The following is a 72,089-nucleotide window of genomic DNA, read 5'->3' on the forward strand; positions in this document are numbered from 1 at the left end:
TCAGAGGGTAGTGATTCACTCAGAGGATGGTGATTCACTCAGAGGGTGCTGATTCACTCAGAGGGTAGTTATTTACTCAGAGGGTGGTGATTCGCTCAGAGGGTGGTGATTCACACAGAGGGTAGTGATTCACTCAGAAGGTGGTGATTCACTCAGAGGGTAGTGATTCACTCAGAAGGTAGTGATTCACTCAGAGGGTGGTGATTCACTCAGAGGGTAGTGATTCACTCAGACGGTAGTGATTCACTCAGAGGGTGGTGATTCACTCAGAGGGTAGTTATTCACTCAGAGGATGGTGATTCACTCAGAGGGTGGTGATTCACTCAGAGGGTAGTGATTTACTCAGAGGGTGTTGATTCACTCAGAGAGTAGTGATTCACTCAGAGAGTGGTGATATACTCAGAGAGTAGTGATTCACTCAGAGGGTAGTGATTCACTCAGAGGGTAGTGATTTACTCGGAGTGTGGTGTTTTGCTCAGAGGGTATTGATTTACTCGGATTGTGGTGATTTGCTCAGAGGGCGGTGATTTACTCAGAGGGTAGTGATTCACTCAGGGAGGATAGAGTTTTACTCAGAGGGAAAGTGATTTACTCGGAGTGTGGTGATTCACTCAGAGGGTAGTGATTCACTCAGACGATGGTGATTCACTCAGAGGGTAATGATTCACTCAGAGGGTAGTTATTTACTCAGAGGGTGGTGATTCGCTCAGAGTGTGGTGATTCACTAAGAGTGTAGTGATTCACTCAGAGGGTAGTGAGTAACTCAGAGGGTCGTGATTCACTCAGAGCATAGTGATTCACTCAGACCATAGTGATTCACTCAGAGGGTGGTGATTCACTCAGAGGGTAGTGATTCACTCAGACGGTAGTGATTCACTCAGAGGGTGGTGATTCACTCAGAGGGTAGTGATTCACTCAGAGGATGGTGATTCACTCAGAGGGTGGTGATTCATTCAGAGGGTAGTGATTTACTCAGAGGGTGCTGATTCACTCAGAGGGTAGTGATTCACTCAGAGGGTGGTGATACACTCAGAGAGTAGTGATTCACTCAGAGCGTAGTGATTCACTCAGACCGTAGTGATTCATTCAGAGGCTGGTGATTCACTCAGAGTTTAGTGATTCAATCAGAGGGTAGTGATTGACTCAGAGAGTAGTGATTCACTCAGAGGGTGCTGATTCACTCAGAGGGTGGTGATTCACTCAGAGGGTAGTGATTCACTCAGAGGGTAGTGATTTACTCGGAGGGTGGTGATTTAACCAGAGGGTAGTGATTCACTCAGAGGGTAGCGATTTACTCAGAGTGTAGTGATTCACTCAGAGGGTAGTGATTTACTCAGAGTGTGGTGATTTACTCAGAGGGTAGTGATTCACTCAGGGTGGATAGAGATTTACTCAGAGGGTAGTGATTCACTCAGAGAGTAGTGATTCACTCAGAGGGTGGTGATTAACTCAGAGGGTGTTGATTCACTCAGAGGGCAGTGATTCACTCAGAGGATGGTGATTCACTCAGAGGGTAATGATTCACTCAGACGGTAGTGATTCACTCAGAGGGTGGTGATTCACTCAGAGGGTAGTTATTCACTCAGAGGATGGTGATTCACTCAGAGGGTAGTGATTCATTCAGAGGGTAGTGATTTAATCAGAGGGTGCTGATTCACTCAGAGGGTAGTGATTCACTCAGAGGGTGGTGATACACTCAGAGAGTAGTGATTCACTCAGAGGGTAGTGATTCACTCAGAGGGTAGTGATTTACTCAGAGGGTAGTGATTCACTCAGGGTGGATAGAGATTTACTCAGAGGGTAGTGATTCACTCAGAGAGTAGTGATTCACTCAGAGGGTGGTGATTCACTCAGAGGGTGTTGATTCACTCAGAGGGCAGTGATTCACTCAGAGGATGGTGATTCACTCAGAGGGTAATGATTCACTCAGACGGTAGTGATTCACTCAGAGGGTGGTGATTCACTCAGAGGGTAGTTATTCACTCAGAGGATGGTGATTCACTCAGAGGGTAGTGATTCATTCAGAGGGTAGTGATTTAATCAGAGGGTGCTGATTCACTCAGAGGGTAGTGATTCACTCAGAGGGTGGTGATACACTCAGAGAGTAGTGATTCACTCAGAGGGTAGTGATTCACTCAGAGGGTAGTGATTTACTCGGAGTGTGGTGATTTGCTCAGAGGGTATTGATTTACTCGGAGTGTGGTGATTTGCTCAGAGGGTATTGATTTACTCGGAGTGTGGTGATTTGCTCAGAGGGCGGTGATTTACTCAGAGGGTAGAGATTCACTCAGGGAGGATAGAGTTTCTCTCAGAGGGAAAGTGATTTACTCGGAGTGTGGTGATTCACTCAGAGGGTAGTGATTCACTCAGAGGATGGTGATTCACTCAGAGGGTAATGATTCACTCAGAGGGTAGTTATTTACTCAGAGGGTGGTGATTCACTCAGAGGGTGGTGATTCACTAAGAGTGTAGTGATTCACTCAGAGGGTAGTGAGTAACTCAGAGGGTCGTGATTCACTCAGAGCATAGTGATTCACTCAGACTATAGTGATTCACTCAGAGGGTGGTGATTCACTCAGAGGGTAGTGATTCACTCAGACGGTAGTGATTCACTCAGAGGGTGGTGATTCACTCAGAGGGTAGTGATTCACTTCGAGGATGGTGATTCATTCAGAGGGTGGTGATTCATTCAGAGGGTAGTGATTTACTCAGAGGGTGCTGATTCACTCAGAGGGTAGTGATTCACTCAGAGGGTGGTGATACACTCAGAGAGTAGTGATTCACTCAGAGGGTAGTGATTCACTCAGAGGGTGGTGATTCACTCAGAGGGTAGTGATTCACTCAGAAGGTAGTGATTCACTCAGAGGGTGGTGATTCACTCAGAGGGTAGTGATTCACTCAGACGGTAGTGATTCACTCAGAGGGTGGTGATTCACTCAGAGGGTAGTTATTCACTCAGAGGATGGTGATTCACTCAGAGGGTGCTGATTCACTCAGAGGGTAGTGATTCACTCAGAGGGTGGTGATGCACTCAGAGAGTAGCGATTCACTCAGAGGGTAGTGATTCACTCAGAGGGTAGTGATTTATTCAGAGTGTGGTGATTCACTCAGAGGGTGGTGATTCACTCAGAGGGTAGTGATTCACTCAGAGGATGGTGATTCACTCAGTGGGTGGTGATTCATTCAGAGGGTAGTGATTTACTCAGAGGGTGCTGATTCACTCAGAGGGTAGTGATTCACTCAGAGGGTGGTGATACACTCAGAGAGTAGTGATTCACTCAGAGGGTAGTGATTCACTCAGACCATAGTGATTCACTCAGAGGGTGGTGATTCACTCAGACGGTAGTGATTCACTCAGAGGGTGGTGATTCACTCAGAGGGTAGTGATTCACTCAGAGGGTGGTGATACACTCAGAGAGTAGTGATTCACTCAGAGGGTAGTGATTCACTCAGAAGGTGGTGATACACTCAGAGAGTAGTGATTCACTCAGAGGGTAGTGATTCACTCAGAGGGTGGTGATTCACTCAGAGGGTAGTGATTCACTCAGACGGTAGTGATTCACTCAGAGGGTGGTGATTCACTCAGAGGGTAGTTATTCACTCAGAGGATGGTGATTCACTCAGAGGGTAGTGATTCATTCAGAGGGTAGTGATTTAATCAGAGGGTGCTGATTCACTCAGAGGGTAGTGATTTGCTCAGAGGGCGGTGATTTACTCAGAGGGTAGAGATTCACTCAGGGAGGATAGAGTTTCACTCAGAGGGAAAGTGATTTACTCGGAGTGTGGTGATTCACTCAGAGGGTAGTGATTCACTCAGAGGATGGTGATTCACTCAGAGGGTAATGATTCACTCAGAGGGTAGTTATTTACTCAGAGGGTGGTGATTCGCTCAGAGGGTGGTGATTCACTCAGAGGGTAGTGAGTAACTCAGAGGGTCGTGATTCACTCAGAGCATAGTGATTCACTCAGACCATAGTGATTCACTCAGAGGGTGGTGATTCACTCAGAGGGTAGTGATTCACTCAGAGGGTGGTGATTCACTCAGAGGGTAGTGATTCACTTCGAGGATGGTGATTCATTCAGAGGGTGGTGATTCATTCAGAGGGTAGTGATTTACTCAGAGGGTGCTGATTCACTCAGAGGGTGGTGATTCACTCAGAGGTTGGTGATACACTCAGAGAGTAGTGATTCACTCAGAGGGTGGTGATTCACTCAGAGGTTGGTGATACACTCAGAGAGTAGTGATTCACTCAGAGGGTGGTGATTCACTCAGAGGGTGGTGATTCACTCAGAGGGTAGTGATTTACTCAGAAGGTAGTGATTCACTCAGAGGGTGGTGATTCACTCAGAGGGTAGTGATTCACTCAGACGGTAGTGATTCACTCAGAGGGTGGTGATTCACTCAGAGGGTAGTTATTCACTCAGAGGATGGTGATTCACTCAGAGGGTGGTGATTCATTCAGAGGGTAGTGATTTACTCAGAGGGTGCTGATTCACTCAGAGGGTAGTGATTCACTCAGAGGGTGGTGATGCACTCAGAGAGTAGCGATTCACTCAGAGGGTAGTGATTCACTCAGAGGGTAGTGATTTATTCAGAGTGTGGTGATTCACTCAGAGGGTGGTGATTCACTCAGAGGGTAGTGATTCACTCAGAGGATGGTGATTCACTCAGTGGGTGGTGATTCATTCAGAGGGTAGTGATTTACTCAGAGGGTGGTGATACACTCAGAGAGTAGTGATTCACTCAGTGGGTAGTGATTCACTCAGAGGGTAGTGATTCACTCAGAGGGTGGTGATTCACTCAGAGGGTAGTGTTTCACTCAGACGGTAGTGATTCACTCAGAAGGTGGTGCTTCACTCAGAGGGTAGTTATTCACTCAGAGGATGGTGATTCACTCAGAGGGTGGTGATTCATTCAGAGGGAAGATATTTACTCAGAGGGTGCTGATTCACTCAGAGGGTAGTGGTTCACTCAGAGGGTGGTGATACACTCAGAGAGTAGTGATTCACTCAGAGGGTAGTGATTCACTCAGAGTGTAGTGATTTACTCAGAGTGTGGTGATTTACTCAGAGGGTAGTGATTCACTCAGGGAGGATAGAGTTTTACTCAGAGGGAAAGTGATTTACTCGGAGTGTGGTGATTCACTCAGAGGGTAGTGATTCACTCAGAGGATGGTGATTCACTCAGAGGGTGCTGATTCACTCAGAGGGTAGTTATTTACTCAGAGGGTGGTGATTCGCTCAGAGGGTAGTTATTCACTCAGAGGATGGTGATTCACTCAGAGGGTGGTGATTCACTCAGAGGGTAGTGATTTACTCAGAGGGTGCTGATTCACTCAGAGAGTAGTGATTCACTCAGAGAGTGGTGATATACTCAGAGAGTAGTGATTCACTCAGAGGGTAGTGATTCACTCAGAGGGTAGTGATTTACTCGGAGTGTGGTGTTTTGCTCAGAGGGTATTGATTTACTCGGATTGTGGTGATTTGCTCAGAGGGCGGTGATTTACTCAGAGGGTAGTGATTCACTCAGGGAGGATAGAGTTTTACTCAGAGGGAAAGTGATTTACTCGGAGTGTGGTGATTCACTCAGAGGGTAGTGATTCACTCAGAGGATGGTGATTCACTCAGAGGGTAATGATTCACTCAGAGGGTAGTTATTTACTCAGAGGGTGGTGATTCGCTCAGAGTGTGGTGATTCACTAAGAGTGTAGTGATTCACTCAGAGGGTAGTGAGTAACTCAGAGGGTCGTGATTCACTCAGAGCATAGTGATTCACTCAGATCATAGTGATTCACTCAGAGGGTGGTGATTCACTCAGAGGGTAGTGATTCACTCAGACGGTAGTGATTCACTCAGAGGGTGGTGATTCACTCAGAGGGTAGTGATTCACTCAGAGGATGGTGATTCACTCAGAGGGTGGTGATTCATTCAGAGGGTAGTGATTTACTCAGAGGGTAGTGATTCACTCAGAGGGTGGTGATACACTCAGAGAGTAGTGATTCACTCAGAGCGTAGTGATTCACTCAGACCGTAGTGATTCATTCAGAGGCTGGTGATTCACTCAGAGTTTAGTGATTCAATCAGAGGGTAGTGATTCACTCAGAGAGTAGTGATTCACTCAGAGGGTGCTGATTCACTCAGAGGGTGGTGATTCACTCAGAGGGTAGTGATTCACTCAGAGGGTAGTGATTTACTCGGAGGGTGGTGATTTAACCAGAGGGTAGTGATTCACTCAGAGGGTAGCGATTTACTCAGAGTGTAGTGATTCACTCAGAGGGTAGTGATTTACTCAGAGGATGGTGATTCACTCAGAGGGTAATGATTCACTCAGAGGGTAGTTATTTACTCAGAGGGTGGTGATTCGCTCAGAGGGTGGTGATTCACTAAGAGTGTAGTGATTCACTCAGAGGGTAGTGAGTAACTCAGAGGGTCGTGATTCACTCAGAGCATAGTGATTCACTCAGATCATAGTGATTCACTCAGAGGGTGGTGATTCACTCAGAGGGTAGTGATTCACTCAGACGGTAGTGATTCACTCAGAGGGTGGTGATTCACTCAGAGGGTAGTGATTCACTCAGAGGATGGTGATTCACTCAGAGGGTGGTGATTCATTCAGAGGGTAGTGATTTACTCAGAGGGTGCTGATTCACTCAGAGGGTAGTGATTCACTCAGAGGGTGGTGATTCACTCAGAAGGTAGTGATTCACTCAGAGGGTAGTGCTTCACTGAGAGCGTGGTGATTTACTCAGAGGGTAGTGATTTACTCAGAGGGTAGTGATTCACTCAGAGGGTAGTGATTTACTCAGAGTGTGGTGATTTACTCAGAGGGTAGTGATTCACTCAGGGTGGATAGAGATTTACTCAGAGGGTAGTGATTCACTCAGAGAGTAGTGATTCACTCAGAGGGTGGTGATTCACTCAGAGGGTGTTGATTCACTCAGAGGGCAGTGATTCACTCAGAGGATGGTGATTCACTCAGAGGGTAATGATTCACTCAGAGGGTAGTTATTTACTCAGAGGGAGGTGATTCACTAAGAGGGTAGTGATTCACTCAGAGGGTAGTGATTCACTCAGAGGGGGTTATTCACTCAGAGCGTAGTGATTCACTCAGACCGTAGTGATTCACTCAGATGGTAGTGATTCACTCAGAGAGTGGTGATTCACTCAGAGGGTAGTGATTCACTCAGAGGGTAGTGATTCACTCAGAGGATGGTGATTCACTCAGAGGGTGGTGATTCATTCAGAGGGTAGTGATTTACTCAGAGGGTGCTGATTCACTCAGAGGGTAGTGATTTACTAAGAGTGTGGTGATTTACTCAGATGGTAGTGATTCACTCAGGGAGGACAGAGATTTACTCAGAGGGTAGTGATTCACTCAAAGAGTAGTGATTCACTCAGAGGGTAGTGATTCACTCAGAGGGTAGTGATTTACTAAGAGTGTGGTGATTTACTCAGATGGTAGTGATTCACTCAGGGAGGACAGAGATTTACTCAGAGGGTGGTGATTCACTCAGAGGGTGTTGATTCACTCAGAGGGTAGTGATTCACTCAGAGGGTGGTGCTTTACTCAGAGGGTGGTGATACACTAAGAGGATAGTGATTCACTCAGAGGGTGGTGATTTACTCAGATGGTAGTGATTCACTCAGAGGGTAGTGATTTACTCGGAGTGTGGTGATTTGCTCAGAGGACGGTGATTTACTCAGAGGGTAGTGATTCACTCAGGGAGGATAGAGTTTTACTCAGAGGGAAAGTGATTTACTCGGAGTGTGGTGATTCACTCAGCGGGTAGAGATTCACTCAGAGGATGGTGATTCACTCAGAGGGTAATGATTCACTCAGAGGGTAGTTATTTACTCAGAGGGTGGTGATTCACTAAGAGGGTAGTGATTCACTCAGAGGGTAGTGATTCACTCAGAGGGTGGTGATTCACTCAGAGCGTAGTGATTCACTCAGACCGTAGTGATTCACTCAGAGGCTGGTGATTCACTCAGAGGTTAGTGATTCAATCAGAGGGTAGTGATTCACTCAGAGGGTAGTGATTCACTCAGAGGGTGGTGATTCACTCAGAGGGTAGTGATTCACTCAGAGGGTAGTGATTTACTCGGAGGTTGGTGGTTTAATCAGAGGGTAGTGATTCACTCAGAGGGTGTTGATTCACTCAGAGGGCAGTGATTCACTCAGAGGATGGTGATTCACTCAGAGGGTAGTGATTCACTCAGAGGGTGCTGATTCACTCAGAGGGTGGTGATTCACTCAGAGGGTAGTGATTCACTCAGAGGGTAGTGATTTACTCAGAGGGTGGTGATTTAATCAGAGGGTAGTGATTCACTCAGAGGGTAGCGATTTACTCAGAGTGTAGTGATTCACTCAGAGGGTAGTGATTTACTCAGAGTGTGGTGATTTACTCAGAGGGTAGTGATTCACTCAGGGTGGATAGAGATTTACTCAGAGGGTAGTGATTCACTCAGAGAGTAGTGATTCACTCAGAGGGTGGTGATTCACTCAGAGGGCAGTGATTCACTCAGAGGGTAGTGATTTACTCAGAGGGAGGTGATTCACTAAGAGGGTAGTGATTCACTCAGAGGGTAATGATTCACTCAGAGGGTAGTTATTTACTCAGAGGGTGGTGATTCACTAAGAGGGTAGTGATTCACTCAGAGGGTGGTGATTCACTCAGAGCGTAGTGATTCACTCAGACCGTTGTGATTCACTCAGAGGCTGGTGATTCACTCAGAGGTTAGTGATTCAATCAGAGGGTAGTGATTCACTCAGAGGGTAGTGATTCACTCAGAGGGTGCTGATTCACTCAGAGGGTGCTGATTCACTCAGAGGGTGCTGATTCACTCAGAGGGTAGTGATTCACTCGGAGGTTGGTGATTTAATCAGAGGGTAGTGATTCACTCAGAGGGTGCTGATTCACTCAGAGGGTGGTGATTCACTCAGAGGGTAGTGATTCACTCAGAGGGCAGTGATTTACTCGGAGGTTGGTGATTTAATCAGAGTGTAGTGATTCACTCAGAGGGTAGTGATTTACTCAGAGTGTGGTGATTTACTAAGAGGGTAGTGATTCACTCAGGGTGGATAGAGATTTACTCAGAGGGAAGTGATTCACTCAGAGAGTAGTGATTCACTCAGAGGGTGGTGATTCACTCAGAGGGTGTTGATTCACTCAGAGGGCAGTGATTCACTCAGAGGATGGTGATTCACTCAGAGGGTAATGATTCACTCAGAGGGTAGTTATTTACTCAGAGGGAGGTGATTCACTAAGAGAGTGGTGATTCACTCAGAGCGTAGTGATTCACTCAGACGTTAGTGATTCACTCAGAGGTTAGTGATTCACTCAGATGGTAGTGTTTCACTCAGAGAATGGTGATTCACTCAGAATGTAGTGATTCACTCAGAGGATGGTGATTCACTCAGAGGGTGGTGATTCATTCAGAGGGTAGTGATTTAATCAGACGATGGTGATTCACTCAGAGGGTAGTGATTCACTCAGAGGGTGGTGATATGCTCAAAGGGTAGTGATTTACTCAGAGGGTAGTGATTCACTCAGAGGATAGTGATTCACTCAGAGGGTAGTGATTCACTCAGATGGTAGTCATTCACTCAGTGGGTGGTGATTCACTCAGAGGGTAGTGATTCACTCAGAAGGTGCTGATTCACTCAGAGGGTAGTGAGTCACTCAGAGGGTGATGATCACACAGAGCGTAGTGATTCACACAGACCAAAGTGATTCACTCAGAGGGTGGTGATTCACTCAGAGAGTAGTGATTCACTCAGACGGTAGTGATTCACTCAGAGGGTGGTGATTCACTCAGAGGGTAGTGATTCACTCAGAGGATGGTGATTCACTCAGAGGGTGGTGATTCACTCAGAGGTTAGTGATTTACTCGGAGGGTGTTGATTCACTCAGCGGGTAGTGATTCACTCAGAAGGTAGTGATTCACTCAGAGGGTGGTGATTCACTCAGAGGGTAGTGATTCACTCAGATGGTAGTGATTTACTCAGAGGGTGCTGATTCACTCAGAGGGTAGTGATTCACTCAGAGGGTGGTGATACACTCAGAGAGTAGTGATTCACTCAGAGGGTAGTGATTCACTCAGAGTTTAGTGATTTACTAAGAGTGTGGTGATTTACTCAGAGGGTAGTGATTCACTCAGGGAGGACAGAGATTTACTCAGAGGGTAGTGATTCACTCAAAGAGTAGTGATTCACTCAGAGGGTGGTGATTCACTCAGAGGTTGTTAATTCACTCAGAGGGTAGTGATTCACTCAGAGGGTGGTGCTTTACTCAGAGGGCGGTGATACACTAAGAGGATAGTGATTCACTCAGAGGGTGGTGATTTACTCAGAGGGTAGTGATTCACCCAGAGGGTAGTGATTTACTCGGAGTGTGGTGATTTGCTCAGAGGGCGGTGATTTACTCAGAGGGTAGTGATTCACTCAGGGAGGATAGAGTTTTACTCAGAGGGAAAGTGATTTACTCGGAGTGTGGTGATTCACTCAGCGGGTAGAGATTCACTCAGAGGATGGTGATTCACTCAGAGGGTAATGATTCACTCAGAGGGTAGTTATTTACTCAGAGGGTGGTGATTCACTCAGAGCGTAGTGATTCACTCAGACCGTAGTGATTCACTCAGAGGCTGGTGATTCACTCAGAGTTTAGTGATTCAATCAGAGGGTAGTGATTCACTCAGAGGGTAGTGATTCACTCAGAGGGTGCTGATTCACTCAGAGGGTGGTGATTCACTCAGAGGGTAGTGATTCACTCAGAGGGTAGTGATTTACTCGGAGGTTGGTGGTTTAATCAGAGGGTAGTGATTCACTCACAGGGTGTTGATTCACTCAGAGGGCAGTGATTCACTCAGAGGGTAGTGATTTACTCAGAGTGTGGTGATTTACTCAGAGGGTAGTGATTCACTCAGGGTGGATAGAGATTTACTCAGAGGGAAGTGATTCACTCAGAGAGTAGTGATTCACTCAGAGGGTGTTGATTCACTCAGAGGGTAATGATTCACTTAGAGGGTAGTTATTTACTCAGAGGGAGGTGATTCACTAAGAGAGTAGTGATTCACTCAGAGGGTAGTGATTCACTCAGAGGGGGTTATTCACTCAGAGCGTAGTGATTCACTCAGACGTTAGTGATTCACTCAGAGGTTAGTGATTCACTCAGATGGTAGTGATTCACTCAGAGAATGGTGATTCACTCAGAGTGTAGTGATTCACTCAGAGGATGGTGATTCACTCAGAGGGTGGTGATTCATTCAGAGGGTAGTGATTTAATCAGAGGGTGGTGATTCACTCAGAGGGTAGTGATTCACTCAGAGGGTGGTGATATGCTCAAAGGGTAGTGATTTACTCAGAGGGTAGTGATTCACTCAGAGGATAGTGATTCACTCAGAGGGTAGTGATTCACTCAGATGGTAGTCATTCACTCAGTGGGTGGTGATTCACTCAGAGGGTAGTGATTCACTCAGAGGGTGCTGATTCACTCAGAGGGTGGTGATTCACTCAGAGGGTAGTGAGTCACTCAGAGGGTGATGATCACACAGAGCGTAGTGATTCACACAGACCAAAGTGATTCACTCAGAGGGTGGTGATTCACTCAGAGGGTAGTGATTCACTCAGACGGTAGTGATTCACTCAGAGGGTGGTGATTCACTCAGAGGGTAGTGATTCACTCAGAGGATGGTGATTCACTCAGAGGTTAGTGATTTACTCGGAGGGTGTTGATTCACTCAGCGGGTAGTGATTCACTCACAGGGAAGTGATTCACTCAGAGGTTAGTGATTCACTCAGAGGGTGGTGATTTACTCAGAGGGTGGTGATTCACTCAGAGGGTAGTGATTCGCTAAGAGGGTCGTGATTCACTCAGAGCATAGTGATTCACTCAGACCATAGTGATTCACTCAGAGGGTGGTGATTCACTCAGAGGGTAGTGATTCACTCAGACGGTAGTGATTCACTCAGAGGGTGGTGATTAACTCAGAGGGTAGTGATTCACTCAGAGGATGGTGATTCACTCAGAGGGTGGTGATTAACTCAGAGGGTAGTGATTCACTCAGAGGGTGGTGATTCATTCAGAGGGTAGTGATTTACTCAGAGGGTGCTGATTCACTCAGAGGGTAGTGATTCACTCAGAGGGTGGTGATACACTCAGAGAGTAGTGATTCACTCAGAGGGTAGTGATTCACTCAGGGAGGATAGAGATTTACTCAGAGGGTAGTGATTCACTCAGAAAGTAGTGATTCACTCAGAGGGTGGTGATTCACTCAGAGGGTGTTGATTCACTCAGAGGGTAGAGATTCACTCATGGAGGATAGAGATTTACTCAGAGGGTAGTGATTCACTCAGAAAGTAGTGATTCACTCAGAGGGTGGTGATTCACTCAGAGGGTGTTGATTCACTCAGAGGGTAGAGATTCACTCAGAGGGTGCTGATTTACTCAGAGGGTAGTGATTCACTCAGAGGATAGTGAGTCACTCAGAGGGTGGTGATCACTCAGAGGGTAGTGATTCACTCAGAGGATAGTGAGTCACTCAGAGGGTGGTGATCACTCACAGCATAGTGCTGCACACAGACAGTAGTGATTCACTCAGAGGGTGGTGATTCACTCAGAGGGTAGTGATTCACTCAGACGGTAGTGATTCACTCAGAGGATGGTGATTCACTCAGAGTGTGGTGATTCAATCAGAGAGTAGTGATTCACTCAGAGGGTGGTGATTCACTCAGAGGTTAGTGATTTACTCGGAGGGTGTTGATTCACTCAGCGGGTAGTGATTCACTCACAGGGAAGTGATTCACTCAGAGGGTAGTGATTCACTCAGAGGGTGGTGATTTACTCAGAGGGTGGTGATTCACTCAGAGGGTAGTGATTCACTCAGAAAGTAGTGATTCACTCAGAGGGTGGTGATTCACTCAGAGGGTGTTGATTCACTCAGAGGGTAGAGATTCACTCAGAGGGTAGTGATTCACTCAGAAAGTAGTGATTCACTCAGAGGGTGGTGATTCACTCAGAGGGTGCTGATTTACTCAGAGGGTGGTGATTCACTCAGAGGGTGGTGATTCACTCAGAGGGTGGTGATTCACTCAGAGGGTGGTGATTCACTCAGAGGATGGTGATTCACTCAGAGAGTAGTGATTCACTCAGAGGTTAGTGATTTACTCGGAGGGTGTTGATTCACTCAGAGGGTAGAGATTCACTCAGAGGGTGCTGATTTACTCAGAGGGTGGTGATTCACTCAGAGGATAGTGAGTCACTCAGAGGGTGGTGATCACTCACAGCATAGTGCTGCACACAGACAGTAGTGATTCACTCAGAGGGTGGCGATTCACTCAGAGGGTAGTGATTCACTCAGACGGTAGTGATTCACTCAGAGGGTGGTGATTCACTCAGAGGGTAGTGATTTACTCGGAGGGTGGTGATTCACTCAGCGGGTAGTGATTCACTCACAGGGTAGTGATTCACTCAGAGGGTGCTGATTCACTCAGAGGGTGGTGATTCACTCAGAGGGTAGTGATTCACTCAGAGGGTAGTGATTTACTCGGAGGTTGGTGGTTTAATCAGAGGGTAGTGATTCACTCAGAGGGTGTTGATTCACTCAGAGGGCAGTGATTCACTCAGAGGGTAGTGATTTACTCAGAGTGTGGTGATTTACTCAGAGGGTAGTGATTCACTCAGGGTGGATAGAGATTTACTCAGAGGGAAGTGATTCACTCAGAGCATAGTGATTCACTCAGACTATAGTGATTCACTCAGAGGGTGGTGATTCACTCAGAGGGTAGTGATTCACTCAGACGGTAGTGATTCACTCAGAGGGTGGTGATTCACTCAGAGGGTAGTGATTCACTTCGAGGATGGTGATTCATTCAGAGGGTGGTGATTCATTCAGAGGGTAGTGATTTACTCAGAGGGTGCTGATTCACTCAGAGGGTAGTGATTCACTCAGAGGGTGGTGATACACTCAGAGAGTAGTGATTCACTCAGAGGGTAGTGATTCACTCAGAGGGTGGTGATTCACTCAGAGGGTAGTGATTCACTCAGAAGGTAGTGATTCACTCAGAGGGTGGTGATTCACTCAGAGGGTAGTGATTCACTCAGACGGTAGTGATTCACTCAGAGGGTGGTGATTCACTCAGAGGGTAGTTATTCACTCAGAGGATGGTGATTCACTCAGAGGGTGCTGATTCACTCAGAGGGTAGTGATTCACTCAGAGGGTGGTGATGCACTCAGAGAGTAGCGATTCACTCAGAGGGTAGTGATTCACTCAGAGGGTAGTGATTTATTCAGAGTGTGGTGATTCACTCAGAGGGTGGTGATTCACTCAGAGGGTAGTGATTCACTCAGAGGATGGTGATTCACTCAGTGGGTGGTGATTCATTCAGAGGGTAGTGATTTACTCAGAGGGTGCTGATTCACTCAGAGGGTAGTGATTCACTCAGAGGGTGGTGATACACTCAGAGAGTAGTGATTCACTCAGAGGGTAGTGATTCACTCAGACCATAGTGATTCACTCAGAGGGTGGTGATTCACTCAGACGGTAGTGATTCACTCAGAGGGTGGTGATTCACTCAGAGGGTAGTGATTCACTCAGAGGGTGGTGATACACTCAGAGAGTAGTGATTCACTCAGAGGGTAGTGATTCACTCAGAAGGTGGTGATACACTCAGAGAGTAGTGATTCACTCAGAGGGTAGTGATTCACTCAGAAGGTGGTGATTCACTCAGAGGGTAGTAATTCACTCAGAAGGTAGTGATTCACTCAGAGGGTGGTGATTCACTCAGAGGGTAGTGATTCACTCAGACGGTAGTGATTCACTCAGAGGGTGGTGATTCACTCAGAGGGTAGTTATTCACTCAGAGGATGGTGATTCACTCAGAGGGTAATGATTCACTCAGAGGGTAGTGATTCACTCAGAGGATGGTGATTCGCTCAGAGGGTGGTGATTCACTCAGAGGGTAATGATTCACTCAGAGGGTAGTGATTCACTCAGAGGGCGGTGATTTACTCAGAGGGTAGAGATTCACTCAGGGAGGATAGAGTTTCACTCAGAGGGAAAGTGATTTACTCGGAGTGTGGTGATTCACTCAGAGGGTAGTGATTCACTCAGAGGATGGTGATTCACTCAGAGGGTAATGATTCACTCAGAGGGTAGTGATTCACTCAGAGGATGGTGATTCGCTCAGAGGGTGGTGATTCACTCAGAGGGTAGTGAGTAACTCAGAGGGTCGTGATTCACTCAGAGCATAGTGATTCACTCAGACCATAGTGATTCACTCAGAGGGTGGTGATTCACTCAGAGGGTAGTGATTCACTCAGAGGGTGGTGATTCACTCAGAGGGTAGTGATTCACTTCGAGGATGGTGATTCATTCAGAGGGTGGTGATTCATTCAGAGGGTAGTGATTTACTCAGAGGGTGCTGATTCACTCAGAGGGTGGTGATTCACTCAGAGGTTGGTGATACACTCAGAGAGTAGTGATTCACTCAGAGGGTGGTGATTCACTCAGAGGTTGGTGATACACTCAGAGAGTAGTGATTCACTCAGAGGGTGGTGATTCACTCAGAGGGTGGTGATTCACTCAGAGGGTAGTGATTCACTCAGAAGGTAGTGATTCACTCAGAGGGTGGTGATTCACTCAGAGGGTAGTGATTCACTCAGACGGTAGTGATTCACTCAGAGGGTGGTGATTCACTCAGAGGGTAGTTATTCACTCAGAGGATGGTGATTCACTCAGAGGGTGGTGATTCATTCAGAGGGTAGTGATTTACTCAGAGGGTGCTGATTCACTCAGAGGGTAGCGATTCACTCAGAGGGTAGTGATTCACTCAGAGGGTAGTGATTTATTCAGAGTGTGGTGATTCACTCAGAGGGTGGTGATTCACTCAGAGGGTAGTGATTCACTCAGAGGATGGTGATTCACTCAGTGGGTGGTGATTCATTCAGAGGGTAGTGATTTACTCAGAGGGTGGTGATACACTCAGAGAGTAGTGATTCACTCAGTGGGTAGTGATTCACTCAGAGGGTAGTGATTCACTCAGAGGGTGGTGATTCACTCAGAGGGTAGTGTTTCACTCAGACGGTAGTGATTCACTCAGAAGGTGGTGCTTCACTCAGAGGGTAGTTATTCACTCAGAGGATGGTGATTCACTCAGAGGGTGGTGATTCATTCAGAGGGAAGATATTTACTCAGAGGGTGCTGATTCACTCAGAGGGTAGTGGTTCACTCAGAGGGTGGTGATACACTCAGAGAGTAGTGATTCACTCAGAGGGTAGTGATTCACTCAGAGTGTAGTGATTTACTCAGAGTGTGGTGATTTACTCAGAGGGTAGTGATTCACTCAGGGAGGATAGAGTTTTACTCAGAGGGAAAGTGATTTACTCGGAGTGTGGTGATTCACTCAGAGGGTAGTGATTCACTCAGAGGATGGTGATTCACTCAGAGGGTGCTGATTCACTCAGAGGGTAGTTATTTACTCAGAGGGTGGTGATTCGCTCAGAGGGTAGTTATTCACTCAGAGGATGGTGATTCACTCAGAGGGTGGTGATTCACTCAGAGGGTAGTGATTTACTCAGAGGGTGCTGATTCACTCAGAGAGTAGTGATTCACTCAGAGAGTGGTGATATACTCAGAGAGTAGTGATTCACTCAGAGGGTAGTGATTCACTCAGAGGGTAGTGATTTACTCGGAGTGTGGTGTTTTGCTCAGAGGGTATTGATTTACTCGGATTGTGGTGATTTGCTCAGAGGGCGGTGATTTACTCAGAGGGTAGTGATTCACTCAGGGAGGATAGAGTTTTACTCAGAGGGAAAGTGATTTACTCGGAGTGTGGTGATTCACTCAGAGGGTAGTGATTCACTCAGAGGATGGTGATTCACTCAGAGGGTAATGATTCACTCAGAGGGTAGTTATTTACTCAGAGGGTGGTGATTCGCTCAGAGTGTGGTGATTCACTAAGAGTGTAGTGATTCACTCAGAGGGTAGTGAGTAACTCAGAGGGTCGTGATTCACTCAGAGCATAGTGATTCACTCAGATCATAGTGATTCACTCAGAGGGTGGTGATTCACTCAGAGGGTAGTGATTCACTCAGACGGTAGTGATTCACTCAGAGGGTGGTGATTCACTCAGAGGGTAGTGATTCACTCAGAGGATGGTGATTCACTCAGAGGGTGGTGATTCATTCAGAGGGTAGTGATTTACTCAGAGGGTAGTGATTCACTCAGAGGGTGGTGATACACTCAGAGAGTAGTGATTCACTCAGAGCGTAGTGATTCACTCAGACCGTAGTGATTCATTCAGAGGCTGGTGATTCACTCAGAGTTTAGTGATTCAATCAGAGGGTAGTGATTCACTCAGAGAGTAGTGATTCACTCAGAGGGTGCTGATTCACTCAGAGGGTGGTGATTCACTCAGAGGGTAGTGATTCACTCAGAGGGTAGTGATTTACTCGGAGGGTGGTGATTTAACCAGAGGGTAGTGATTCACTCAGAGGGTAGCGATTTACTCAGAGTGTAGTGATTCACTCAGAGGGTAGTGATTTACTCAGAGGATGGTGATTCACTCAGAGGGTAATGATTCACTCAGAGGGTAGTTATTTACTCAGAGGGTGGTGATTCGCTCAGAGGGTGGTGATTCACTAAGAGTGTAGTGATTCACTCAGAGGGTAGTGAGTAACTCAGAGGGTCGTGATTCACTCAGAGCATAGTGATTCACTCAGACCATAGTGATTCACTCAGAGGGTGGTGATTCACTCAGAGGGTAGTGATTCACTCAGACGGTAGTGATTCACTCAGAGGGTGGTGATTCACTCAGAGGGTAGTGATTCACTCAGAGGATGGTGATTCACTCAGAGGGTGGTGATTCATTCAGAGGGTAGTGATTTACTCAGAGGGTGCTGATTCACTCAGAGGGTAGTGATTCACTCAGAGGGTGGTGATTCACTCAGAAGGTAGTGATTCACTCAGAGGGTAGTGCTTCACTGAGAGCGTGGTGATTTACTCAGAGGGTAGTGATTTACTCAGAGGGTAGTGATTCACTCAGAGGGTAGTGATTTACTCAGAGTGTGGTGATTTACTCAGAGGGTAGTGATTCACTCAGGGTGGATAGAGATTTACTCAGAGGGTAGTGATTCACTCAGAGAGTAGTGATTCACTCAGAGGGTGGTGATTCACTCAGAGGGTGTTGATTCACTCAGAGGGCAGTGATTCACTCAGAGGATGGTGATTCACTCAGAGGGTAATGATTCACTCAGAGGGTAGTTATTTACTCAGAGGGAGGTGATTCACTAAGAGGGTAGTGATTCACTCAGAGGGTAGTGATTCACTCAGAGGGGGTTATTCACTCAGAGCGTAGTGATTCACTCAGACCGTAGTGATTCACTCAGATGGTAGTGATTCACTCAGAGAGTGGTGATTCACTCAGAGGGTAGTGATTCACTCAGAGGGTAGTGATTCACTCAGAGGATGGTGATTCACTCAGAGGGTGGTGATTCATTCAGAGGGTAGTGATTTACTCAGAGGGTGCTGATTCACTCAGAGGGTAGTGATTCACTGAGTGTGGTGATTCACTCAGAGGGTGCTGATTCACTCAGAGGGTAGTGATTCACTCAGAGGGTGGTGATACACTCAGAGATAAGTGATTCACTCAGAGGGTAGTGATTCACTCAGAGGGTAGTGATTCACTCAGAGGGTAGTGATTTACTAAGAGTGTGGTGATTTACTCAGATGGTAGTGATTCACTCAGGGAGGACAGAGATTTACTCAGAGGGTAGTGATTCACTCAAAGAGTAGTGATTCACTCAGAGGGTAGTGATTCACTCAGAGGGTAGTGATTTACTAAGAGTGTGGTGATTTACTCAGATGGTAGTGATTCACTCAGGGAGGACAGAGATTTACTCAGAGGGTGGTGATTCACTCAGAGGGTGTTGATTCACTCAGAGGGTAGTGATTCACTCAGAGGGTGGTGCTTTACTCAGAGGGTGGTGATACACTAAGAGGATAGTGATTCACTCAGAGGGTGGTGATTTACTCAGATGGTAGTGATTCACTCAGAGGGTAGTGATTTACTCGGAGTGTGGTGATTTGCTCAGAGGACGGTGATTTACTCAGAGGGTAGTGATTCACTCAGGGAGGATAGAGTTTTACTCAGAGGGAAAGTGATTTACTCGGAGTGTGGTGATTCACTCAGCGGGTAGAGATTCACTCAGAGGATGGTGATTCACTCAGAGGGTAATGATTCACTCAGAGGGTAGTTATTTACTCAGAGGGTGGTGATTCACTAAGAGGGTAGTGATTCACTCAGAGGGTAGTGATTCACTCAGAGGGTGGTGATTCACTCAGAGCGTAGTGATTCACTCAGACCGTAGTGATTCACTCAGAGGCTGGTGATTCACTCAGAGGTTAGTGATTCAATCAGAGGGTAGTGATTCACTCAGAGGGTAGTGATTCACTCAGAGGGTGGTGATTCACTCAGAGGGTAGTGATTCACTCAGAGGGTAGTGATTTACTCGGAGGTTGGTGATTTAATCAGAGGGTAGTGATTCACTCAGAGGGTGTTGATTCACTCAGAGGGCAGTGATTCACTCAGAGGATGGTGATTCACTCAGAGGGTAGTGATTCACTCAGAGGGTGCTGATTCACTCAGAGGGTGGTGATTCACTCAGAGGGTAGTGATTCACTCAGAGGGTAGTGATTTACTCAGAGGGTGGTGATTTAATCAGAGGGTAGTGATTCACTCAGAGGGTAGCGATTTACTCAGAGTGTAGTGATTCACTCAGAGGGTAGTGATTTACTCAGAGTGTGGTGATTTACTCAGAGGGTAGTGATTCACTCAGGGTGGATAGAGATTTACTCAGAGGGTAGTGATTCACTCAGAGGGCAGTGATTCACTCAGAGGATGGTGATTCACTCAGAGGGTAATGATTCACTCAGAGGGTAGTTATTTACTCAGAGGGAGGTGATTCACTAAGAGGGTAGTGATTCACTCAGAGGGTAATGATTCACTCAGAGGGTAGTTATTTACTCAGAGGGTGGTGATTCACTCAGAGGGTAGTGATTCACTCAGAGGGTGGTGATTCACTCAGAGCGTAGTGATTCACTCAGACCGTTGTGATTCACTCAGAGGCTGGTGATTCACTCAGAGGTTAGTGATTCAATCAGAGGGTAGTGATTCACTCAGAGGGTAGTGATTCACTCAGAGGGTGCTGATTCACTCAGAGGGTGCTGATTCACTCAGAGGGTAGTGATTCACTCAGAGGGTAGTGATTTACTCGGAGGTTGGTGATTTAATCAGAGGGTAGTGATTCACTCAGAGGGTGTTGATTCACTCAGAGGGCAGTGATTCACTCAGAGGATGGTGATTCACTCAGAGGGTAGTGATTCACTCAGAGGGTGCTGATTCACTCAGAGGGTGGTGATTCACTCAGAGGGTAGTGATTCACTCAGAGGGCAGTGATTTACTCGGAGGTTGGTGATTTAATCAGAGTGTAGTGATTCACTCAGAGGGTAGTGATTTACTCAGAGTGTGGTGATTTACTAAGAGGGTAGTGATTCACTCAGGGTGGATAGAGATTTACTCAGAGGGAAGTGATTCACTCAGAGAGTAGTGATTCACTCAGAGGGTGGTGATTCACTCAGAGGGTGTTGATTCACTCAGAGGGCAGTGATTCACTCAGAGGATGGTGATTCACTCAGAGGGTAATGATTCACTCAGAGGGTAGTTATTTACTCAGAGGGAGGTGATTCACTAAGAGAGTGGTGATTCACTCAGAGCGTAGTGATTCACTCAGACGTTAGTGATTCACTCAGAGGTTAGTGATTCACTCAGATGGTAGTGTTTCACTCAGAGAATGGTGATTCACTCAGAATGTAGTGATTCACTCAGAGGATGGTGATTCACTCAGAGGGTGGTGATTCATTCAGAGGGTAGTGATTTAATCAGACGATGGTGATTCACTCAGAGGGTAGTGATTCACTCAGAGGGTGGTGATATGCTCAAAGGGTAGTGATTTACTCAGAGGGTAGTGATTCACTCAGAGGATAGTGATTCACTCAGAGGGTAGTGATTCACTCAGATGGTAGTCATTCACTCAGTGGGTGGTGATTCACTCAGAGGGTAGTGATTCACTCAGAAGGTGCTGATTCACTCAGAGGGTAGTGAGTCACTCAGAGGGTGATGATCACACAGAGCGTAGTGATTCACACAGACCAAAGTGATTCACTCAGAGGGTGGTGATTCACTCAGAGAGTAGTGATTCACTCAGACGGTAGTGATTCACTCAGAGGGTGGTGATTCACTCAGAGGGTAGTGATTCACTCAGAGGTTAGTGATTTACTCGGAGGGTGTTGATTCACTCAGCGGGTAGTGATTCACTCAGAAGGTAGTGATTCACTCAGAGGGTGGTGATTCACTCAGAGGGTAGTGATTCACTCAGATGGTAGTGATTTACTCAGAGGATGGTGATTCACTCAGAGGGTGGTGATTCACTCAGAGGTTAGTGATTTACTCGGAGGGTGTTGATTCACTCAGCGGGTAGTGATTCACTCAGAAGGTAGTGATTCACTCAGAGGGTGGTGATTCACTCAGAGGGTAGTGATTCACTCAGATGGTAGTGATTTACTCAGAGGGTGCTGATTCACTCAGAGGGTAGTGATTCACTCAGAGGGTGGTGATACACTCAGAGAGTAGTGATTCACTCAGAGGGTAGTGATTCACTCAGAGTTTAGTGATTTACTAAGAGTGTGGTGATTTACTCAGAGGGTAGTGATTCACTCAGGGAGGACAGAGATTTACTCAGAGGGTAGTGATTCACTCAAAGAGTAGTGATTCACTCAGAGGGTGGTGATTCACTCAGAGGTTGTTAATTCACTCAGAGGGTAGTGATTCACTCAGAGGGTGGTGCTTTACTCAGAGGGCGGTGATACACTAAGAGGATAGTGATTCACTCAGAGGGTGGTGATTTACTCAGAGGGTAGTGATTCACCCAGAGGGTAGTGATTTACTCGGAGTGTGGTGATTTGCTCAGAGGGCGGTGATTTACTCAGAGGGTAGTGATTCACTCAGAGGGTGGTGATTCACTCAGAGGGTAATGATTCACTCAGAGGGTAGTTATTTACTCAGAGGGTGGTGATTCACTAAGAGGGTAGTGATTCACTCAGAGGGTAGTGATTCACTCAGAGGGTGGTGATTCACTCAGAGCGTAGTGATTCACTCAGACCGTAGTGATTCACTCAGAGGCTGGTGATTCACTCAGAGTTTAGTGATTCAATCAGAGGGTAGTGATTCACTCAGAGGGTAGTGATTCACTCAGAGGGTGCTGATTCACTCAGAGGGTGGTGATTCACTCAGAGGGTAGTGATTCACTCAGAGGGTAGTGATTTACTCGGAGGTTGGTGGTTTAATCAGAGGGTAGTGATTCACTCAGAGGGTGTTGATTCACTCAGAGGGCAGTGATTCACTCAGAGGGTAGTGATTTACTCAGAGTGTGGTGATTTACTCAGAGGGTAGTGATTCACTCAGGGTGGATAGAGATTTACTCAGAGGGAAGTGATTCACTCAGAGAGTAGTGATTCACTCAGAGGGTGTTGATTCACTCAGAGGGTAATGATTCACTTAGAGGGTAGTTATTTACTCAGAGGGAGGTGATTCACTAAGAGAGTAGTGATTCACTCAGAGGGTAGTGATTCACTCAGAGGGGGTTATTCACTCAGAGCGTAGTGATTCACTCAGACGTTAGTGATTCACTCAGAGGTTAGTGATTCACTCAGATGGTAGTGATTCACTCAGAGAATGGTGATTCACTCAGAGTGTAGTGATTCACTCAGAGGATGGTGATTCACTCAGAGGGTGGTGATTCATTCAGAGGGTAGTGATTTAATCAGAGGGTGGTGATTCACTCAGAGGGTAGTGATTCACTCAGAGGGTGGTGATATGCTCAAAGGGTAGTGATTTACTCAGAGGGTAGTGATTCACTCAGAGGATAGTGATTCACTCAGAGGGTAGTGATTCACTCAGATGGTAGTCATTCACTCAGTGGGTGGTGATTCACTCAGAGGGTAGTGATTCACTCAGAGGGTGCTGATTCACTCAGAGGGTGGTGATTCACTCAGAGGGTAGTGAGTCACTCAGAGGGTGATGATCACACAGAGCGTAGTGATTCACACAGACCAAAGTGATTCACTCAGAGGGTGGTGATTCACTCAGAGGGTAGTGATTCACTCAGACGGTAGTGATTCACTCAGAGGGTGGTGATTCACTCAGAGGGTAGTGATTCACTCAGAGGATGGTGATTCACTCAGAGGTTAGTGATTTACTCGGAGGGTGTTGATTCACTCAGCGGGTAGTGATTCACTCACAGGGAAGTGATTCACTCAGAGGTTAGTGATTCACTCAGAGGGTGGTGATTTACTCAGAGGGTGGTGATTCACTCAGAGGGTAGTGATTCGCTAAGAGGGTCGTGATTCACTCAGAGCATAGTGATTCACTCAGACCATAGTGATTCACTCAGAGGGTGGTGATTCACTCAGAGGGTAGTGATTCACTCAGACGGTAGTGATTCACTCAGAGGGTGGTGATTAACTCAGAGGGTAGTGATTCACTCAGAGGATGGTGATTCACTCAGAGGGTGGTGATTAACTCAGAGGGTAGTGATTCACTCAGAGGGTGGTGATTCATTCAGAGGGTAGTGATTTACTCAGAGGGTGCTGATTCACTCAGAGGGTAGTGATTCACTCAGAGGGTGGTGATACACTCAGAGAGTAGTGATTCACTCAGAGGGTAGTGATTCACTCAGGGAGGATAGAGATTTACTCAGAGGGTAGTGATTCACTCAGAAAGTAGTGATTCACTCAGAGGGTGGTGATTCACTCAGAGGGTGTTGATTCACTCAGAGGGTAGAGATTCACTCATGGAGGATAGAGATTTACTCAGAGGGTAGTGATTCACTCAGAAAGTAGTGATTCACTCAGAGGGTGGTGATTCACTCAGAGGGTGTTGATTCACTCAGAGGGTAGAGATTCACTCAGAGGGTGCTGATTTACTCAGAGGGTAGTGATTCACTCAGAGGATAGTGAGTCACTCAGAGGGTGGTGATCACTCAGAGGGTAGTGATTCACTCAGAGGATAGTGAGTCACTCAGAGGGTGGTGATCACTCACAGCATAGTGCTGCACACAGACAGTAGTGATTCACTCAGAGGGTGGTGATTCACTCAGAGGGTAGTGATTCACTCAGACGGTAGTGATTCACTCAGAGGATGGTGATTCACTCAGAGTGTGGTGATTCAATCAGAGAGTAGTGATTCACTCAGAGGGTGGTGATTCACTCAGAGGTTAGTGATTTACTCGGAGGGTGTTGATTCACTCAGCGGGTAGTGATTCACTCACAGGGAAGTGATTCACTCAGAGGGTAGTGATTCACTCAGAGGGTGGTGATTTACTCAGAGGGTGGTGATTCACTCAGAGGGTAGTGATTCACTCAGAAAGTAGTGATTCACTCAGAGGGTGGTGATTCACTCAGAGGGTGTTGATTCACTCAGAGGGTAGAGATTCACTCAGAGGGTAGTGATTCACTCAGAAAGTAGTGATTCACTCAGAGGGTGGTGATTCACTCAGAGGGTGCTGATTTACTCAGAGGGTGGTGATTCACTAAGAGGGTAGTGATTCACTCAGAGGATAGTGAGTCACTCAGAGGGTGGTGATCACTCACAGCATAGTGCTGCACACAGACAGTAGTGATTCACTCAGAGGGTGGTGATTCACTCAGAGGGTAGTGATTCACTCAGACGGTAGTGATTCACTCAGAGGGTGGTGATTCACTCAGAGGATGGTGATTCACTCAGAGAGTAGTGATTCACTCAGAGGTTAGTGATTTACTCGGAGGGTGTTGATTCACTCAGAGGGTAGAGATTCACTCAGAGGGTGCTGATTTACTCAGAGGGTGGTGATTCACTCAGAGGATAGTGAGTCACTCAGAGGGTGGTGATCACTCACAGCATAGTGCTGCACACAGACAGTAGTGATTCACTCAGAGGGTGGCGATTCACTCAGAGGGTAGTGATTCACTCAGACGGTAGTGATTCACTCAGAGGGTGGTGATTCACTCAGAGGGTAGTGATTTACTCGGAGGGTGGTGATTCACTCAGCGGGTAGTGATTCACTCACAGGGTAGTGATTCACTCACAGGGTGCTGATTCACTCAGAGTGTGTTGATTCACTCCGAGGGTAGTGATTCACTCAGAGGGTGGTGATTTACTCAGTGGTTGGTGATTCACTCAGAGGATAGAGTTTTACTCAGAGGGAAAGTGATTTACTCGGAGTGTGGTGATTCACTCAGAGGGTAGAGATTCACTCAGAGGATGGTGATTCACTCAGAGGGTAATGATTCACTCAGAGGGTAGTTATTTACTCAGAGGGTGGTGATTCACGAAGAGGGTAGTGATTCACTCAGAGGGTAGTGATTCACTCAGAGGGTGGTGATTCACTCAGAGTGTAGTGATTCACTCAGACCGTAGTGATTCATTCAGAGGCTGGTGATTCACTCAGAGTTTAGTGATTCAATCAGAGGGTAGTGATTCACTCAGAGAGTAGTGATTCACTCAGAGGGTGCTGATTCACTCAGAGGGTGGTGATTCACTCAGAGGGTAGTGATTCACTCAGAGGGTAGTGATTTACTCGGAGGGTGGTGATTTAATCAGAGGGTAGTGATTCACTCAGAGGGTAGCGATTTACTCAGAGTGTAGTGATTCACTCAGAGGGTAGTGATTTACTCAGAGGGTGGTGATTTACTCAGAGGGTAGTGATTCACTCAGGGTGGATAGAGATTTACTCAGAGGGTAGTGATTCACTCAGAGAGTAGTGATTCACTCAGAGGGTGGTGATTCACTCAGAGGGTGTTGATTCACTCAGATGGCAGTGATTCACTCAGAGGATGGTGATTCACTCAGAGGGTAATGATTCACTCAGAGGGTAGTTATTTACTCAGAGGGAGGTGATTCACTAAGAGGGTAGTGATTCACTCAGAGGGTAGTGATTCACTCAGAGGGGGTTATTCACTCAGAGCGCAGTGATTCACTCAGACCGTAGTGATTCACTCAGATGGTAGTGATTCACTCAGAGAGTGGTGATTCACTCAGAGGGTAGTGATTCACTCAGAGGGTAGTGATTCACTCAGAGGATGATGATTCACTCAGAGGGTGGTGATTCATTCAGAGGGTGGTGATACACTCAGAGAGTAGTGATTCACTCAGAGGGTAGTGATTCACTCAGAGGGTAGTGATTTACTCAGAGTGTGGTGATTCACTCAGAGGGTGGTGATTCACTCAGAGGGTAGTGATTCACTCAGAGGATGGTGATTCACTCAGAGGGTGGTGATTCATTCAGAGGGTAGTGATTTACTCAGAGGGTGCTGATTCACTCAGAGGGTAGTGATTCACTCAGAGGGTGGTGATACACTCAGAGAGTAGTGATTCACTCAGAGGGTAGTGATTCACTCAGAGGATGGTGATTCACTCAGAGGGTAGTGATTCACTCAGAAGGTAGTGATTCACTCAGAGGGTGGTGATTCACTCAGAGGGTAGTGATTCGCTCAGATGGTAGTGATTCACTCAGAGGGTGGTGATTCACTCAGAGGGTAGTTATTCACTCAGAGGATGGTGATTCACTCAGAGGGTGGTGATTCATTCAGAGGGTAGTGATTCACTCAGAGGGTGCTGATTCACTCAGAGGGTAGTGATTCACTCAGAGGGTGGTGATACACTCAGAGAGTAGTGATTCACTCAGAGGGTAGTGATTCACTCAGAGGGTAGTGATTTACTAAGAGTGTGGTGATTTACTCAGAGGGTAGTGATTCACTCAGGGAGGACAGAGATTTACTCAGAGGGTAGTGATTCACTCAAAGAGTAGTGATTCACTCAGAGGGTGGTGATTCACTTAGAGGGTGTTGATTCACTCAGAGGGTAGTGATTCACTCAGAGGGTGGTGCTTTACTCAGAGGGTGGTGATACACTAAGAGGATAGTGATTCACTCAGAGGGTGGTGATTTACTCAGAGGGTAGTGATTCATCTCAGAGGGTAGTGATTTACTCGGAGTGTGGTGATTTGCTCAGAGGGCGGTGATTTACTCAGAGGGTAGTGATTCACTCAGGGAGGATAGAGTTTTACTCAGAGGGAAAGTGATTTACTCGGAGTGTGGTGATTCACTCAGCGGGTAGAGATTCACTCAGAGGATGGTGATTCACTCAGAGGGTAATGATTCACTCAGAGGGTAGTTATTTACTCAGAGGGTGGTGATTCACTAAGAGGGTAGTGATTCACTCAGAGGGTAGTGATTCACTCAGAGGGTGGTGATTCACTCAGAGCGTAGTGATTCACTCAGACAGTAGTGATTCACTCAGAGGCTGGTGATTCACTCAGAGGTTAGTGATTCAATCAGAGGGTAGTGATTCACTCAGAGGGTAGTGATTCACTCAGAGGGTGCTGATTCACTCAGAGGGTGGTGATTCACTCAGAGGGTAGTGATGCACTCAGAGGGTAGTGATTTACTCGGAGGTTGGTGGTTTAATCAGAGGGTAGTGATTCACTCAGAGGGTGTTGATTCACTCAGAGGGCAGTGATTCACTCAGAGGGTAGTGATTTACTCAGAGTGTGGTGATTTACTCAGAATATGGTGATTCACTCAGAGGGTAATGATTCACTCAGAGGGTAGTTATTTACTCAGAGGGAGGTGATTCACTAAGAGAGTAGTGATTCACTCAGAGGGTAGTGATTCACTCAGAGGGGGTTATTCACTCAGAGCGTAGTGATTCACTCAGACGTTAGTGATTCACTCAGAGGTTAGTGATTCACTCAGATGGTAGTGATTCACTCGGAGAATGGTGATTCACTCAGAGTGTAGTGATTCACTCAGAGGATGGTGATTCACTCAGAGGGTGGTGATTCATTCAGAGGGTAGTGATTTAAACAGAGGGTGGTGATTCACTCAGAGGGTAGTGATTCACTCAGAGGGTGGTGATATGCTCAAAGGGTAGTGATTTACTCAGAGGGTAGTGATTCACTCAGAGGATAGTGATTCACTCAGAGGGTAGTGATTCACTCAGATGGTAGTCATTCACTCAGTGGGTGGTGATTCACTCAGAGGGTGGTGATTCACTCAGAAGGTGCTGATTCACTCAGAGGGTGGTGATTCACTCAGAGGGTAGTGAGTCACTCAGAGGGTGATGATCACACAGAGCGTAGTGATTCACACAGACCAAAGTGATTCACTCAGAGGGTAGTGATTCACTCAGACGGTAGTGATTCACTCAGAGGGTGGTGATTCACTCAGAGGGTAGTGATTCACTCAGAGGATGGTGATTCACTCAGAGTGTGGTGATTCACTCAGAGGTTAGTGATTTACTCGGAGGGTGTTGATTCACTCAGCGGGTAGTGATTCACTCACAGGGAAGTGATTCACTCAGAGGGTAGTGATTCACTCAGAGGGTGGTGATTTACTCAGAGGGTGGTGATTCACTCAGAGGGTAGTGATTCGCTAAGAGGGTGGTGATTCACTAAGAGTGTAGTGATTCACCCAGATGGTAGTGAGTAACTCAGAGGGTCGTGATTCACTCAGAGCATAGTGATTCACTCAGACCATAGTGATTCACTCAGAGGGTGGTGATTCACTCAGAGGGTAGTGATTCACTCAGACGGTAGTGATTCACTCAGAGGGTGGTGATTCACTCAGAGGGTAGTTATTCACTCAGAGGATGGTGATTCACTCAGAGGGTGGTGATTCATTCAGAGGGCAGTGAGTAACTCAGAGGGTCGTGATTCACTCAGAGCACAGTGATTCACTCAGACCATAGTGATTCACTCAGAGGGTGGTGATTCACTCAGAGGGTAGTGATTCACTCCGACGGTAGTGATTCACTCAGAGGGTGGTGATTAACTCAGAGGGTAGTGATTCACTCAGAGGATGGTGATTCACTCAGAGGGTGGTGATTCATTCAGAGGGTAGTGATTTACTCAGAGGGTGCTGATTCACTCAGAGGGTAGTGATTCACTCAGAGGGTGGTGATACACTCAGAGAGTAGTGATTCACTCAGACGGTAGTGATTCACTCAGAGGGTGGTGATTCACTCAGAGGATGATGATTCACTCAGAGTGTGGTGATTCAATCAGAGAGTAGTGATTCACTCAGAGGGTGGTGATTCACTCAGAGGGTAGTGATTTACTCGGAGGGTGGTGATTCACTCAGCGGGTAGTGATTCACTCACAGGGTAGTGATTCACTCACAGGGTGCTGATTCACTCAGAGTGTGTTGATTCACTCCGAGGGTAGTGATTTACTCAGTGGGTGGTGATTCACTAAGAGGATAGAGTTTTACTCAGAGGGAAAGTGATTTACTCGGAGTGTGGTGATTCACTCAGAGGGTAGAGATTCACTCAGAGGATGGTGATTCACTCAGAGGGTAATGATTCACTCAGAGGGTAGTTATTTACTCAGAGGGTGGTGATTCACTAAGAGGGTAGTGATTCACTCAGAGGGTAGTGATTCACTCAGAGGGTGGTGATTCACTCAGAGCGTAGTGATTCACTCAGACCGTAGTGATTCATTCAGAGGCTGGTGATTCACTCAGAGTTTAGTGATTCAATCAGAGGGTAGTGATTCACTCAGAGAGTAGTGATTCACTCAGAGGGTGCTGATTCACTCAGAGGGTGGTGATTCACTCAGAGGGCAGTGATTCACTCAGAGGGTAGTGATTTACTCAGAGTGTGGTGATTTACTCAGAATATGGTGATTCACTCAGAGGGTAATGATTCACTCAGAGGGTAGTTATTTACTCAGAGGGAGGTGATTCACTAAGAGAGTAGTGATTCACTCAGAGGGTAGTGATTCACTCAGAGGGGGTTATTCACTCAGAGCGTAGTGATTCACTCAGACGTTAGTGATTCACTCAGAGGTTAGTGATTCACTCAGATGGTAGTGATTCACTCGGAGAATGGTGATTCACTCAGAGTGTAGTGATTCACTCAGAGGATGGTGATTCACTCAGAGGGTGGTGATTCATTCAGAGGGTAGTGATTTAAACAGAGGGTGGTGATTCACTCAGAGGGTAGTGATTCACTCAGAGGGTGGTGATATGCTCAAAGGGTAGTGATTTACTCAGAGGGTAGTGATTCACTCAGAGGATAGTGATTCACTCAGAGGGTAGTGATTCACTCAGATGGTAGTCATTCACTCAGTGGGTGGTGATTCACTCAGAGGGTGGTGATTCACTCAGAAGGTGCTGATTCACTCAGAGGGTGGTGATTCACTCAGAGGGTAGTGAGTCACTCAGAGGGTGATGATCACACAGAGCGTAGTGATTCACACAGACCAAAGTGATTCACTCAGAGGGTAGTGATTCACTCAGACGGTAGTGATTCACTCAGAGGGTGGTGATTCACTCAGAGGGTAGTGATTCACTCAGAGGATGGTGATTCACTCAGAGTGTGGTGATTCACTCAGAGGTTAGTGATTTACTCGGAGGGTGTTGATTCACTCAGCGGGTAGTGATTCACTCACAGGGAAGTGATTCACTCAGAGGGTAGTGATTCACTCAGAGGGTGGTGATTCACTCAGAGGGTGGTGATTCACTCAGAGGGTAGTGATTCGCTAAGAGGGTGGTGATTCACTAAGAGTGTAGTGATTCACCCAGATGGTAGTGAGTAACTCAGAGGGTCGTGATTCACTCAGAGCATAGTGATTCACTCAGACCATAGTGATTCACTCAGAGGGTGGTGATTCACTCAGAGGGTAGTGATTCACTCAGACGGTAGTGATTCACTCAGAGGGTGGTGATTCACTCAGAGGGTAGTTATTCACTCAGAGGATGGTGATTCACTCAGAGGGTGGTGATTCATTCAGAGGGCAGTGAGTAACTCAGAGGGTCGTGATTCACTCAGAGCACAGTGATTCACTCAGACCATAGTGATTCACTCAGAGGGTGGTGATTCACTCAGAGGGTAGTGATTCACTCCGACGGTAGTGATTCACTCAGAGGGTGGTGATTAACTCAGAGGGTAGTGATTCACTCAGAGGATGGTGATTCACTCAGAGGGTGGTGATTCATTCAGAGGGTAGTGATTTACTCAGAGGGTGCTGATTCACTCAGAGGGTAGTGATTCACTCAGAGGGTGGTGATACACTCAGAGAGTAGTGATTCACTCAGACGGTAGTGATTCACTCAGAGGGTGGTGATTCACTCAGAGGATGATGATTCACTCAGAGTGTGGTGATTCAATCAGAGAGTAGTGATTCACTCAGAGGGTGGTGATTCACTCAGAGGGTAGTGATTTACTCGGAGGGTGGTGATTCACTCAGCGGGTAGTGATTCACTCACAGGGTAGTGATTCACTCACAGGGTGCTGATTCACTCAGAGTGTGTTGATTCACTCCGAGGGTAGTGATTTACTCAGTGGGTGGTGATTCACTAAGAGGATAGAGTTTTACTCAGAGGGAAAGTGATTTACTCGGAGTGTGGTGATTCACTCAGAGGGTAGAGATTCACTCAGAGGATGGTGATTCACTCAGAGGGTAATGATTCACTCAGAGGGTAGTTATTTACTCAGAGGGTGGTGATTCACTAAGAGGGTAGTGATTCACTCAGAGGGTAGTGATTCACTCAGAGGGTGGTGATTCACTCAGAGCGTAGTGATTCACTCAGACCGTAGTGATTCATTCAGAGGCTGGTGATTCACTCAGAGTTTAGTGATTCAATCAGAGGGTAGTGATTCACTCAGAGAGTAGTGATTCACTCAGAGGGTGCTGATTCACTCAGAGGGTGGTGATTCACTCAGAGGGTAGTGATTCACTCAGAGGGTAGTGATTTACTCGGAGCGTGGTGATTTAATCAGAGGGTAGTGATTCACTCAGAGAGTGGTGATTCACTCAGAGGGTAGTGATTCACTCAGAGGGTAGTGATTCACTCAGAGGATGGTGATTCACTCAGAGGGTGGTGATTCATTCAGAGGGTAGTGATTTAATCAGAGGGTGGTGATACACTCAGAGAGTAGTGATTCACTCAGAGGGTAGTGATTCACTCAGAGGATGGTGATTCACTCAGAGGGTGGTGATTCATTCAGAGGGTAGTGATTTACTCAGAGGGTGCTGATTCACTCAGAGGGTAGTGATTCACTCAGAGGGTGGTGATACACTCAGAGAGTAGTGATTCACTCAGAGGGTAGTGATTCACTCAGAGGATGGTGATTCACTCAGAGGGTAGTGATTCACTCAGAAGGTAGTGATTCACTCAGAGGGTGGTGATTCACTCAGAGGGTAGTGATTCACTCAGATGGTAGTGATTCACTCAGAGGGTGGTGATTCACTCAGAGGGTAGTGATTTACTCAGAGGGTGCTGATTCACTCAGAGGGTAGTGATTTACTAAGAGTGTAGTGATTTTCTCAGAGGGTAGTGATTCACTCAGGGAGGGCAGAGATTTACTCAGAGGGTAGTGATTCACTCAAAGAGTAGTGATTCACTCAGAGGGTGGTGATTCACTCAGAGGGTGTTGATTCACTCAGAGGGTAGTGATTCACTCAGAGGGTGGTGCTTTACTCAGAGGGTGGTGATACACTAAGAGGATAGTGATTCACTCAGAGGGTGGTGATTTACTCAGAGGGTAGTGATTCACTCAGAGGGTAGTGATTTACTCGGAGTGTGGTGATTTGCTCAGAGGGCGGTGATTTACTCAGAGCGTAGTGATTCACTCAGACCGTAGTGATTCACTCAGAGGCTGGTGATTCACTCAGAGGTTAGTGATTCAATCAGAGGGTAGTGATTCACTCAGAGGGTAGTGATTCACTCAGAGGGTGCTGATTCACTCAGAGGGTGGTGATTCACTCAGAGGGTAGTGATTCACTCAGAGGGTAGTGATTTACTCGGAGGTTGGTGATTTAATCAGAGGGTAGTGATTCACTCAGAGGGTGTTGATTCACTCAGAGGGCAGTGATTCACTCAGAGGATGGTGATTCACTCAGAGGGTAGTGATTCACTCAGAGGGTAGTGATTCACTCAGAGGGTAGTGATTTACTCGGAGGTTGGTGATTTAATCAGAGGGTAGTGATTCACTCAGAGGGTAGCGATTTACTCAGAGGGTGGTGATTCACTCAGAGGGTAGTGATTTACTCAGAGTGTGGTGATTTACTCAGAGGGTAGTGATTCACTCAGGGTGGATAGAGATTTACTCAGAGGGAAGTGATTCACTCAGAGTAGTGATTCACTCAGAGGGTGGTGATTCACTCAGAGGGTGTTGATTCACTCAGAGGATGGTGATTCACTCAGAGGGTAATGATTCACTCAGAGGGTAGTTATTTACTCAGAGGGAGGTGATTCACTAAGAGAGTAGTGATTCACTCAGAGGGTAGTGATTCACTCAGAGGGGGTTATTCACTCAGAGCGTAGTGATTCACTCAGACGTTAGTGATTCACTCAGAGGTTAGTGATTCACTCAGATGGTAGTGATTCACTCAGAGAATGGTGATTCACTCAGAGTGTAGTGATTCACTCAGAGGATGGTGATTCACTCAGAGGGTGGTGATTCATTCAGAGGGTAGTGATTTAATCAGAGGGTGGTGATTCACTCAGAGGGTAGTGATTCACTCAGAGAGTGGTGATATGCTCAAAGGGTAGTGATTTACTCAGAGGGTAGTGATTCACTTAGAGGATAGTGATTCACTCAGAGGGTAGTGATTCACTCAGATGGTAGTCATTCACTCAGTGGGTGGTGATTCACTCAGAGGGTAGTGATTCACTCAGAGGGTGCTGATTCACTCAGAGGGTGGTGATTCACTCAGAGGGTAGTGAGTCACTCAGAGCGTAGTGATTCACTCAGACCGTAGTGATTCATTCAGAGGCTGGTGATTCACTCAGAGTTTAGTGATTCAATCAGAGGGTAGTGATTCACTCAGAGAGTAGTGATTCACTCAGAGGGTGCTGATTCACTCAGAGGGTGGTGATTCACTCAGAGGGTAGTGATTCACTCAGAGGGTAGTGATTTACTCGGAGCGTGGTGATTTAATCAGAGGGTAGTGATTCACTCAGAGGGTAGCGATTTACTCAGAGTGTAGTGATTCACTCAGAGGGTAGTGATTTACTCAGAGTGTGGTGATTTACTCAGAGGGTAGTGATTCACTCAGGGTGGATAGAGATTTACTCAGAGGGTAGTGATTCACTCAGAGAGTAGTGATTCACTCAGAGGGTGGTGATTCACTCAGAGGGCAGTGATTCACTCAGAGGATGGTGATTCACTCAGAGGGTAATGATTCACTCAGAGAGTAGTTATTTACTCAGAGGGAGGTGATTCACTAAGAGGGTAGTGATTCACTCAGAGGGTAGTGATTCACTCAGAGGGGGTTATTCACTCAGAGCGTAGTGATTCACTCAGACCGTAGTGATTCACTCAGATGGTAGTGATTCACTCAGAGAGTGGTGATTCACTCAGAGGGTAGTGATTCACTCAGAGGGTAGTGATTCACTCAGAGGATGGTGATTCACTCAGAGGGTGGTGATTCATTCAGAGGGTAGTGATTTAATCAGAGGGTGGTGATACACTCAGAGAGTAGTGATTCACTCAGAGGGTAGTGATTCACTCAGAGGATGGTGATTCACTCAGAGGTTGATGATTCATTCAGAGGGTAGTGATTTACTCAGAGGGTGCTGATTCACTCAGAGGGTAGTGATTCACTCAGAGGGTGGTGATATACTCAGAGAGTAGTGATTCACTCAGAGGGTAGTGATTCACTCAGAGGGTGGTGATTCACTCAGAGGGTAGTGATTCACTCAGAAGGTAGTGATTCACTCAGAGGGTGGTGATTCACTCAGAGGGTAGTGATTCACTCAGACGGTAGTGATTCACTCAGAGGGTGGTGATTCACTCAGATGGGAGTTATTCACTCAGAGGATGGTGATTCACTCAGAGGGTGGTGATTCATTCAGAGGGTAGTGATTTACTCAGAGGGTGGTGATACACTCAGAGAGTAGTGATTCACTCAGAGGGTAGTGATTCACTCAGAGAGTAGTGATTCACTCAGAGGGTAGTGATTCACTCAGAGGATGGTGATTCACTCAGAGGGTAGTGATTCACTCAGAAGGTAGTGATTCACTCAGAGGGTGGTGATTCACTCAGAGGGTAGTGATTCACTCAGATGGTAGTGATTCACTCAGAGGATGGTGATTCACTCAGAGGGTGGTGATTCATTCAGAGGGTAGTGATTTACTCAGAGGGTGCTGATTCACTCAGAGGGTAGTGATTCGCTCAGAGGGTGGTGATACACTCAGAGAGTAGCGATTCACTCAGAGGGTAGTGATTCACTCAGAGGGTAGTGATTTACTAAGAGTGTAGTGATTTTCTCAGAGGGTAGTGATTCACTCAGGGAGGGCAGAGATTTACTCAGAGGGTAGTGATTCACTCAGAGGGTAGTGATTCACTCAGAGGGTGGTGCTTTACTCAGAGGGTGGTGATACACTAAGAGGATAGTGATTCACTCAGAGGGTGGTGATTTACTCAGAGGGTAGTGATTCACTCAGAGGGTAGTGATTTACTCGGAGTGTGGTGATTTGCTCAGAGGGCGGTGATTTACTCAGAGCGTAGTGATTCACTCAGACCGTAGTGATTCACTCAGAGGCTGGTGATTCACTCAGAGGTTAGTGATTCAATCAGAGGGTAGTGATTCACTCAGAGGGTAGTGATTCACTCAGAGGGTGCTGATTCACTCAGAGGGTGGTGATTCACTCAGAGGGTAGTGATTCACTCAGAGGGTAGTGATTTACTCGGAGGTTGGTGATTTAATCAGAGTGTAGTGATTCACTCAGAGGATGGTGATTCACTCAGAGGGTGGTGATTCATTCAGAGGGTAGTGATTTAATCAGAGGGTGGTGATTCACTCAGAGGGTAGTGATTCACTCAGAGAGTGGTGATATGCTCAAAGGGTAGTGATTTACTCAGAGGGTAGTGATTCACTTAGAGGATAGTGATTCACTCAGAGGGTAGTGATTCACTCAGATGGTAGTCATTCACTCAGTGGGTGGTGATTCACTCAGAGGGTAGTGATTCACTCAGAGGGTGCTGATTCACTCAGAGGGTGGTGATTCACTCAGAGGGTAGTGAGTCACTCAGAGGGTGATGATCACACAGAGCGTAGTGATTCACACAGACGAAAGTGATTCACTCAGAGGGTGGTGATTCACTCAGAGGGTAGTGATTCACTCAGACGGTAGTGATTCACTCAGAGGGTGGTGATTCACTCAGAGGGTAGTGATTCACTCAGAGGATGGTGATTCACTCAGAGGGTGGTGATTCACTCAGAGGTTAGTGATTTACTCGGAGGGTGTTGATTGACTCAGCGGGTAGTGATTTACTCACAGGGAAGTGATTCACTCAGAGGGTAGTGATTCACTCAGTTGGTGGTGATTTACTCAGAGGGTGGTGATTTACTCAGAGGGTGGTGATTCACTAAGAGTGTAGTGATTCACCCAGATGGTAGTGAGTAACTCAGAGGGTCGTGATTCACTCAGAGCATAGTGATTCACTCAGACCATAGTGATTCACTCAGAGGGTGGTGATTCACTCAGAGGGTGGTGATTCACTCAGAGGGTAGTGATTCACTCAGACGGTAGTGATTCACTCAGAGGGTGGTGATTCACTCAGAGGGTAGTTATTCACTCAGAGGATGGTGATTCACTCAGAGGGTGGTGATTCATTCAGAGGGCAGTGAGTAACTCAGAGGGTCGTGATTCACTCAGAGCATAGTGATTCACTCAGACCATAGTGATTCACTCAGAGGGTGGTGATTCTCTCAGAGGGTAGTGATTCACTCAGATGGTAGTGATTCACTCAGAGGGTGGTGATTAACTCAGAGGGTAGTGATTCACTCAGAGGATGGTGATTCACTCAGAGGGTGGTGATTCATTCAGAGGGTAGTGATTTACTCAGAGGGTGCTGATTCACTCAGAGGGTAGTGATTCACTCAGAGGGTGGTGATACACTCAGAGAGTAGTGATTCACTCAAAGGGTAGTGATTCACTCAGATGGTGGTGATTCACTCAGAAGGTAGTGATTCACTCAGAGGGTGGTGATTCACTCAGAGGGTAGTGATTCACTCAGACGGTAGTGATTCACTCAGAGGGTGGTGATTCACTCAGAGGGTAGTTATTCACTCAGAGGATGGTGATTCACTCAGAGGGTGGTGATTCATTCAGAGGGTAGTGATTTACTCAGAGGGTGCTGATTCACTCTAGGGTAGTGATTCACTCAGAGGGTGGTGATTTTCTCAGAGTGTGGTGATTTACTCAGAGGGTAGTGATTCACTCAGGGAGGATAGAGATTTACTCAGAGGGTAGTGATTCACTCAGAAAGTAGTGATTCACTCAGAGGGTGGTGATTCACTCAGAGGGTGTTGATTCACTCAGAGGGTAGAGATTCACTCAGAGGGTGCTGATTTACTCAGAGGGTGGTGATTCACTCAGAGGATAGTGAGTCACTCAGAGGGTGGTGATCACTCACAGCATAGTGCTGCACACAGACAGTAGTGATTCACTCAGAGGGTGGTGATTCACTCAGAGGGTAGTGATTCACTCAGACGGTAGTGATTCACTCAGAGGGTAGTGCTTCACTGAGAGCGTGGTGATTTACACAGAGGGTAGTGATTTACTCAGAGGGTAGTGATTCACTCAGAGGGTAGTGATTCACTCAGATGGTAGTCATTCACTCAGAGTGTGTTGATTCACTCAGAGGGTAGTGATTCACTCAGAGGGTGGTGATTTACTCAGAGATTGGTGATTCACTCAGAGGGTAGTGATTCACTCAGAGGGTGGTGATTTACTCAGAGGGTGGTGATTCACTCAGAGGCTAGTGATTTACTCAGAGTGGTGATTCACTCAGAGATTGGTGGTTCACTCAGAGGGTAGTGATTCACTCAGAGGGTGGTGATTCACTCAGAGGGTGGTGATTCATTCAGAGGGTAGTGATTTACTCAGAGGGTGCTGATTCACTCAGAGGGTAGTGATTCACTCAGAGGGTGGTGATACACTCAGAAAGTAGTGATACACTCAGAATGTGGTGATTTACTCAGATGCTAGTGATTCACTCAGAGGGTAGTGATTCACTCAGAAGGTAGTGATTCACTCAGAGGGTAGTGCTTCACTGAGAGTGTGGTGATTTAATCAGAGGGCGGTGATTTACTCAGAGGGTAGTGATTCACTCAGGAGGATAGCGATTTACTCAGAGTGGTGATTCACTCAGAGATTGGTGATTCACTCAGAGGGTAGTGATTCACTCAGAGGGTGGTGTTTCACTCAGAGGGTGGTGATTCATTCAGAGGGTAGTGATTTACTCAGAGGGTGCTGATTCACTCAGAGGGTAGTGATTCACTCAGAGGGTGGTGATTTACTCAGATGCTAGTGATTCACTCAGAGGGTAGTGATTCACTCAGAAGGTAGTGATTCACTCAGAGGGTAGTGCTTCACTGAGAGCGTGGTGATTTACTCAGAGGGTAGTGATTTACTCAGAGCATAGTGATTCACTCAGAGGGTAGTGATTCACTCAGATGGTAGTCATTCACTCAGAGGGTGGTGATTCACTCAGAGGGTAGTGATTCACTCAGAGGGTGGTGATTCACTCAGAGGGTAGTGATTCATTCAGAGGGTAGTGATTTACTCGGAGGGTGGTGATTTACTCAGAGGGTTGTGATTCACTCAGAGGGTAGTGATTTACTCAGAGGGTAGTGATTCACTCAGAGGGTAGTGATTTACTCGGAGTGATGTGATTTGCTCAGAGGGCGGTGATTTACTCAGATGGTAGTGATTCACTCAGGGAGGATAGCATTTTACTCAGAGTGAAAGTGATTTACTTGGTGGGTGGTGATTCACTCAGAGGGTAGTGATTTACTCGGAGTGTGGTGATTTGCTCAGAGGGCGGTAATTTACTCAGAGTGTACTAATTCACTCAGAGGGCGGTGAATCACTCAGAGGGTAGTGATTCACTCAGTGGATGGTGATTCACTCAGAGGGTAGTGATTCACTTAGAGGGTAGTTATTTACTCAGAGGGTGGTGATTCACTAAGAGATTAGTGATTCACTCAGAGCGTAGTGAGTCACTCAGAGGGTGGTGATTCACTCAGAGCGTAGTGAGTCACTCAGACGGTAGTGATTCACTCAGACAGTAGTGATTCACTCAGAGGGTGGTGATTCACTCAGAGGGTAGTGATTTACTCAGTGGGTGGTGATTCACTAAGAGCCTAGTGATTCACTCAGAGGTTAGTGATTTAGTCGGGTGGTGTTGATTTACTCAGAGGGTAGTGATTCACTCAGAGGGTAGTCATTTACTCAGAGGGTAGTGATTCACTCAGAGGGTAGTGATTTACTCGGAGTGTGGTGATTTAATCAGAGGGCGGTGATTTACTCAGACGGTAGTGATTCACTCAGAGGGTGGTGATTCACTCAGAGGATGGTGATTCACTCAGAGTGTGGTGATTCAATCAGAGAGTAGTGATTCACTCAGAGGGTGGTGATTCACTCAGAGGGTAGTGATTTACTCGGAGGGTGGTGATTCACTCAGCGGGTAGTGATTCACTCACAGGGTAGTGATTCACTCACAGGGTGCTGATTCACTCAGAGTGTGTTGATTCACTCAGAGGGTAGTGATTCACTCAGAGGGTGGTGATTTACTCAGTGGGTGGTGATTCACTAAGAGGGTAGTGATTCACTCAGAGGTTAGTGATTTAGTCGGGTGGTGTTGATTTACTCAGAGGGTAGTGATTCACTCAGAGGGTAGTCATTTACTCAGAGGGTAGTGATTCACTAAGAGGGTAGTGATTTACTCGGAGTGTGGTGATTTAATCAGAGGGCGGTGATTTACTCAGAGGGTAGTGATTCACTCAGGGAGGATAGCGATTTACTCAGAGAGTGGTGATTCACTCAGAGATTGGTGATTCACTCAGAGGGTAGTGATTAACTCAGAGGGTTGTGATTGACTCAGAGGGTGGTGATTCACTAAGAGGGTAGTGATTTACTCGGAGGGTGTTGATTTACTCAGAGGGTAGTGATTCACTCAGAGGGTAGTCATTTACTCAGAGGGTAGTGATTCACTCAGAGGGTAGTGATTTACTCAGAGTGGTGATTCACTCAGAGATTGGTGATTCACTCAGAGGGTAGTGATTCACTCAGAGGGTGGTGATTCACTCAGAGGGTGGTGATTCATTCAGAGGGTAGTGATTTACTCAGAGGGTGCTGATTCACTCAGAGGGTAGTGATTCACTCAGAGGGTGGTGATACACTCAGAGAGTAGTGATACACTCAGAATGTGGTGATTTACTCAGATGCTAGTGATTCATTCAGAGGGTAGTGATTCACTCAGAAGGTAGTGATTCACTCAGAGGGTAGTGCTTCACTGAGAGTGTGGTGATTTAATCAGAGGGCGGTGATTTACTCAGAGGGTAGTGATTCACTCTGGAGGATAGCGATTTACTCAGTGTGGTGATTCACTCAGAGATTGGTGATTCACTCAGAGGGTAGTGATTCACTCAGAGGGTGGTGTTTCACTCAGAGGGTGGTGATTCATTCAGAGGGTAGTGATTTACTCAGAGGGTGCTGATTCACTCAGAAGGTAGTGATTCACTCAGAGGGTGGTGATACACTCTGAGAGTAGTGACTCACTCAGAGGGTGGTGATTTACTCAGATGCTAGTGATTCACTCAGAGGGTAGTGATTCACTCAGAAGGTAGTGATTCACTCAGAGGTTAGTGCTTCACTGAGAGCGTGGTGATTTACACAGAGGGTAGTGATTTACTCAGAGGGTAGTGATTCACTCAGAGGGTAGTGATTCACTCAGATGGTAGTCATTCACTCAGAGGGTGGTGATTCACTCAGAGGGTAGTGATTCACTCAGAGGGTGGTGATTCACTCAGAGGGTAGTGATTCACTCAGAGGGTAGTGATTTACTCGGAGGGTGGTGATTTACTCAGAGGGTAGTGATTCACTCAGAGGGTAGTGATTTACTCAGAGGGTAGTGATTCACTCAGAGGGTAGTGATTTACTCGGAGTGTTGTGATTTGCTCAGAGGGCGGTGATTTACTCAGATGGTCGTGATTCACTCAGGGAGAATAGAATTTTACTCTGAGTGAAAGTGATTTACTTGGAGGGTGGTGATTCACTCAGAGGGTAGTGATTTACTCGGAGTGTGGTGATTTGCTCAGAGGGCGGTAATTTACTCAGAGTGTACTAATTCACTCAGAGGGCGGTGATTCACTCAGAGGGTAGTGATTCACTCAGCGGATGGTGATTCACTCAGAGGGTAGTGATTCACTTAGAGGGTAGTTATTTACTCAGAGGGTGGTAATTCACTAAGAGATTAGTGATTCACTCAGAGCATAGTGAGTCACTCAGAGGGTGGTGATTCACTCAGAGCGTAGTGATTCACTCAGAGGGTAGTGATTCACTCAGCGGATGGTGATTCACTCAGAGGGTATTGATTCACTTAGAGGGTAGTTATTTACTCAGAGGGTGGTGATTCACTAAGAGATTAGTGATTCACTCAGAGCGTAGTGAGTCACTCAGAGGGTGGTGATCACTCAGAGCGTAGTGATGCACACAGACAGTAGTGATTCACTCAGAGGGTGATGATTCACTCAGAGAGTTGTGCTTCACTCAGATGGTAGTCATTCACTCAGAGGGTGGTGATTCACTCAGAGGGTAGTGATTCACTCAGAGGGTAGTGCTTCACTCAGAGATTGGTGATTTACTCAGAGGTTAGTGATTTACTCAGACGGTAGTGATTCACTCAGAGGGTAGTGATTCACTCAGAGGGTGGTGATTCACTCAGAGGGTAGTGATTCACTCAGAGGGTGGTGATTCACTCAGAGGGTGGTGATTCACTCAGAGGGTAGTGAATCACTCAGAGGGTAGTGATTTACTCGGAGGGTGGTGATTTACTCAGAGGGTAGTGATTCACTCAGAGGGTAGTGATTTACTCAGAGGGTAGTGATTCACTCAGAGGGTAGTGATTTACTCGGAGTGTGGTGATTTGCTCAGAGGGCGGTGATTTACTCAGATGGTAGTGATTCACTCAGGGAGGATAGAGTTTTACTCAGAGGGAAAGTGATTTACTTGGAGGGTGGTGATTCACTAAGAGGGTAGTGAGTCACTCAGAGGGTGATGATCATTCAGAGCGTAGTGATTCTCACAGACCGTAGTGCTTCACTGAGAGGGAAGTGAGTCACTCACAGGGTGGTGATTCACTCAGAGCGTCGTGATTCACTGAGACCGTAGTTATTCACTCAGAGGGTGGTGTTTCACTCAGAGGCTAGTAATTCACTCAGACGGTAGTGATTCACTCAAACGGTGGTGATTCACTCAGAGGGAACTGATTTACTCGGAGGGTGTTGATTCACTCAGAGGGTAGTGATTCACTCAGAGGGTGCTGATTTACTCAGAGGGTGGTGATTCACTAAGAGGGTGGTGATTTACTCAGAGGATAGTGAGTCACTCAGAGGGTGGTGATCACTCAGAGCACAGTGATGCACACAGACAGTAGTGTTTCACTCAGAGGGTGTTGATTCACTCAGAGGGTAGTGATTCACTCAGAGGGTGGTGATTTACTCAGAGGGTGGTGATTCACTAAGAGTGTAGTGATTCACTCATAGGGTGGTGATACACTCAGAGAGTAGTGATTCACTCAGAGGTTAGTGATTTACTCAGACGGTAGTGATTCACTCAGAGGGTAGTGATTCACTCAGAGGGTGGTGATTCACTCAGAGGATAGTGAGTCACTCAGAGGGTGGTGATCACTCACAGCATAGTGCTGCACACAGACAGTAGTGATTCACTCAGAGGGTGGTGATTCACTCAGAGGGTAGTGATTCACTCAGAGGGTAGTGATTCACTCAGAGGGTGGTGATTCACTCAGAGGATGGTGATTCACTCAGAGTGTGGTGATTCAATCAGAGAGTAGTGATTCACTCACAGGGTAGTGATTCACTCACAGGGTGCTGATTCACTCAGAGTGTGTTGATTCACTCAGAGGGTAGTGATTCACTCAGAGTGTGGTGATTCACTAAGAGGGTAGTGATTCACTCAGAGGTTAGTGATTTAGTCGGATGGTGTTGATTTACTCAGAGGGTAGTGATTCACTCAGAGGGTAGTCATTTACTCAGAGGGTAGTGATTCACTCAGAGGGTGGTGATTTACTCGGAGTGTGGTGATTTAATCAGAGGGCGGTGATTTACTCAGAGGGTAGTGATTCACTCAGGGAGGATAGCGATTTACTCAGAGAGTGGTGATTCACTCAGAGATTGGTGATTCATTCAGAGGGTAGTGATTAACTCAGAGGGTGGTGATTTACTCAGAGGGTGGTGATTCACTAAGAGGGTAGTGATTTACTCGGAGGGTGTTGATTTACTCAGAGGGTAGTGATTCACTCAGAGGGTAGTCATTTACTCAGAGGGTAGTGATTCACTCAGAGGGTAGTGATTTACTCAGAGTGGTGATTCACTCAGAGATTGGTGATTCACTCAGAGGGTAGTGATTCACTCAGAGGGTGGTGATTCACTCAGAGGGTGGTGATTCATTCAGAGGGTAGTGATTTACTCAGAGGGTGCTGATTCACTCAGAGGGTAGTGATTCACTGAGAGGGTGGTGATACACTCAGAGAGTAGTGATACACTCAGAATGTGGTGATTTACTCAGATGCTAGTGATTCACTCAGAGGGTAGTGATTCACTCAGAAGGTAGTGATTCACTCAGAGGGTAGTGCTTCACTGAGAGTGTGGTGATTTAATCAGAGGGCGGTGATTTACTCAGAGGGTAGTGATTCACTCAGGAGGATAGCGATTTACTCAGAGTGGTGATTCACTCAGAGATTGGTGATTCACTCAGAGGGTAGTGATTCACTCAGAGGGTGGTGTTTCACTCAGAGGGTGGTGATTCATTCAGAGGGTAGTGATTTACTCAGAGGGTGCTGATTCACTCAGAGGGTAGTGATTCACTCAGAGGGTGGTGATACACTCTGAGAGTAGTGATTCACTCAGAGGGTGGTGATTTACTCAGATGCTAGTGATTCACTCAGAGGGTAGTGATTCACTCAGAAGGTAGTGATTCACTCAGAGGGTAGTGCTTCACTGAGAGCGTGGTGATTTACTCAGAGGGTAGTGATTTACTCAGAGCGTAGTGATTCACTCAGAGGGTAGTGATTCACTCAGATGGTAGTCATTCACTCAGAGGGTGGTGATTCACTCAGAGGGTAGTGATTCACTCAGAGGGTGGTCATTCACTCAGAGGGTAGTGATTCACTCAGAGGGTAGTGATTTACTCGGAGGGTGGTGATTTACTCAGAGGGTAGTGATTCACTCAGAGGATAGTGATTTACTCAGAGGGTAGTGATTCACTCAGTGGGTAGTGATTTACTCGGAGTGTTGTGATTTGCTCAGAGGGCGGTGATTTACTCAGATGGTAGTGATTCACTCAGGGAGGATAGAATTTTACTCAGAGTGAAAGTGATTTACTTAGTGGGTGGTGATTCACTCAGAGGGTAGTGATTTACTCGGAGTGTGGTGATTTGCTCAGAGGGCGGTAATTTACTCAGAGTGTACTAATTCACTCAGAGGGCGGTGAATCACTCAGAGGGTAGTGATTCACTCAGTGGATGGTGATTCACTCAGAGGGTAGTGATTCACTTAGAGGGTAGTTATTTACTCAGAGGGTGGTGATTCACTAAGAGATTAGTGATTCACTCAGAGCGTAGTGAGTCACTCAGAGGGTGGTGATTCACTCAGAGCGTAGTGATTCACTCAGAGGGTAGTGATTCACTCAGCGGATGGTGATTCACTCAGAGGGTAGTGATTCACTTAGAGGGTAGTTATTTACTCAGAGGGTGGTGATTCACTCAGAGGGTAGTGATTCACTCAGAGGGTAGTGCTTCACTCAGAGATTGGTGAGTTACTCAGAGGTTAGTAATTTACTCAGACGGTAGTGATTCACTCAGAGGGTAGTGATTCACTCAGAGGGTGGTGATTCACTCAGAGGACAGTGAGTCACTCAGAGGGTGGTGATCACTCACAGCATAGTGCTGCACACAGACAGTAGTGATTCACTCAGAGGGTGGTGATTCACTCAGAGGGTAGTGATTCACTCAGACGGTAGTGATTCACTCAGAGGGTAGTGATTTACTCGGAGGGTGGTGATTCACTCAGCGGGTAGTGATTCACTCACAGGGTAGTGATTCACTCACAGGGTGCTGATTCACTCAGAGTGTGTTGATTCACTCAGAGGGTAGTGATTCACTCAGAGGGTGGTGATTTACTCAGTGGGTGGTGATTCACTAAGAGGGTAGTGATTCACTCAGAGGTTAGTGATTTAGTCGGATGGTGTTGATTTACTCAGAGGGTAGTGATTCACTCAGAGGGTAGTCATTTACTCAGAGGGTAGTGATTCACTCAGAGGGTAGTGATTTACTCGGAGTGTGGTGATTTAATCAGAGGGCGGTGATTTACTCAGAGGGTAGTGATTCACTCAGGGAGGATAGCGATTTACTCAGAGAGTGGTGATTCACTCAGAGATTGGTGATTCACTCAGAGGGTAGTGATTCACTCAGAGGGTGGTGATTCACTCAGAGGGTGGTGATTCATTCAGAGGGTAGTGATTTACTCAGGGTGCTGATTCACTCAGAGGGTAGTGATTCACTCAGAGGGTGGTGATACACTCAGAGAGTAGTGATACACTCAGAATGTGGTGATTTACTCAGATGCTAGTGATTCACTCAGAGGGTATTGATTCACTCAGAAGGTAGTGATTCACTCAGAGGGTAGTGCTTCACTGAGAGTGTGGTGATTTAATCAGAGGGCGGTGATTTACTCAGAGGGTAGTGATTCACTCTGGAGGATAGCGATTTACTCAGAGTGGTGATTCACTCAGAGATTGGTGATTCACTCAGAGGGTAGTGATTCACTCAGAGGGTGGTGTTTCACTCAGAGGGTGGTGATTCATTCAGAGGGTAGTGATTTACTCAGAGGGTGCTGATTCACTCAGAGGGTAGTGCTTCACTGAGAGCGTGGTGATTTACACAGAGGGTAGTGATTTACTCAGAGGGTAGTGATTCACTCAGAGGGTAGTGATTCACTCAGATGGTAGTCATTCACTCAGAGGGTGGTGATTCACTCAGAGGGTAGTGATTCACTCAGAGGGTGGTGATTCACTCAGAGGGTAGTGATTCACTCAGAGGGTAGTGATTTACTCGGAGGGTAGTGATTTACTCAGAGGGTAGTGATTCACTCAGAGGGTAGTGATTTACTCGGAGTGTTGTGATTTGCTCAGAGGGCGGTGATTTACTCAGATGGTAGTGATTCACTCAGGGAGAATAGAATTTTACTCAGAGTGAAAGTGATTTACTTGGAGGGTGGTGATTCACTCAGAGGGTAGTGATTTACTCGGACTGTGGTGATTTGCTCAGAGGGCGGTAATTTACTCAGAGTGTACTAATTCAGTCAGAGGGCGGTGATTCACTCAGAGGGTAGTGATTCACTCAGCGGATGGTGATTCACTCAGAGGGTAGTGATTCACTTAGAGGGCAGTTATTTACTCAGAGGGTGGTGATTCACTAAGAGATTAGTGATTCACTCAGAGCGTAGTGAGTCACTCAGAGGGTGGTGATTCACTCAGAGCGTAGTGATTCACTCAGAGGGTAGTGATTCACTCAGCGGATGGTGATTCACTCAGAGGGTATTGATTCACTTCGAGGGTAGTTATTTACTCAGAGGGTGGTGATTCACTAAGAGATTAGTGATTCACTCAGAGCGTAGTGAGTCACTCAGAGGGTGGTGATCACTCAGAGCGTAGTGATGCAAACAGACAGTAGTGATTCACTCAGAGGGTGATGATTCACTCAGAGAGTTGTGCTTCACTCAGATGGTAGTCATTCACTCAGAGGGTGGTGATTCACTCAGAGGGTAGTGATTCACTCAGAGAGTAGTGCTTCACTCAGAGATTGGTGATTTACTCAGAGGTTAGTGATTTACTCAGACGGTAGTGATTCACTCAGAGGGTAGTGATTCACTCAGAGGGTGGTGATTCACTCAGAGTGTTGTGATTCACTCAGATGGTATTCATACACTTAGAGGGTGGTGATTCACTCAGAGGGTAGTGATTCACTCAGAGGGTGGTGATTCACTCAGAGGGTGGTGATTCACTCAGAGGGTAGTGATTTACTCAGGGTGCTGATTCACTCAGAGGGTAGTGATTCACTCAGAGGGTGGTGATACACTCAGAGAGTAGTGATACACTCAGAATGTGGTGATTTACTCAGATGCTAGTGATTCACTCAGAGGGTATTGATTCACTCAGAAGGTAGTGATTCACTCAGAGGGTAGTGCTTCACTGAGAGTGTGGTGATTTAATCAGAGGGCGGTGATTTACTCAGAGGGTAGTGATTCACTCTGGAGGATAGCGATTTACTCAGAGTGGTGATTCACTCAGAGATTGGTGATTTACTCAGAGGGTATTGATTCACTCAGAAGGTAGTGATTCACTCAGAGGGTAGTGATTCACTCTGGAGGATAGCGATTTACTCAGAGTGGTGATTCACTCAGAGATTGGTGATTCACTCAGAGGGTAGTGATTCACTCAGAGGGTAGTGATTCACTCAGAGGGTGGTGATTTACTCAGTGGGTGGTGATTCACTAAGCGGGTAGTGATTCACTCAGAGGTTAGTGATTTAGTCGGATGGTGTTGATTTACTCAGAGGGTAGTGATTCACTCAGAGGGTAGTCATTTACTCAGAGGGTAGTGATTCACTCAGAGGGTAGTGATTTACTCGGAGTGTGGTGATTTAATCAGAGGGCGGTGATTTACTCAGAGGGTAGTGATTCACTCAGGGAGGATAGCGATTTACTCAGAGAGTGGTGATTCACTCAGAGATTGGTGATTTACTCAGAGATTGGTGATTCACTCAGAGGGTAGTGATTCACTCAGAGGGTGGTGTTTCACTCAGAGGGTAGTGATTCACTCAGAGGGTAGTGATTCACTCAGAGGGTGGTGATTTACTCAGTGGGTGGTGATTCACTAAGCGGGTAGTGATTCACTCAGAGGTTAGTGATTTAGTCGGATGGTGTTGATTTACTCAGAGGGTAGTGATTCACTCAGAGGGTAGTCATTTACTCAGAGGGTAGTGATTCACTCAGAGGGTAGTGATTTACTCGGAGTGTGGTGATTTAATCAGAGGGCGGTGATTTACTCAGAGGGTAGTGATTCACTCAGGGAGGATAGCGATTTACTCAGAGAGTGGTGATTCACTCAGAGATTGGTGATTTACTCAGAGATTGGTGATTCACTCAGAGGGTAGTGATTCACTCAGAGGGTGGTGTTTCACTCAGAGGGTGGTGATTCATTCAGAGGGTAGTGATTTACTCAGAGGGTGCTGATTCACTCAGAGGGTAGTGATTCACTCAGAGGGTGGTGATACACTCTGAGAGTAGTGATTCACTCAGAGGGTGGTGATTTACTCAGATGCTAGTGATTCACTCAGAGTGTAGTGATTCACTCAGAAGGTAGTGATTCACTCAGAGGGTAGTGCTTCACTGAGAGCGTGGTGATTTACACAGAGGGTAGTGATTTACTCAGAGGGTAGTGATTCACTCAGAGGGTAGTGATTCACTCAGATGGTAGTCATTCACTCAGAGGGTGGTGATTCACTCAGAGGGTAGTGATTCACTCAGAGGGTGGTGATTCACTCAGAGGGTAGTGATTCACTCAGAGGGTAGTGATTTACTCGGAGGGTGGTGATTTACTCAGAGGGTAGTGATTCACTCAGAGGGTAGTGATTTACTCAGAGGGTAGTGATTCACTCAGAGGGTAGTGATTTACTCGGAGTGTTGTGATTTGCTCAGAGGGCGGTGATTTACTCAGATGGTAGTGATTCACTCAGGGAGAATAGAATTTTACTCAGAGTGAAAGTGATTTACTTGGAGGGTGGTGATTCACTCAGAGGGTAGTGATTTACTCGGAGTGTGGTGATTTGCTCAGAGGGCGGTAATTTACTCAGAGTGTACTAATTCAGTCAGAGGGCGGTGATTCACTCAGAGGGTAGTGATTCACTCAGCGGATGGTGATTCACTCAGAGGGTAGTGATTCACTTAGAGGGTAGTTATTTACTCAGAGGGTGGTGATTCACTAAGAGATTAGTGATTCACTCAGAGCGTAGTGAGTCACTCAGAGGGTGGTGATTCACTCAGAGCGTAGTGATGCAAACAGACAGTAGTGATTCACTCAGAGGGTGATGATTCACTCAGAGAGTTGTGTTTCACTCAGATGGTAGTCATTCACTCAGAGGGTGGTGATTCACTCAGAGGGTAGTGATTCACTCAGAGAGTAGTGCTTCACTCAGAGATTGGTGATTTACTCAGAGGTTAGTGATTTACTCAGACGGTAGTGATTCACTCAGAGGGTAGTGATTCACTCAGAGGGTGGTGATTCACTCAGAGTGTTGTGATTCACTCAGATGGTATTCATACACTTAGAGGGTGCTGATTCACTCAGAGGGTAGTGATTCACTCAGAGGGTGGTGATTCACTCAGAGGGTGGTGATTCACTCAGAGGGTAGTGAATCACTCAGAGGGTAGTGATTTACTCGGAGGGTGATGATTTACTCAGAGGGTAGTGATTCACTCAGAGGGTAGTGATTTAATCAGAGGGTAGTGATTCACTCAGAGGGTAGTGATTTACTCGGAGTGTGGTGATTTGCTCAGAGGGCGGTGATTTACTCAGATGGTAGTGATTCACTCAGGGAGGATAGAGTTTTACTCAGAGGGAAAGTGATTTACTTGGAGGGTGGTGATTCACTAAGAGGGTAGTGAGTCACTCAGAGGGTGATGATCATTCAGAGCGTAGTGATTCTCACAGACCGTAGTGCTTCACTCAGAGGGAAGTGAGTCACTCACAGGGTGGTGATTCACTCAGAGCGTCGTGATTCACTGAGACCGTAGTTATTCACTCAGAGGGTGGTGTTTCACTCAGATGCTAGTAATTCACTCAGACGGTAGTGATTCACTCAAACGGTGGTGATTCACTCAGAGGGAACTGATTTACTCGGAGGGTGTTGATTCACTCAGAGGGTAGTGATTCACTCAGAGGGTGCTGATTTACTCAGAGGGTGGTGAATCATTCAGAGGGTAGTGCTTCATTCAGAGGGTGGTGATTTACTCAGAGGGTACTGATTCACTCAGAGAGTGGTGATTCACTCAGAGGGTGTTGATTCACTCAGACGGTAGTGATTCACTCAGAGGGTGGTGATTCACTCAGAGGATGGTGATTCACTCAGAGTGTGGTGATTCAATCAGAGGGTAGTGATTCACTCAGAGGGTCGTGATTCACTCAGAGGGTGCTGATTTACTCAGAGGGTGGTGATTCACTAAGAGGGTGGTGATTTACTCAGAGGATAGTGAGTCACTCAGAGGGTGGTGATCACTCAGAGCATAGTGATGCACACAGACAGTAGTGTTTCACTCAGAGGGTGGTGATTCACTCAGAGGGTAGTGATTCACTCAGACGGTAGTGATTCACTCAGAGGGTGGTGATTCACTCAGAGGATGGTGATTCACTCAGAGTGTGGTGATTCAATCAGAGGGTAGTGATTCACTCAGAGGGTGGTGATTCACTCAGAGGGTAGTGATTCACTCACAGGGTAGTGATTCACTCACAGGGTGCTGATTCACTGAGAGTGTGTTGATTCACTCAGAGGGTAGTGATTCACTCAGAGGGTGGTGATTTACTCAGAGGGTGGTGATTCACTAAGAGGGTAGTGATTCACTCATAGGGTGGTGATTCACTCAGAGGATGGTGATTCACTCAGAGTGTGGTGATTCACTCAGAGGGTAGAGATTCACTCAGAGGGTGGTGATTTACTCAGAGGGTAGTGATTCACTCAGACGGTAGTGATTCACTCAGAGGGTGGTGATTCACTCAGAGGATGGTGATTCACTCAGAGGGTGCTGATTCACTCAGAGTGTGTTGATTCACTCAGAGGGTAGTGATTCACTCAGAGGGTGGTGATTTACTCAGAGGGTGGTGATTCACTAAGAGGGTAGTGATTCACTCAGAGCGTAGTGATGCACACAGACAGTAGTGATTCACTCAGAGGGTGGTGCTTTACTCAGAGGCTAGTGATTCACTCAGAGGGTAGTGAGTTACTCAGACGGTAGTGATTCACTCAGAGGGTAGTGATTCACTCAGAGGGTGGTGATTCACTCAGAGGGTTGTGATTCACTCAGATGGTAGTCATTCACTCAGAGGGTGGTGATTCACTCAGAGGGTAGTGATTCACTCAGAGGGTAGTGCTTCACTCAGAGATTGGTGATGTACTCGGAGGTTAGTGATTTACTCAGACGGTAGTGATTCACTCAGAGGGTAGTGATTCACTCAGAGGGTGGTGTTTCACTCAGAGTGTTGTGATTCACACAGATGGTAGTCATTCACTCAGAGGGTAGTGATTCACTCAGAGGGTAGTGATTCACTCAGAGGGTGGTGCTTCACTCAGAGGGTGGTGATTTACTCAGAGGGTGGTGATTCACTAAGAGGGTAGTGATTCACTCATAGGGTGGTGATTCACTCAGAGGATGGTGATTCACTCAGAGGGTGCTGATTCACTCAGAGTGTGTTGATTCACTCAGAGGGTAGTGATTCACTCAGAGGGTGGTGATTTACTCAGAGGGTAGTGATTCACTCAGACGGTAGTGATTCACTCAGAGGGTGGTGATTCACTCAGAGGGTAGTGATTCACTCAGAGGGTGGTGATTCACTCAGAGGGTGGTGATTTACTCAGAGGGTAGTGATTCACTCAGAGGGTAGTGATTTACTCGGATGGTGGTGATTCACTCAGAGGGTAGTGATTCACTCAGAGGGTAGTGATTTACTCGGAGTGTGGTGATTTGCTCAGAGGGCGGTGATTTACTCAGATGGTAGTGATTCACTCAGGGAGGATAGAGTTTTACTCAGAGGGAAAGTGATTTACTTGGAGGGTGGTGATTCACTAAGAGGGTAGTGAGTCACTCAGAGGGTGATGATCACTCAGAGCGTAGTGATTCACACAGACCGTAGTGATTCACTCAGAGGGAAGTGAGTCACTCACAGGGTGGTGATTCACTCAGAGCGTAGTGATTCACTCAGACCATAGTGATTCACTCAGAGGGTGGTGATTCACTCAGAGGGTAGTGATTCACTCAGAGGGTGCTGTTTTACTCAGAGTGTGGTGATTCACTCAGAGGGTAGTGCTTCACTCAGAGGGTGGTGATTTACTCAGAGGTTAGTGATTCACTCAGATAGTGGTAATTCACTCAGAGGGTGTTGATTCACTCAGAGGGTAGTGATTCACTCAGAGGGTGCTGATTTACTCAGAGGTGGTGATTCACTAAGAGGGTAGTGATTCACTCAGAGGATAGTGAGTCACTCAGAGGGTGGTGATCACTCAGAGCGTAGTGATTCATACTGACAGTCGTGATTCACTCAGAGGGTGGTGATTCACTCAGAGGGTAGTGATTCACTCAGACGGTAGTGATTCACTCAGAGGGTGGTGATTCACTCAGAGGATGGTGATTCACTCAGAGGCTGATGATTCACTCAGAGGGTAGTGATTCACTCAGAGGGTAGTGCTTCACTCAGAGAGTGGTGATTTACTCAGAGGTTAGTGATTTACTCAGACGGTAGTTATTCAATCAGAGGGTAGTGATTCACTCAGAGGGTGGTGATTCATTCAGAGGGTTGTGATTCACTCAGATGGTAGTCATTCACTCAGAGAGTGGTGATTCACTCAGAGGGTAGTGAATCACTCAGAGGGTAGTGATTCACTCAGAGGGTAGTGATTCACTCAGAGGGTAGTGATTTACTCAAAGGGTAGTGATTCACTCAGAGGGTGGTGATTCACTCAGAGGGTGGTGATTCACTCAGAGGGTAGTGATTCACTCAGAGGGTGGTGATTCACTCAGAGGGTGGTGATTCACTCAGAGGGTAGTGATTCACTCAGAGGGTAGTGATTTACTCAAAGGGTAGTGATTCACTCAGAGGGTAGTGATTTACTCGGAGTGTTGTGATTTGCTCAGAGGGCGGTGATTTACTCAGATGGTAGTGATTCACTCAGGTAGGATAGAGTTTTACTCAGAGGGAAAGTGATTTACATGGAGGGTGGTGATTCACTAAGAGGGTAGTGAGTCACTCAGAGGGTGATGATCATTCAGAGCGTAGTGATTCACACAGACCGTAGTGCTTCACTCAGAGGGAAGTGAGTCACTCACAGGGTGGTGATTCACTCAGAGCGTAGTGATTCACTGAGACCGTAGTTATTCACTCAGAGGGTGGTGTTTCACTCAGAGGCTAGTAATTCACTCAGACGATAGTGATTCACTCAAACGGTGGTGATTCACTCAGAGGGAATTGATTTACTCGGAGGGTGTTGATTCACTCAGAGGGTAGTGATTCACTCAGAGGGTGCTGATTTACTCAGAGGGTACTGATTCACTCAGACATTGGTGATTCACTCAGAGGGTAGTGATTCACTCAGAGGTTGGTGATTCACTCAGAGGGAAGTGATTTACTCGGAGGGTGTTGATTCACTCAGAGGGTAGTGCTTCACTCAGAGGGCGGTGATTTACTCAGAGGGTACTGATTCACTCAGACATTGGTGATTCACTCAGAGGGTAGTGATTCACTCAGAGGTTGGTGATTCACTCAGAGGGAAGTGATTTACTCGGAGGGTAGTGATTCACTCAGAGGGTAGTGATTCACTCGGACGGTAGTGATTCACTCAGAGGGTGGTGATTCACTCAGATTGTAGTGATTCACTCAGAGGATGGTGATTCACTAAGAGGGTAGTGATTCACTCAGAGGATAGTGAGTCACTCAGAGGGTGGTGATAACTCAGAGCATAGTGATTCGCACAGACAGTAGTGATTAACTCAGAGGGTGGTGATTCACTCAGAGGGTAGTGATTCACTCAGACGGTAGTGATTCACTCAGAGGGTGGTGATTCACTCAGAGGATGGTGATTCACTCAGAGGGTGCTGATTCACTCAGAGTGTGTTGATTCACTCAGAGGGTAGTGATTTACTCGGAGTGTTGTGATTTGCTCAGAGGGCGGTGATTTACTCAGATGGTAGTGATTCACTCAGGTAGGATAGAGTTTTACTCAGAGGGAAAGTGATTTACTTGGAGGGTGGTGATTCACTAAGAGGGTAGTGAGTCACTCAGAGGGTGATGATCATTCAGAGCGTAGTGATTCACACAGACCGTAGTGCTTCACTCAGAGGGAAGTGAGTCACTCACAGGGTGGTGATTCACTCAGAGCGTAGTGATTCACTGAGACCGTAGTTATTCACTCAGAGGGTGGTGTTTCACTCAGAGCTAGTAATTCACTCAGAGGGTAGTGATTCACTCAAACGGTGGTGATTCACTCAGAGAGAATTGATTTACTCGGAGGGTGTTGATTCACTCAGAGGGTAGTGATTCACTCAGAGGGTGCTGATTTACTCAGAGGGTGGTGAATCACTCAGAGGGTAGTGATTCACTCAGAGGTTGGTGATTCACTCAGAGGGAAGTGATTTACTCGGAGGGTAGTGATTCACTCAGAGGGTAGTGATTCACTCGGACTGTAGTGATTCACTCAGAGGGTGGTGATTCACTCAGAGTGTAGTGATTCACTCAGAGGATGGTGATTCACTAAGAGGGTAGTGATTCACTCAGAGGATAGTGAGTCACTCAGAGGGTGGTGATCACTCAGAGCATAGTGATTCGCACAGACAGTAGTGATTCACTCAGAGGGTGGTGATTCACTCAGAGGGTAGTGATTCACTCAGACGGTAGTGATTCACTCAGAGGGTAGTGATTCACTCAGAGGATAGTGAGTCATTCAGAGGGTGGTGATCACTCAGAGCCTAGTGATGCACACAGACAGTAGTGTTTCACTCAGAGGGTGGTGATTCACTCAGAGGGTAGTGATTCACTCAGACGGTAGTGATTCACTCAGAGGGTGGTGATTCACTCAGAGGATGGTGATTCACTCAGAGTGTGGTGATTCAATCAGAGGGTAGTATTTCACTCAGAGGGTAGTGATTCACTGAGAGGGTAGTGATTTACTCGGAGGGTAGTGATTCACTCAGCGGGTAGTGATTCACTCAGAGGGTAGTGATTCACTCACAGGGTGCTGATTCACTCAGAGTGTGTTGATTCACTCAGAGGGTAGTGATTCACTCAGAGGGTGGTGATTTACTCAGAGGGTGGTGATTTACTCAGAGGGTGGTGATTTACTCAGAGATTAGTGATTCACTCAGAGCGTAGTGAGTCTCTCAGAGTGTGCTGATTCACTCAGACGGTAGTGATTCACTCAGAGGGTGGTGATTCACTCAGAGGATGGTGATTCACTCAGAGCGTAGTGATGCACACAGACAGTAGTGATTCACTCAGAGGGTGGTGCTTTACTCAGAGGTTAGTGATTCACTCAGAGGGTAGTGAGTTACTCAGACGGTAGTGATTCACTCAGAGGGTAGTGATTCACTCAGAGGGTGGTGATTCACTCAGAGGGTTGTGATTCACTCAGATGGTAGTCATTCACTCAGAGGGTGGTGATTCACTCAGAGGGTAGTGATTCACTCAGAGGGTAGTGCTTCACTCAGAGATTGGTGATTTACTCAGAGGTTAGTGATTTACTCAGACGGTAGTGATTCACTCAGAGGGTAGTGATTCACTCAGAGGGTGGTGATTCATTCAGCGTGTTGTGATTCACTCAGATGGTAGTCATTCACTCAGAGGGTTGTGATTCACTCAGAGGGTAGTGATTCACTCAGAGGATGGTGATTCACTCAGAGGGTAGTGATTCACTCAGAGGGTAATGATTTACTCAGAGGGTAGTGATTCACTCAGAGGGTAGTGATTTACTCGGAGTGTGGTGATTTGCTCAGAGGGCGGTGATTTACTCAGATGGTAGTGATTCACTCAGGGAGGATTGAGTTTTACTAAGAGGGAAAGTGATTTACTTCGAGGGTGGTGATTCACTAAGAGGGTAGTGAGTCACTCAGAGGGTGATGATCACTCAGAGCGTAGTGATTCACACAGACCGTAGTGATTCACTCAGAGGGAAGTGAGTCACTCACAGGGTGGTGATTCACTCAGAGCGTAGTGATTCACTCAGACCGTAGTCATTCACTCAGAGGGTGGTGTTTCACTCAGAGGCTAGTAATTCACTCAGACGTTAGTGATTCACTCAAACGGTGGTGATTCACTCAGAGGGTAGTGATTCACTCAGAGGGTGCTGTTTTACTCAGAGTGTGGTGATTCACTCAGAGGGTAGTGCTTCACTCAGAGGGTGGTGATTTACTCAGAGGGTAGTGATTCACTCAGATAGTGGTAATTCACTCAGAGGGTGTTGATTCACTCAGAGGGCAGTGATTCACTCAGAGGGTGCTGATTTACTCAGAGGGTGGTGATTCACGAAGAGGGTAGTGATTCACTCAGAGGATAGTGAGTCACTCAGAGGGTGGTGATCACTCAGAGCGTAGTGATTCATACAGACAGTCGTGATTCACTCAGAGGGTAGTGATTCACTCAGACGGTAGTGATTCACTCAGAGGGTGGTGATTCACTCAGAGGATGGTGATTCACTCAGAGGCTGATGATTCACTCAGAGGGTAGTGATTCACTCAGAGGGTAGTGCTTCACTCAGAGAGTGGTGATTTACTCAGAGGTTAGTGATTTACTCAGACGGTAGTTATTCAATCAGAGGTAGTGATTCACTCAGAGAGTGGTGATTCATTCAGAGGGTTGTGATTCACTCAGATGGTAGTCATTCACTCAGAGGGTGGTGATTCACTCAGAGGGTAGTGAATCACTCAGAGGGTGGTGATTCACTCAGAGGGTAGTGATTCACTCAGAGGGTAGTGATTTACTCGGAGGGTGGTGATTTACTCAGAGGGTAGTGATTCACTCAGAGGGTAGTGATTTACTCAAAGGGTAGTGATTCACTCAGAGGGTAGTGAATTACTCGGAGTGTTGTGATTTGCTCAGAGGGCGGTGATTTACTCAGATGGTAGTGATTCACTCAGGGAGGATAGAGTTTTACTCAGAGGGAAAGTGATTTACTTGGAGGGTGGTGATTCACTAAGAGGGTAGTGATTCACTCAGAGGGTGGTGATTCACTCAGAGGGTAGTGATTCACTCAGAGGGTGGTGATTCACTCAGAGGGTAGTGATTCACTCAGAGGGTAGTGATTTACTCAGAGGGTAGTGATTCACTCAGAGGGTAGTGATTTCCTCGGAGTGTGGTGATTTGCTCAGAGGGCGGTGATTTACTCAGATGGTAGTGATTCACTCAGGGAGGATAGAGTTTTACTCAGAGGGAAAGTGATTTACTTGGAGGGTGGTGATTCACTAAGAGGGTAGTGAGTCACTCAGAGGGTGATGATCACTCAGAGCGTAGTGATTCACACAGACCGTAGTGATTCACTCAGAGGGAAGTGAGTCACTCACAGGGTGGTGATTCACTCAGAGCACAGTGATTCACTCAGACCATAGTGATTCACTCAGAGGGTGGTGATTCACTCAGAGGGTAGTGATTCACTCAGAGGGTGCTGTTTTACTCAGAGTGTGGTGATTCACTCAGAGGGTAGTGCTTCACTCAGGTGGTGGTGATTTACTCAGAGGTTAGTGATTCACTCAGAGGGTAGTGCTTCACTCAGAGGGTAGTGATTCACTCAGACGGTAGTGATTCACTCAGAGGGTAGTGATTCACTCAGAGGGTGCTGATTTACTCAGAGGTGGTGATTCACTAAGAGGGTAGTGATTCACTCAGAGGATAGTGAGTCACTCAGAGGGTGGTGATCACTCAGAGCGTAGTGATTCATACTGACAGTCGTGATTCACTCAGAGGGTGGTGATTCACTCAGAGGGTAGTGATTCACTCAGACGGTAGTGATTCACTCAGAGGGTGGTGATTCACTCAGAGGATGGTGATTCACTCAGAGGCTGATGATTCACTCAGAGGGTAGTGATTCACTCAGAGGGTAGTGCTTCACTCAGAGAGTGGTGATTTACTCAGAGGTTAGTGATTTACTCAGACGGTAGTTATTCAATCAGAGGGTAGTGATTCACTCAGAGGGTGGTGATTCATTCAGAGGGTTGTGATTCACTCAGATGGTAGTCATTCACTCAGAGAGTGGTGATTCACTCAGAGGGTAGTGAATCACTCAGAGGGTGGTGATTCACTCAGAGGGTGGTGATTCACTCAGAGGGTAGTGATTCACTCAGAGGGTAGTGATTTACTCAAAGGGTAGTGATTCACTCAGAGGGTAGTGATTTACTCGGAGTGTTGTGATTTGCTCAGAGGGCGGTGATTTACTCAGATGGTAGTGATTCACTCAGGTAGGATAGAGTTTTACTCAGAGGGAAAGTGATTTACATGGAGGGTGGTGATTCACTAAGAGGGTAGTGAGTCACTCAGAGGGTGATGATCATTCAGAGCGTAGTGATTCACACAGACCGTAGTGCTTCACTCAGAGGGAAGTGAGTCACTCACAGGGTGGTGATTCACTCAGAGCGTCGTGATTCACTGAGACCGTAGTTATTCACTCAGAGGGTGGTGATTCACTCAGACATTGGTGATTCACTCAGAGGGTAGTGATTCACTCAGAGGTTGGTGATTCACTCAGAGGGAAGTGATTTACTCGGAGGGTAGTGATTCACTCAGAGGGTAGTGATTCACTCGGACGGTAGTGATTCACTCAGAGGGTGGTGATTCACTCAGAGTGTAGTGATTCACTCAGAGGATGGTGATTCACTAAGAGGGTAGTGATTCACTCAGAGGATAGTGAGTCACTCAGAGGATAGTGAGTCATTCAGAGGGTGGTGATCACTCAGAGCCTAGTGATGCACACAGACAGTAGTGTTTCACTCAGAGGGTGGTGATTCACTCAGAGGGTAGTGATTTACTCGGAGGGTAGTGATTCACTCAGCGGGTAGTGATTCACTCAGAGGGTAGTGATTCACTCACAGGGTGCTGATTCACTCAGAGTGTGTTGATTCACTCAGAGGGTAGTGATTCACTCAGAGGGTGGTGATTTACTCAGAGGGTGGTGATTTACTCAGAGCGTAGTGATTCACACAGACCGTAGTGCTTCACTCAGAGGGAAGTGAGTCACTCACAGGGTGGTGATTCACTCAGAGCGTCGTGATTCACTGAGACCGTAGTTATTCACTCAGAGGGTGGTGTTTCACTCAGAGGCTAGTAATTCACTCAAACGGTGGTGATTCACTCAGAGGGAATTGATTTACTCGGAGGGTGTTGATTCACTCAGAGGGTAGTGATTCACTCAGAGGGTGCTGATTTACTCAGAGGGTGGTGAATCACTCAGAGGGTAGTGCTTCACTCAGAGGGCGGTGATTTACTCAGAGGGTACTGATTCACTCAGAGAGTGGTGATTCACTCAGAGGGTAGTGATTCACTCAGAGGTTGGTGATTCACTCAGAGGGAAGTGATTTACTCGGAGGGTAGTGATTTACTCGGAGGGTAGTGATTCACTCAGAGGGTAGTGATTCACTCGGACGGTAGTGATTCACTCAGAGGGTGGTGATTCACTCAGAGTGTAGTGATTCACTCAGAGGATGGTGATTCACTAAGAGGGTAGTGATTCACTCAGAGGATAGTGAGTCACTCAGACGGTAGTGATTCACTAAGAGGGTAGTGATTCACTCAGAGGATAGTGAGTCACTCAGAGGGTGGTGATCACTCAGGGCATAGTGATTCGCACAGACAGTAGTGATTCACTCAGAGGGTGGTGATCACTCAGAGCATAGTGATTCGCACAGACAGTAGTGATTCACTCAGAGGGTGGTGATTCACTCAGAGGGTAGTGATTCACTCAGACGGTAGTGATTCACTAAGAGGGTAGTGATTCACTCAGAGGATAGTGAGTCACTCAGAGGGTGGTGATCACTCAGAGCATAGTGATTCGCACAGACAGTAGTGATTAACTCAGAGGGTGGTGATTCACTCAGAGGGAATTGATTTACTCGGAGGGTGTTGATTCACTCAGAGGGTAGTGATTCACTCAGAGGGTGCTGATTTACTCAGAGGGTGGTGAATCACTCAGAGGGTGGTGATTCACTCAGAGGGTAGTGATTCACTCAGAGGGTAGTGCTTCACTCAGAGATTGGTGATTTACTCAGAGGTTAGTGATTTACTCAGACGGTCGTGATTCACTCAGCGTGTTGTGATTCACTCAGAGGATGGTGATTCACTAAGAGGGTAGTGATTCACTCAGAGGATAGTGAGTCACTCAGAGTGTGGTGATCACTCAGAGCATAGTGATTCGCACAGACAGTAGTGATTAACTCAGAGGGTGGTGATTCACTCAGAGGGTAGTGATTCACTCAGACGGTAGTGATTCACTCAGAGGGTAGTGATTCACTCAGAGGATAGTGAGTCATTCAGAGGGTGGTGATCACTCAGAGCCTAGTGATGCACACAGACAGTAGTGTTTCACTCAGAGGGTGGTGATTCACTCAGAGGGTAGTGATTCACTCAGACGGTAGTGATTCACTCAGAGGGTGGTGATTCACTCAGAGGATGGTGATTCACTCAGAGTGTGTTGATTCACTCAGAGGGTAGTGATTCACTCAGAGGGTGGTGATTTACTCAGAGGGTGGTGATTTACTCAGAGGGTAGTGATTCACTCAGACGGTAGTGATTCACTCAGAGGGTGGTGATTCACTCAGAGTGTGTTGATTCACTCAGAGGGTAGTGATTTACTCGGAGTGTTGTGATTTGCTCAGAGGGCGGTGATTTACTCAGATGGTAGTGATTCACTCAGGTAGGATAGAGTTTTACTCAGAGGGAAAGTGATTTACTTGGAGGGTGGTGATTCACTAAGAGGGTAGTGAGTCACTCAGAGGGTGATGATCATTCAGAGCGTAGTGATTCACACAGACCGTAGTGCTTCACTCAGAGGGAAGTGAGTCACTCACAGGGTGGTGATTCACTCAGAGCGTCGTGATTCACTGAGACCGTAGTTATTCACTCAGAGGGTGGTGTTTCACTCAGAGGCTAGTAATTCACTCAGACGGTAGTGATTCACTCAAACGGTGGTGATTCACTCAGAGAGAATTGATTTACTCGGAGGGTGTTGATTCACTCAGAGGGTAGTGATTCACTCAGAGGGTGCTGATTTACTCAGAGGGTGGTGAATCACTCAGAGGGTAGTGCTTCACTCAGAGGGCGGTGATTTACTCAGAGGGTACTGATTCACTCAGAGAGTGGTGATTCACTCAGACATTGGTGATTCACTCAGAGGGTAGTGATTCACTCAGAGGTTGGTGATTCACTCAGAGGGAAGTGATTTACTCGGAGGGTAGTGATTCACTCAGAGGGTAGTGATTCACTCGGACTGTAGTGATTCACTCAGAGGGTGGTGATTCACTCAGAGTGTAGTGATTCACTCAGAGGATGGTGATTCACTAAGAGGGTAGTGATTCACTCAGAGGATAGTGAGTCACTCAGAGGGTGGTGATCACTCAGAGCATAGTGATTCGCACAGACAGTAGTGATTCACTCAGAGGGTGGTGATTCACTCAGAGGGTAGTGATTCACTCAGACGGTAGTGATTCACTCAGAGGGTAGTGATTCACTCAGAGGATAGTGAGTCATTCAGAGGGTGGTGATCACTCAGAGCGTAGTGATGCACACAGACAGTAGTGTTTCACTCAGAGGGTGGTGATTCACTCAGAGGGTAGTGATTCACTCAGACGGTAGTGATTCACTCAGAGGATGGTGATTCACTCAGAGTGTGGTGATTCAATCAGAGGGTAGTGTTTCACTCAGAGGATAGTGATTCACTGAGAGGGTAGTGATTTACTCGGAGGGTAGTGATTCACTCAGCGGGTAGTGATTCACTCAGAGGGTAGTGATTCACTCACAGGGTGCTGATTCACTCAGAGTGTGTTGATTCACTCAGAGGGTAGTGATTCACTCAGAGGGTGGTGATTCACTCAGAGGGTGGTGATTTACTCAGAGGGTAGTGATTCACTCAGACGGTAGTGATTCACTCAGAGGGTGGTGATTCACTCAGAGGATGGTGATTCACTCAGAGGGTGCTGATTCACTCAGAGTGTGTTGATTCACTCAGAGGATAGTGATTCACTCAGAGGGTGGTGATTTACTCAGAGGGTGGTGATTCACTAAGAGGGTAGTGATTCACTCAGAGCGTAGTGATGCGCACAGTCAGTAGTGATTCACTCAGAGGGTGGTGCTTTACTCAGAGGTTAGAGATTCACTCAGAGGGTAGTGAGTTACTCAGACGGTAGTGATTCACTCAGAGGGTAGTGATTCACTCAGAGGGTGGTGATTCACTCAGAGGGTTGTGATTCACTCAGATGGTAGTCATTCACTCAGAGGGTGGTGATTCACTCAGAGGGTAGTGATTCACTCAGAGGGTAGTGCTTCACTCACAGATTGGTGATTTACTCAGAGGTTAGTGATTTACTCAGACGGTAGTGATTCACTCAGAGGGTAGTGATTCACTCAGAGGGTGGTGATTCACTCAGCGTGTTGTGATTCACTCAGATGGTAGTCATTCACTCAGAGGGTGGTGATTCACTCAGAGGGTAGTGATTCACTCAGAGGATGGTGATTCACTCAGAGGGCGGTGATTCACTCAGAGTGTAGTGATTCACTCAGAGGGTAGTGATTTACTCGGAGGGTGGTGATTTACTCAGAGGGTAGTGATTCACTCAGAGGGTAATGATTTACTCAGAGGGTAGTGATTCACTCAGAGGGTAGTGATTTACTCGGAGTGTGGTGATTTGCTCAGAGGGCGGTGATTTACTCAGATGGTAGTGATTCACTCAGGGAGGATAGAGTTTTACTAAGAGGGAAAGTGATTTACTTGGAGGGTGGTGATTCACTAAGAGTGTAGTGAGTCACTCAGAGGGTGATGATCACTCAGAGCGTAGTGATTCACACAGACCGTAGTGATTCACTCAGAGGGAAGTGAGTCACTCACAGGGTGGTGATTCACTCAGAGCGTAGTGATTCACTCAGACCGTAGTCATTCACTCAGAGGGTGGTGTTTCACTCAGAGGCTAGTAATTCACTCAGACGTTAGTGATTCACTCAAACGGTGGTGATTCACTCAGAGGGTAGTGATTCACTCAGAGGGTGCTGTTTTACTCAGTGTGGTGATTCACTCAGAGGGTAGTGCTTCACTCAGAGGGTGGTGATTTACTCAGAGGGTAGTGATTCACTCAGATAGTGGTAATTCACTCAGAGGGTGTTGATTCACTCAGAGGGCAGTGATTCACTCAGAGGGTGCTGATTTACTCAGAGGGTGGTGATTCACTAAGAGGGTAGTGATTCACTCAGAGGATAGTGAGTCACTCAGAGGGTGGTGATCACTCAGAGCGTAGTGATTCATACAGACAGTCGTGATTCACTCAGAGGGTGGTGATTCACTCAGAGGGTAGTGATTCACTCAGACGGTAGTGATTCACTCAGAGGGTGGTGATTCACTCAGAGGATGGTGATTCACTCAGAGGCTGATGATTCACTCAGAGGGTAGTGATTCACTCAGAGGGTAGTGCTTCACTCAGAGAGTGGTGATTTACTCAGAGGTTAGTGATTTACTCAGACGGTAGTTATTCAATCAGAGGGTAGTGATTCACTCAGAGGGTGGTGATTCATTCAGAGGGTTGTGATTCACTCAGATGGTAGTCATTCACTCAGAGGGTGGTGATTCACTCAGAGGATAGTGAATCACTCAGAGGGTGGTGATTCACTCAGAGGGTGGTGATTCACTCAGAGGGTAGTGATTCACTCAGAGGGTAGTGATTTACTCGGAGGGTGGTGATTTACTCAGAGGGTAGTGATTCACTCAGAGGGTAGTGATTTACTCAAAGGGTAGTGATTCACTCAGAGGGTAGTGAATTACTCGGAGTGTTGTGATTTGCTCAGAGGGCGGTGATTTACTCAGATGGTAGTGATTCACTCAGGGAGGATAGAGTTTTACTCAGAGGGAAAGTGATTTACTTGGAGGGTGGTGATTCACTAAGAGGGTAGTGATTCACTCAGAGGGTGGTGATTCACTCAGAGGGTAGTGATTCACTCAGAGGGTGGTGATTCACTCAGAGGGTAGTGATTCACTCAGAGGGTAGTGATTTACTCAGAGGGTAGTGATTCACTCAGAGGGTAGTGATTTCCTCGGAGTGTGGTGATTTGCTCAGAGGGCGGTGATTTACTCAGATGGTAGTGATTCACTCAGGGAGGATAGAGTTTTACTCAGAGGGAAAGTGATTTACTTGGAGGGTGGTGATTCACTAAGAGGGTAGTGAGTCACTCAGAGGGTGATGATCACTCAGAGCGTAGTGATTCACACAGACCGTAGTGATTCACTCAGAGGGAAGTGAGTCACTCACAGGGTGGTGATTCACTCAGAGCGTAGTGATTCACTCAGAGCGTAGTGATTCACTCAGACCATAGTGATTCACTCAGAGGGTGGTGATTCACTCAGAGGGTAGTGATTCACTCAGAGGGTGCTGTTTTACTCAGAGTGTGGTGATTCACTCAGAGGGTAGTGCTTCACTCAGAGGGTGGTGATTTACTCAGAGGTTAGTGATTCACTCAGATAGTGGTAATTCACTCAGAGGGTGTTGATTCACTCAGATGGTAGTGATTCACTCAGAGGGTGCTGATTTACTCAGAGGTGGTGATTCACTAAGAGGGTAGTGATTCACTCAGAGGATAGTGAGTCACTCAGAGGGTGGTGATCACTCAGAGCGTAGTGATTCATACTGACAGTCGTGATTCACTCAGAGGGTGGTGATTCACTCAGAGGGTAGTGATTCACTCAGACGGTAGTGATTCACTCAGAGGGTGGTGATTCACTCAGAGGATGGTGATTCACTCAGAGGCTGATGATTCACTCAGAGGATGGTGATTCACTCAGAGTGTGGTGATTCAATCAGAGGGTAGTGATTCACTCCGAGGGTAGTGATTCACTCAGAGGGTAGTGATTTACTCGGAGGGTAGTGATTCACTCAGCGGGTAGTGATTCACTCAGAGGGTAGTGATTCACTCACAGGGTGCTGATTCACTCAGAGTGTGTTGATTCACTCAGAGGGTAGTGATTCACTCAGAGGGTGGTGATTCACTCAGAGGGTGGTGATTTACTCAGAGGGTAGTGATTCACTCAGACGGTAGTGATTCACTCAGAGGGTGGTGATTCACTCAGAGGATGGTGATTCACTCAGAGGGTGCTGATTCACTCAGAGTGTGTTGATTCACTCAGAGGATAGTGATTCACTCAGAGGGTGGTGATTTACTCAGAGGGTGGTGATTCACTAAGAGGGTAGTGATTCACTCAGAGCGTAGTGATGCGCACAGTCAGTAGTGATTCACTCAGAGGGTGGTGCTTTACTCAGAGGTTAGAGATTCACTCAGAGGGTAGTGAGTTACTCAGACGGTAGTGATTCACTCAGAGGGTAGTGATTCACTCAGAGGGTGGTGATTCACTCAGAGGGTTGTGATTCACTCAGATGGTAGTCATTCACTCAGAGGGTGGTGATTCACTCAGAGGGTAGTGATTCACTCAGAGGGTAGTGCTTCACTCACAGATTGGTGATTTACTCAGAGGTTAGTGATTTACTCAGACGGTAGTGATTCACTCAGAGGGTAGTGATTCACTCAGAGGGTGGTGATTCACTCAGCGTGTTGTGATTCACTCAGATGGTAGTCATTCACTCAGAGGGTGGTGATTCACTCAGAGGGTAGTGATTCACTCAGAGGATGGTGATTCACTCAGAGGGCGGTGATTCACTCAGAGTGTAGTGATTCACTCAGAGGGTAGTGATTTACTCGGAGGGTGGTGATTTACTCAGAGGGTAGTGATTCACTCAGAGGGTAATGATTTACTCAGAGGGTAGTGATTCACTCAGAGGGTAGTGATTTACTCGGAGTGTGGTGATTTGCTCAGAGGGCGGTGATTTACTCAGATGGTAGTGATTCACTCAGGGAGGATAGAGTTTTACTAAGAGGGAAAGTGATTTACTTGGAGGGTGGTGATTCACTAAGAGTGTAGTGAGTCACTCAGAGGGTGATGATCACTCAGAGCGTAGTGATTCACACAGACCGTAGTGATTCACTCAGAGGGAAGTGAGTCACTCACAGGGTGGTGATTCACTCAGAGCGTAGTGATTCACTCAGACCGTAGTCATTCACTCAGAGGGTGGTGTTTCACTCAGAGGCTAGTAATTCACTCAGACGTTAGTGATTCACTCAAACGGTGGTGATTCACTCAGAGGGTAGTGATTCACTCAGAGGGTGCTGATTTACTTAGAGGGTGGTGATTCACTAAGAGGGTAGTGATTCACTCAGAGGATAGTGAGTCACTCAGAGGGTGGTGATCACTCAGAGCGTAGTGATTCATACAGACAGTCGTGATTCACTCAGAGGGTGGTGATTCACTCAGAGGGTAGTGATTCACTCAGACGGTAGTGATTCACTCAGAGGGTGGTGATTCACTCAGAGGATGGTGATTCACTCAGAGGCTGATGATTCACTCAGAGGGTAGTGATTCACTCAGAGGGTAGTGCTTCACTCAGAGAGTGGTGATTTACTCAGAGGTTAGTGATTTACTCAGACGGTAGTTATTCAATCAGAGGGTAGTGATTCACTCAGAGGGTGGTGATTCATTCAGAGGGTTGTGATTCACTCAGATGGTAGTCATTCACTCAGAGGGTGGTGATTCACTCAGAGGATAGTGAATCACTCAGAGGGTGGTGATTCACTCAGAGGGTGGTGATTCACTCAGAGGGTAGTGATTCACTCAGAGGGTAGTGATTTACTCGGAGGGTGGTGATTTACTCAGAGGGTAGTGATTCACTCAGAGGGTAGTGATTTACTCAAAGGGTAGTGATTCACTCAGAGGGTAGTGAATTACTCGGAGTGTTGTGATTTGCTCAGAGGGCGGTGATTTACTCAGATGGTAGTGATTCACTCAGGGAGGATAGAGTTTTACTCAGAGGGAAAGTGATTTACTTGGAGGGTGGTGATTCACTAAGAGGGTAGTGATTCACTCAGAGGGTGGTGATTCACTCAGAGGGTAGTGATTCACTCAGAGGGTGGTGATTCATTCAGAGGGTAGTGATTCACTCAGAGGGTAGTGATTTACTCAGAGGGTAGTGTTTCACTCAGAGGGTAGTGATTTCCTCGGAGTGTGGTGATTTGCTCAGAGGGCGGTGATTTACTCAGATGGTAGTGATTCACTCAGGGAGGATAGAGTTTTACTCAGAGGGAAAGTGATTTACTTGGAGGGTGGTGATTCACTAAGAGGGTAGTGAGTCACTCAGAGGGTGATGATCACTCAGAGCGTAGTGATTCACACAGACCGTAGTGATTCACTCAGAGGGAATTGAGTCACTCACAGGGTGGTGATTCACTCAGAGCGTAGTGATTCACTCAGACCATAGTGATTCACTCAGAGGGTGGTGATTCACTCAGAGGGTAGTGATTCACTCAGAGGGTGCTGTTTTACTCAGAGTGTGGTGATTCACTCAGAGGGTAGTGCTTCACTCAGAGGGTGGTGATTTACTCAGAGGTTAGTGATTCACTCAGATAGTGGTAATTCACTCAGAGGGTGTTGATTCACTCAGATGGTAGTGATTCACTCAGAGGGTGCTGATTTACTCAGAGGTGGTGATTCACTAAGAGGGTAGTGATTCACTCAGAGGATAGTGAGTCACTCAGAGGGTGGTGATCACTCAGAGCGTAGTGATTCATACTGACAGTCGTGATTCACTCAGAGGGTGGTGATTCACTCAGAGGGTAGTGATTCACTCAGACGGTAGTGATTCACTCAGAGGGTGGTGATTCACTCAGAGGATGGTGATTCACTCAGAGGCTGATGATTCACTCAGAGGATGGTGATTCACTCAGAGTGTGGTGATTCAATCAGAGGGTAGTGATTCACTCCGAGGGTAGTGATTCACTCAGAGGGTAGTGATTTACTCGGAGGGTAGTGATTCACTCAGCGGGTAGTGATTCACTCAGAGGGTAGTGATTCACTCACAGGGTGCTGATTCACTCAGAGTGTGTTGATTCACTCAGAGGGTAGTGATTCACTCAGAGGGTGGTGATTTACTCAGAGGGTGGTGATTTACTCAGAGGGTAGTGATTCACTCAGACGGTAGTGATTCACTCAGAGGGTGGTGATTCACTCAGAGGATGGTGATTCACTCAGAGGGTGCTGATTCACTCAGAGTGTGTTGATTCACTCAGAGGGTAGTGATTTACTCGGAGTGTGGTGATTTGCTCAGAGGGCGGTGATTTACTCAGATGGTAGTGATTCACTCAGGTAGGATAGAGTTTTACTCAGAGGGAAAGTGATTTACTTGGAGGGTGGTGATTCACTAAGAGGGTAGTGAGTCACTCAGAGGGTGATGATCATTCAGAGCGTAGTGATTCACACAGACCGTAGTGCTTCACTCAGAGGGAAGTGAGTCACTCACAGGGTGGTGATTCACTCAGAGCGTCGTGATTCACTGAGACCGTAGTTATTCACTCAGAGAGTGGTGTTTCACTCAGAGGCTAGTAATTCACTCAGACGGTAGTGATTCACTCAAACGGTGGTGATTCACTCAGAGGGAATTGATTTACTCGGAGGGTGTTGATTCACTCAGAGGGTAGTGATTCACTCAGAGGGTGCTGATTTACTCAGAGGGTGGTGAATCACTCAGAGGGTAGTGCTTCACTCAGAGGGTGGTGATTTACTCAGAAGGTACTGATTCACTCAGAGAGTGGTGATTCACTCAGACATTGGTGATTCACTCAGAGGGTAGTGATTCACTCAGAGGTTGGTGATTCACTCAGAGGGAAGTGATTTACTCGGAGGGTAGTGATTCACTCAGAGGGTAGTGATTCATTCGGACGGTAGTGATTCACTCAGAGGGTGGTGATTCACTCAGAGTGTAGTGATTCACTCAGAGGATGGTGATTCACTAAGACGGTAGTGATTCACTCAGAGGGTAGTGATTCACTCAGAGTGTAGTGATTCACTCAGAGGATAGTGAGTCACTCAGAGGGTGGTGATCACTCAGAGCATAGTGATTCGCACAGACAGTAGTGATTCACTCAGAGGGTAGTGATTCACTCAGAGGGTGCTGTTTTACTCAGAGTGTGGTGATTCACTCAGAGGGTAGTGCTTCACTCAGAGGGTGGTGATTTACTCAGAGGGTAGTGATTCACTCAGATAGTGGTAATTCACTCAGAGGGTGTTGATTCACTCAGAGGGCAGTGATTCACTCAGAGGGTGCTGATTTACTCAGAGGGTGGTGATTCACGAAGAGGGTAGTGATTCACTCAGAGGATAGTGAGTCACTCAGAGGGTGGTGATCACTCAGAGCGTAGTGATTCATACAGACAGTCGTGATTCACTCAGAGGGTGGTGATTCACTCAGAGGGTAGTGATTCACTCAGACGGTAGTGATTCACTCAAGGGTGGTGATTCACTCAGAGGATGGTGATTCACTCAGAGGCTGATGATTCACTCAGAGGGTAGTGATTAACTCAGAGGGTAGTGCTTCACTCAGAGAGTGGTGATTTACTCAGAGGTTAGTGATTTACTCAGACGGTAGTTATTCAATCAGAGGGTAGTGATTCACTCAGAGGGTGGTGATTCATTCAGAGGGTTGTGATTCACTCAGATGGTAGTCATTCACTCAGAGGGTGGTGATTCACTCAGAGGGTAGTGAATCACTCAGAGGGTGGTGATTCACTCAGAGGGTGGTGATTCACTCAGAGGGTAGTGATTCACTCAGAGGGTAGTGATTTACTCGGAGGGTGGTGATTTACTCAGAGGGTAGTGATTCACTCAGAGGGTAGTGATTTACTCAAAGGGTAGTGATTCACTCAGAGGGTAGTGATTTACTCGGAGTGTTGTGATTTGCTCAGAGGGCGGTGATTTACTCAGATGGTAGTGATTCACTCAGGGAGGATAGAGTTTTACTCAGAGGGAAAGTGATTTACTTGGAGGGTGGTGATTCACTAAGAGGGTAGTGAGTCACTCAGAGGGTGATGATCACTCAGAGCGTAGTGATTCACACAGACCGTAGTGATTCACTCAGAGGGTAGTGAGTCACTCACAGGGTGGTGATTCACTCAGAGCGTAGTGATTCACTCAGACCGTAGTGATTCACTCAGAGGGTGGTGATTCACTCAGAGGGTAGTAATTCACTCAGACGGTAGTGATTCACTCAAAGGGTGGTGATTCACTCAGAGGGGAGTGATTTACTCGGAGGGTGTTGATTCACTCAGAGGGTAGTGATTCACTCAGAGGGTGCTGATTTACTCAGAGGGTGGTGATTCACTCAGGGAGGATAGCGATTTACTCCGAGAGTGGTGATTCACTCAGAGATTGGAGATTCACTCAGAGGGTAGTGATTCACTCAGAGGGTGGTGATTCACTCAGAAGTTAGTGATTCACACAGAGGTTGGTGATTCACTCAGAGGGAAGTGATTCACTCAGAGGGTGGTGATTCACTCAGAGTGTAGTGATTCACTCAGAGGATGGTGATTCACTCAGAGTGTAGTGATTCACTCAGAGGATAGTGAGTCACTCAGAGGGTGGTGATCACTCAGAGCGTAGTGATTCACACAGACCGTAGTGATTCACTCAGAGGGAAGTGAGTCACTCACAGGGTGGTGATTCACTCAGAGCGTAGTGATTCACTCAGACCGTAGTCATTCACTCAGAGGGTGGTGTTTCACTCAGAGGCTAGTAATTCACTCAGACGTTAGTGATTCACTCAAACGGTGGTGATTCACTCAGAGGGTAGTGATTCACTCAGAGGGTGCTGTTTTACTCAGAGTGTGGTGATTCACTCAGAGGGTAGTGCTTCACTCAGAGGGTGGTGATTTACTCAGAGGGTAGTGATTCACTCAGATAGTGGTAATTCACTCAGAGGGTGTTGATTCACTCAGAGGGCAGTGATTCACTCAGAGGGTGCTGATTTACTCAGAGGGTGCTGATTTACTCAGAGGGTGGTGATTCACTAAGAGGGCGGTGATTCACTCGGAGGGTGGTGAGTCACTCAGCGGGTGGTGATCACTCAGAGCGTAGTGATTCATACAGACAGTCGTGATTCACTCAGAGGGTTGTGATTCACTCAGAGGGTAGTGATTCACTCAGACGGTAGTGATTCACTCAGAGGGTGGTGATTCACTCAGAGGATGGTGATTCACTCAGAGGCTGTTGATTCACTCAGAGGGTAGTGATTCACTCAGAGGGTAGTGCTTCACTCAGAGAGTGGTGATTCACTCAGATGGTAGTCATTCACTCAGAGGGTGGTGATTCACTCAGAGGGTAGTGAATCACTCAGAGGGTGGTGATTCACTCAGAGGGTGGTGATTCACTCAGAGGGTAGTGATTCACTCAGAGGGTAGTGATTTACTCGGAGGGTGGTGATTTACTCAGAGGGTAGTGATTCACTCAGAGGGTAGTGATTTACTCAAAGGGTAGTGATTCACTCAGAGTGTAGTGATTTACTCGGAGTGTTGTGATTTGCTCAGAGGGCGGTGATTTACTGAGATGGTAGTGATTCACTCAGGGAGGATAGAGTTTTACTCAGAGGGAAAGTGATTTACTTGGAGGGTGGTGATTCACTAAGAGGGTAGTGAGTCACTCAGAGGGTGATGATCACTCAGAGCGTAGTGATTCACACAGACCGTAGTGATTCACTCAGAGGGTAGTGAGTCACTCACAGGGTGGTGATTCACTCAGAGCGTAGTGATTCACTCAGACCGTAGTGATTCACTCAGAAGGTGGTGATTCACTCAGAGGGTAGTAATTCACTCAGACGGTAGTGATTCACTCAAAGGGTGGTGATTCACTCAGAGGGGAGTGATTTACTCGGAGGGTGTTGATTCACTCAGAGGGTAGTGATTCACTCAGAGGGTGCTGATTTACTCAGAGGGTGGTGATTTACTCAGAGGGTAGTGCTTCACTCAGAGGATGGTGATTTACTCAGAGGGTAGTGCTTCACTCAGAGGGTAGTGCTTCACTCAGAGGGTAGTGCTT

This window comes from Pristiophorus japonicus, chromosome 14, assembly GCF_044704955.1.
Source record: "Pristiophorus japonicus isolate sPriJap1 chromosome 14, sPriJap1.hap1, whole genome shotgun sequence".
NCBI classification, from domain to species: Eukaryota; Metazoa; Chordata; class Chondrichthyes; family Pristiophoridae; genus Pristiophorus; species Pristiophorus japonicus.